Consider the following 72,089-nt stretch of genomic DNA (forward strand, 5'->3'; position numbering starts at 1 on the left):
ATAACTAGGGAGCAGCCTAAGAAGGGGTGATGTCCCGCCTCCTGAGGGTCCACCCACAAAGTACAAGAAACATAAGTAAACTTAATGAAGCAGGACCTCATTAACCAATAAAAAATGAGTGATGGAAATAACACAAATCATTATAGATGATAAGTCAAAAAACATAAAAATAACAAAAACAATACATAAACGTCTTCATGAAAGAATGTTAGGAGTCCTCTAACACTAAAGAAAGGAGTGAAAGCAAAGAAATCCAAAACATGAATGTCAGAACCTGCGTGCTGCCATCTTTTAAAGACGGGACACCTTAACAAAAAAATAGAGGCTCATGGGAATTGCAGTCCCTCTGCAGTACATTGTATGCACTTGGTGGTTGGTGAGTTTTCCCTTTTTGTTATTTTTTTACTGGCTTTTCAACTCTTTTGCTTCTGTGTTGTGATTTGGATTTCTGGATAGTGTTTTGGGACTTGCAAATGTTTTCCTTGAACTTTGAAGCTAAGCCCATTTCAGCAACCTTTATAACACGTACACAAAAGTGTGAAACTCAGAGTATAACAGCCTCAACCTGATAGTTTCCCAAAAAAAATCCTCAGATGGCCTGAATGTGTGAAACGGAATTCCAAAGGAACAACAAACCTGTGACCCCAAAGAATAAAGAAAAAAGGAGAAGATCATGAAATCTTCAGGAAGACAGAGACCATCTAAAGAGTAATGTCGTCCCATGGCCCTCAAGGAGAAGGTAACGCGTGTGGATGACACGATCCGTCCAGTGACTCGCGATCCTCACACGGAGCAAATGAGTCACATGAGCCTCCATTTGTAGTTTTTTTTTTTTTTTTCGAAAGAAGTGATGAATGTTTTCCTGTGAGCCTCAAGGAGAAGAGGACACACGATAATTCAAGGATGTTGATAAAAAATGGGATCATTAAATTCCTCAGTCCTTGGATCAAAAAAAAATATTAGTTGCAGGAAACCGCTAAAACTTTTAAAGGAATGACCGAAAAATGAACCGTAAGGAGAAGGGAGAAAAACATGCCGATTACATGATCCGCACAACAAAGGCGATCATCGGAACTGTTAATCCTTGGATGTAATAAACTACTAATGTCACCTCACTGTTGTGTTATTTGACGCAGGGTCGCAACCATGGCTTACGGATAAATTCCGTTTTATGTCCTTTTTTTTTGTGTCCAGACAGAAAGTTGTCAGGTAAACATTTTGAGCAAAAACTGGGAGATGTCCATAAAGTCAGCAAAATGGGCTCAAAGCCGGGTAACAAAATTTGCAACCAAAGCCAAAGCATGAGACAAAATGTATAGTCACGGAACAAGCAAAGAGGTGAAAACTGAACGCATCATGCAAGACGAATATAATCTTTAACAAAGATAGCCAAGAGACATCAAAGGTTTGGGGCAGCCACCCGTATAATACGTTCTGGCAGCAAATGGCTAAGTTTAGTGAGTTGAGTTCAGGTTGAAATCCAAAGCAGAACTGACTTTAGTTTGATAACCTGGTGGCTTTAAAGGCTGTGACAGGAAGTGACATCAGCTGGACTGGAACTGGAAGTGATGTCGTCAAGTACGGAAGTAACATCATCTGTAGCACCGGAAGTGACTTTTTTTGGTTTTTTTTTTCCGTGACTGGAAGTGACATTATCCATGGTGCCAGTACCGGAAAGTGACGTTATCAATAGCATCGGATAAAAACCGGAAGTGATGTCATCCATAGTGCCGGAAGTGACTTTCCCAGGGACCGGAAGTGGCATTATCCATAACGCCAGAAGTGAAATTTTTTTTCCCCCCCGAGGACTGGAAGTGACATTATCCATGTTGCCAGTACCAGAAAATGACGTCATCTGTAGTGCCGGAAGAGTCTTTTATTTTCTTGACTGGAAGTAACATCATCCATGGTACCAGTACCGGAAAGTGACGTCATCAATAACACCAGAAAAAAACGGAAGTGATGTCATCAACACCTGACATAAAGTCATCCATAGTGCCGGAAGTGACTTTCCCGGGGACCTGAAGTGGCGTTATCCATAGCGCCGGAAGTAATTTTTTTCCTGAGGACTGGAAGTGACATTATCCATGTTGCCAGTTCCGGAAAGTGATGTTATCAATAATACCGGAAAAAAACAGAAGTGATGTCATCAACACCTGACATGATGTCATCCATAGCGCTGGAAAGTGACTTTTCCAAGGACCAGAAGTGATGTCATCTGTAGTGCCAGAGGAGACTTTTTTTTGTGACTGGAAGTGACATCATCCATGGTGTCAGTACCGGAAAGTGATGTCATCAATAGCACCGGTACCGGAAGTGATACCAACAATAGTACAGGAAAAACTGGCAGTGATGTCATCGAGACCTGACATGACATCATCCATAGTGCTGGAAGTGACTTTTCTGGGGACCCGAAGGGATGCCATCAGTAGCACCTAGTGAGATTTCCCATAGAAGGTCTGAAGAGGGACAGAGAGAGAAAGTTAGTGCAGCTCACCACCCTCTGGTCTGGCGTGGTACTACTCTTATTTAGGCCCTCCAGCGCCCTCCCAATCACAAACATTTTTGCAAAAATCAACTGTAAAGTTCAAGCAAATTGTAGAAAACAACCAGATCTAAATCCGTTAAGTAATTCTCTCATGAAAAGCGGACAGACATACGGACAGAACGCGCTTGGACCACAAAATTTTTAAAACCGTTTAGCGAGCGCCTATGGGACAAGAGTAACCTACATTCCAAATATCAAGTCCCAAGTCCTCATGGTTCGGGAGATTTCATGATGAGTGAGTCAGTGGTATTTGGCTTTTATATACCGAGATTTACAAGAGAGAGAGTTCTGTAAGACTCGCACCCTAATTTTACAGAGAAAAGAGTTTAGCCTGAGCAAGAGAGAGAGTTGTGATTGTGCGTAAGGAGAGCAATTTTACAAAGAGAGAGAGAGAGTGTGATTTTGCCCGAGAGAGAGAGAGAGTGTGATTGTGCGAGCGAGAAAGAGAGAGAGAGAGAGAGAGAGAGAGTGTGATTGTGTGAGCGAGCAAGAGAGAGAGAGAGCGAGAGAGAGAGAGAGTGTGAGTTGCAGCGAGAAGAGAGAGAGAGAGAGAGAGAGAGAGAGAGAGAGAGTGTGAGTGTGAGAGAGAGAGAGAGAGAGAACACAAGCAAGAGAGAGAGTGTGATTGTGCGAGCGAGAGAGAGAGAGAGAGAGAGAGTGTGATTGTGCGAGCGAGAAAGAGAGAGAGAGAGCACGAGCAAGAGAGAGAGAGAGAGAGTGTGATTGTGCGAGCGAGCAAGAGAGAGAGAGAGAGAACACAAGCAAGAGAGAGAGAGAGAGTGTGATTGTGCGAGCGAGAAAGAGAGAGAGAGCGAGTCCAAGCAGAAGAAGTAAACGTTACAGAATTACATTTCCTCGTGTATGATGCGCACCTGTTTTTCTAATGCTAATTTTGGGAAAAAATGTGCGCGTGGTACACGCGTAAATACGGTATATATAGGTATGTATAATCAGTTTTTATATATAAATGTTTATACAGTGCTCAGCATAAATGAGTACACCCCGCTACATTTGTCAGAAAACCTTTAGTTTCCTTTCAGTATCAACATTTTCTATGAGATACTGTACTACAAAATACTCCCACAAATGTGGGCCATTGATTGCAAGCAAGATTTGTTAATTTGCACACACAAAAAAGTGATTTTCCTATCAAATTCATTCAAGCCCATGTTGAAAAAATGAATACACCCCAATTATAGTCTTAGGAGAAAAGCCACACTTAAGACTACAAAATTCTAATGACCAGGCATTCAGCCACAGGTGAGTCTAAGGATTCATTTAAGAGGTGTCCCGCAGACAGGTGACTATACTTAACAAAGAAAAGCCCTTCCCATTTCATGCTGTCAGCAATGGCTCCACATGGAAGAGAAATGTCAAGAAATCTGAGAAAGGAAATCATTACTTTACACAAAAAAGGTGAGGGCTACAAGAACATATCAGTCAAAATACTGTAGCAAAAATGATCCAAAAATTTAAGAAGGATGGAAGTGCAACCATCTTACAGAGACGTCCAGGCCGTCCACGGAAGTTAACATCTCGGCAGGAGCGTCTTCTGATGAGAAGGGTTGACGAAAATCGCCATGCAAGTTCACTGCAGTTAGCTAAAGCAGTAGAAAGCCGTTTCCCGTGACACCATACGGCGCACACTGCAGAGGAATGGCATGCATGGGTATCGTCCACGAAGGAAGCCGCTCCTAAAGCCCATGCACAAAAAAGCACGCCTAGAATTTGCTAGGGCCCATGCTGAAAAAGATGGAGACTACTGGGACTCTATACTCTGGAGTGATGAGACAAAGATCACTGTTTTTGGAACTAATGGTTTCAAAACTGTATGGCGTCGTAAAGGTGAGGATTTCAAAGAAAAATGCATGGTGCCTACAGTGAAACATGGTGGTGGCAGTGTCCTTATGTGGGGCTGCATGAGTGCTGCTGGTGTTGGGGAGCTGCATTTCATCGATGGTATCATGAACTCAACAATGAACTGCTCTATACTGAAGGAGAAGATGCTGCCATCACTCCATGCACTTGGTCATCGTGCACTTTTCCAACGTGACAATGATCCAAAACACACATCTAAAGCTACTGTTGCATTTCTGAAGAAGAACAGGGTGAAGGTGATTGATTGACCAAGTATGTCTCCTGATCTGAACCCGATCGAACACCTGTGGGGAATTCATTCTGAAGCGACAAGTTGAGCATCACTCTCCATCCAGCATCCTGGCTCTGAAAGAGGTTATTCTTGAAGAATGGAAAAAGATAGATGTTGCAATATGTCACCAACTTGTTCATTCCATGCCTAGAAGACTTGGTGCTGTCCTTAAATATCACGATGGTCATACAAAATACTAGATGTAGTAGTTTTTGTTGCGGGGTGTATTCATTGTTGCTTCGACCAATTTGAGTAAAACTGAAGATTTTGTGATCTAAGTTATATTCTTAACCTTAATTTCATGTTATGGAGTTAAACAAGGCCAATAACTGACAATTTTGGAAGTTGTTCTTTTGTTCATTGAGCTACTGATTACATTCGTACTTTTTAAAGGGGGTGTACTCATTTATGCTGAGCACTGTATATTGTGCCAGACGGCCTGGGACCCTACCCAGCCAGGACGCCTAAGACGGTCCACGAGAGGGACAATACCTCCCCTGGGCCACAAGAGGGCAGCCACCTGGGTCTGCTTGGGGGCCACTGGAACAAAGCTGGGGAGCTCATCCCTATGGGACAACGTGGCCACCGCTAGGAGGCACCCAGACGGTTATGGAACCCTGGATGGCAGTGCTGCCAGAAGAAATCCCAGGGGCACCCAGAGTGCTTCCAGGTGCTCTCCTGACCAGGAAGTGTCATCAGATGGAGCACCTGGAGCTCATCTGGGTCATTATAAAAGGGGCCACCTCCCTCCAATAGACGAGCTGGAGTTGGGAGGAAGAGAAGAGAGAAGAAAGAAAGAAAGAAGAGTTGTTGGGATAAGGCATTGTGGTGCTGGGGATAAATAAACGTGTGTGTTTTGGACATTCTGGTGTCTGCAATCTCCATTAACCCTAACCCTAACCTTAACCCTAATATATATATATATATGTAAAAGTCTAAGATAAAGTAAAATAAATTATGAAATAATTATCAGAACAACTGAAAGAAAAATAGAATAAGAAAAAATCACACAGTAGGGAAAGATAAAAAAAAGGAGTAAATGGAAATAAAAGAAAAATAAAGAAACCCAGAGATCTGCAGAAAGAGAGTGACGAGAAGCCTGCAAGCTGTGCCACCCGGTGACTCCTCTCCTCCTCTCCTCTCTGTGTGGCTCTGCTTTTGTCCCTCAAAGACTTTTTTTTTTCTTTGCTCTGGAAAGAGGCGCTGGCGCCAGCAGTCTGGAACAGGCCTGACAGGATTTGAATTATAGAAGCAAGAAGGAGGAGGAGGAGGAGGAGGTGAACTGAGCGTGGTGGGCGAATGTGTGTGAGCGAGAGAAAGAGAGAGGGAGAGAGAAAAAGCGAGTCTGTCAGGAAGATTTAAAATGAAGGAAAGTTTCAAACATTTTCTGCTGCACATGCCTCTGGTGGGGGAGTGGGGGCGCCCACGGGGCAGAGTCTCTTTACGTCTGCCCTCCTTGACTGGAACGTTAGCTGCACACTCGTGTGTCTGAATAGGACATCATGCTACCCTGTGCAATAAGTACAGCTAGGGCCCACTGTCCAAGGCGCTATATCGCCTATTCTCTGTACAAGCGATCAAATCACAGCACTATAAAATATAAAAGGTATAAACTAGAAGAATATCAGAATACAGCATTGGCCATAATATATCATCTGCTGATTGAACATCTCTTGTGTTCCAACGTTCTGCTTCCTTTCCTGAATTCCCCCCGGTGGCAGCAGTCAATGCAGAATCTTTTATTTCGGTTTTATTGAATCCCAACAGATCAGTGGTTATGTGACGCTTACCGGGAAACGGCTTTGTGTTTGTCTGCTCCTCCTTGTAAGCCCGGGGGGTGCAGTGATTAGTGCTGCTATTTCCCAGAGCTCTGGGGGTCAAATCCCACATCTGGTCCCTGTCTGTCTGTGTGGAGTCTTCATGTTCTCCCCGTGTGTTGGCCAGCACAGAGCAGTCTTCTGGGATGGAGTCTAGAGTCACTCTTGTCTTTTAAGTTTGTTTTTAAATGTTATTTGTTAAAGTGTTGAGCTTGGAGTTTTTGTTCAGTCTAATCTTTTGGCTTCAAATGATGTTTCTTTTTATCTCCTGGTCCTTTACTCTTACTGCCTATTCACCTTGGCAGCATAATTTAGAAACATTTAGAGTTACACAATCGAATCCTTACAAGAAATTCATTACATTTTAAATGACAGACACAGGTTATACAAATTCAATTACACATCTTTGGTTAAAAGTTAGATAAATCCAAATACACAATTACAACATTAATTATAGTAACTTCAATTACGTAATTTTGTTTTAAATTACATAAATTACAAAATGAAATGTTTCCGGAAAGATGTTTAGAAATGCAATTACACAATTTGATCTTTAATTACACATGTCACACACGTGTGAATAGGAGGCACCTGAAGGGCTTGGAGGTAGGTGGTAACACATCTGCCCAGGGGGTGGTGGGGTGCACTAATGCTCTTTCTAAGTTCCCTGCAGTCCTTTCCCGGTAAATCCCCCCAGGAGCCACTGCCTCGACTTGGGACACGCCACTTCCGGTCCCGGGCCCGAGCACGATATCACTTCCGGTCCCGGGCCTGAACATGACATCACTTCTAGTCCTGGCCCCGAGGACGACATCACTTCTAGTCCCGGGCCCGAGGACGACATCACTTCCGGTCCCGAGGGGCCCTAGCCCAGAGGGCGACATCACTTCTAGTCCCGGCCCGAGCACGATATCACTTCGGTCCCCAGACTTCCAATAAAGTCCCGGCCCGAGGACGACATCACTTCCGGTCCTAGCACAGAGGGCGACATCACTTCTCCCGGCCCGAGGCGAATTCAGTTCTGTTTTGCTAGCACTCCCTTCCTCTGGAATTCAGTTCTGTTTTGCTAGCAGCCTTTTTACTTTTTCAGCCTCAAACCCTGGAACACATTATACGGCTGGCTGCCCCAAACCTTTACAATGTCTCGGGTCTCTTCTTGTCACACACAATATTAAAAGATGTTACATTTTAAATGACATGGAATGTATTCATTGCATTACAAAACTGAATCCTTAAATAAAGCTTTGCAGAAATGCAAATACACAATTATGATATTTAATTACAGGTTATAGAAATGTATAACATATAAATGACACAGGATATAGAAATTCAATTACACAATTACATCTTTAATAACAAAGGTTATAGATATTTAAATACATAATAATTACACATCTTAAATTAAAGGGTACATACATTCAAATATAAAACTACAATGTTAATTACAGGTTATGAAACATAAATTACTTCATTGTTGACACAGATTATATTAATTAAATTACAAAAGTATATGTTTATTGAAAGGTTTTCAGAAATGCAATTACACGATTGCACCTTTGACCACAGGGTATAGAAATGTATTATGTTTTAAATGACACATGTTACCCTGCCATCCATTTATTTTCTTAACCCATCCTATTTTCATTTACACATCTATAACGACTGTAATGGACATCAGGCTGGAGATGTTCAAGGTCTCTTATCATGCCAGGAGGCCATTTTAATGGAAGGACAGGAGGAGACCAATTGCATGGACTACTTCCTCCCCTGATACAATAGGTGGCAGGTGAATACCTGCAGGGCAGGCTGGGAATTGCAATCCTGTTAGACAGCCCTGCAGTGTTCCATGGCTGCCACCAGAGGAAGGTACAGGGGCAGTCTGTCCCCACTTTAAGGAACTTCCCCCTGAACTGGAAGTGTTCCCAACCTGTAGTGTAGTAACTCTGAATGTACTCCTGGGTCTGGCATAAAGGAAGTTGCTTGACCTCATGTAGGGAGTCGAAGTCGGGAAAAGGAGCTGGACAACACTCACCTGGAGGAGTTGAAAGAAAGAAAGAAAGAAAGAATAGGAGAAACTGTGCCTTTGCTGTGTTGGTGCATTACCTGTGAAGGTACTTATTAATATAAATTATTATTTAAACTGGGACTTGTGTTGGTGTTGGTGGGTTTGGGGTCTGAGTGGTGCCCCCTACAGGTCACAGACAAATGTTATATAAATTCAATTACAAAATTAAATCTTGAATGACAGAGGCTATAGATATTTAATTACACAATTACAAGTCATTAATTAAATGACATTCAAATACACAATTACAATATTAATTATAGATTATGGAACTTCAATTACATAATTCCATTTTGAAAGACACAGATTACATAAATGCAGTTTCTAAAGTGTACCTTTACTGAAAGCTTGTCAGAAACGCAATTACACAATTAGATTTTTAAGTGTGAGTTAATAGAAATGTATCACATTTTAAATAACACAGTAATGCAATTACAAAATTGGATCTTCAGTTAAAGGTTTTCAGAAATGCAATTACACAATGTGATCTTTAATTGCGGGTAAGAGAAACATATTACATTTTAAATGACACAGTATACATTACTTCAGTTACAAAAATGAGCATTTAATGAAAGGCTTTCAGAAATGTAATTGCATAATTACACCTTTAATTACAAGTTAAAGAAATGGATTACGTTGTAAATGACACAAGCTATATCAATTCAATTACACAATTACATCTTTAATAACAAGGGATATAGATATTTTATTACATAATTACACATCTTAAATTAAAATTTGTATATAAACTAGCTGACAACAGGAAGTAGATGTCCATTTATGGACTGTACAAAGAGACTAAACAGAGGTTTGGGGATTCACCCTGTTTATTGAAACAAACAGTAATATTGGCAACTCTAAAGCAGTCATATGAGACAAATTGAGTTTGAATTGGAAGGTGAAGTGTCTGAATTTTTATAGATGGTGGGCAGGAAGAGGCGGATCCTTGACAGAAGTGAGGTCAGTGGGAGGGTGTGGTCTGGTAGCAGAAGTGGGTGGAGCTCTAGATGGGTGGTCTTTGAAAGAAGGAGAATAGGCATTAGTGCAGCTTATCAACTTTCGTCTCTTCCCTTCAGTTAAGCATCTGAGTGTGGCCGTGGCCACGTTTTCTTTAGTCACCTTAATGTCTTTTGTTGTTAAATGACGTTTCACCTGGACATTGCCACAACATTTCATTTTATTGACAATGTATAATTTATGACTTAGATTATGCTTTTTTGTTTCTGCAATCGTGAATTTATTTTAAAGGACCAATTTGTGAAGTTCCATCCATGGACTCCTTCACATATAACCTAAAAGCATCTTCTTTCTGCTTTTATTTTAATCTCACGTACCCCAAATTTTCCGTAAGCGCAGTCTCAGCTCCAGAATCCTGGGTTAAGATCCCAGCCTGGTCACAACCTCTGTGGAGTTTATGTGTTCGCCCCATGTCTTCTTGGGGTTCTTTCCCTCATCCCAAAGACATGACATGAAAGCCCAGTGTGATTAACTTGCAGCCCATCCAGGGATGATTCCCACCTTTGTACCAGTGTTGCCAGTTCAGCTAATGTCTCCACATGACATCAAACTGGACATGCAGGTTACAACATATATGAATGGCTGAATTTTGACATTTCTGCAATGACTCTGTTCATCAGTTTTCAGGTTTGTGGTCATCTAACATGATCTAACTTAATCTAATTCACAGTCAAATGAGGGGCTGAAGCCTACCCTGGCAACACTAGGCACTCTGCTAGAAGGAGCTGTGAATAGGATGCCAGTCTAGGTCAGGAATTTAAATTCCTCCAACTTAATATTCAGTTGTGTATAAGCACTATAGTATTTTAATCCTAAATTAGGAACATATTTTTAAAGCTGCTGTCCAGAAATGCATTTAAATGCCTTATATTAGTGTCCTCTGTCAGCACTACATAAAATACACAGTGGCCATTTACTGATTGATGCAATTGGGGGTCCAGAATTTCATTTAAGCATATTATTTGTAAGGCTAAAGATGTTAGTTATTACCTCAGCTAATTGGTTAGCGATTTCATTTTCCACCCAGTAATGGGGTCGTCAAGGGATTGTTCCTGCTTTGTGCCCTACACGTACTGTGATGGTCTGCAGCTTCCTCGCCACCCTACTCTAGATAAGTGGGTTTGGAAAATGGATGGATGGATGGATGGATGGATAGAATTACATATTAAATGTTTAAGCATACTAATATTACACATCTTTAATTAATGGTTATATAAATTCAAATATGCAATTACATTAATTATAGATTATGGAACTTCAATTGCATGGTTACATTTTATATGACACAGATTATACTGATTCAGTTACAAGATAAAAATCTTTAATAAAAGGTTGACAGAAACGTAATTACTCAATTAAATATTTCAGTAGAGGTGATGGACATTTATTACATAGTAAATGACAAACGTTATATAAATTCAATTACACAATTACATCTGTAATATGAAGTACTACAGAAATTCAGTTACACAATTACGTCAGAGCTGCTGCCTCGTGATTCCAGCGTCCCAGGTTTACATCCCATGTGTGTGTGGTGTGGGCATGAGTGTGTTCACCCTGCGATGTACTGGTGCCCTGTTCAGGGATTGTTCCTGCCCTGCACCCTATGCTTGCTGAGATGGACTCCAGCTTCCACCCTGCTCTAGATAAGTGGGTTTGGAACATGGATGGAAAGGTGGATGGAATTACATGATATTGATATTTAATAAGACAATTGCATATCTTTGATTAATAGTTATATAGATTCAAATATATAATTACGACATCAGTTACATAATTTCACTTTAAATGACAAAGATTATATTAATTCAAGTACACAATTTAATTGCGAATGTTACAGAAATTCAATTATGCAATTACATCTTTAATAACAAATGTTACTGAAATTCAATTACATAATTGCATCTTTAATAACAAATGCCACAGAAACTCAGTTATACAATTACATATTTAATAATGATTGTTACTGAAATTCAATTACACAATGACAGCTTTAATAACAAATGTAACAGAAATTCAATCATGCAATTAATTACTGAAATTCAATTACACAATTACATCTTTAATAACAAATGTCACAGCAATTCAGTTACATAATTGCATCTTTAATAACAAATGTCACAGAAACTCAATTACACAATTACATCTTTACTAATGAATGTTACTGAAATTCAATTGCACAATTACATCTTGTGAAATAAAGGACTGGACACACAACGAAGGTTTGGGGCAGCCACCCGTATAGTTTCCCTGTCTGCAAAAGACTTTCATTTGAGTACAATGTGTACAAAGTAGAACTGATTAAGTATGAAGGATGAGGGGTTTTTATAATCGGTTCCTAGGAAGTGACGTCCTTGAGGCTGGCAGGAAGTGATGTCCTCGAGGCTGGGACAGGCAGGATTTATCATATGTGGTCTGCGGAGAGAAAAAAGAGAGGTTTAGCACAACCCACTGCCCCCTACCCTGGCGTGGAATTTGTGTTTTCGGGTCCGTTTGGTTGACTAACAAGCACACGTGTGTGACAATCTTTAATAACAAATGTTACAGAAATTCAATTACATAATTACATCATTAATGGCAAACATCACAGAAATTCAATTATGCAATTACATGTTGAATAACAAATGTTTTTAAAGTTCAATTACACAATTATATCTTAATAGCAAATGTTATAGAAATTCATTTACATCAGTTTCATCAAAACTGCTGCTTCATGTGTCCAGAATCCCAGATTTACATCCAATGCCTAGCCATGGTGTGTGGAGTGTGTGCCTAAGTGTGTGCGTCCTGTGATGGACTGGTGCCCTCTGGCCAGGGCATTGTTCCTGCCTTGTGCCCTATATTTTATGAGATAGGCTAGTGCCCCTCGTGACCCTGCTCAGGATTAAGCAAGCTTTAAAAATTGTATGGTTCACAATTACATCTTTGATGACAAATGTGGCATAAATTCAGTTATATCAGAGCTGCTGTTCCATAGTTCCAGTATCCTGGGCATAAATGCCTGGCCTCCCATGCCTAGTCGATGTGTTTGTAGATCTTTCGTGTTTTCCTTGTTCCTGTAGGTTTCTCTCAAAAAGGTAACTACATGGTATTTTGAAGACCCTAAAGGATGCTTTGGACAAGATGGGCATTTGTGTGTGTGTGTGTGTGTGTGTGTGATGGACCAGTGCCTCATTTTGACACTGGGAGAGCAGTGTGGATACCAGACCAAAAAAATGACTGAAATAAAGTTTATTCCTGCACTAAGGTTTACAAGCAAAATTTTTAATTCTATAAATACAGTAGCTAAATTTTATTTTTTTTCTGGAAACCCTTGGAGAAATAAAAAACATGTTCACTGCTCTCCTAAACAGTCTCATCTACAGTAACGTAAAACAGGTTTTAAACTCTAAATCCTGACATTTAACACTTTCATTTTCCAAGACAGTGCTACCACTTTGCACTAAGGCGACTGAGGTTCATCGATGAGGGTCACAGAGAAGCTGGAGCCTATCTCAGCAAGCATCGGATACAAGGAAAACAATACAAAACCAAAAATACAAATGAAAACACTAAGAACTACATATCCCATGATCATCTGTTGAACCAGAACTCTCTGAGAATCGATTTGGCACACAATTCCTGCATAAGTCTGTGAAGTTTGAAGAAATGGATAATGGGAAACAAAAAAGAACAAAATGTAAGATTTAACATGGACTAGTAGCTTAACATATGTTCTTGTCTGTTTTAGAAAAGGGGACATCAGTATATGAAGATATGAGGGATATGTAGGTGGGTGAGCTTTTGGTGTCCTGGATAACTGATGATGTGTCGAGTTTGTGAAACTCGAGGACTGTGTGAGCAACTCTGGAGCACCACAAGGAACAGGCCGGTCTGCTTTTGTCTTCACTCTGTGACACCTCAGACTAGAAATGTAACAGACATTCATGTCATCTGCAGAAATTCTGCACTTACGGGGTAAATTGATAAAGGAGACGAGGAGAGGAGAGGAGAGGAGTGAGGGGGAGAACTTCAAGAATTGTCTACAACTCAACATCAGCAAGAACAAAGAATTGGTTATTGACTTTCACAACACCAAAGAGTCCTTATGCCCGATCACCATTCAAGGAGCTGATGTGGAGGTGGTGCATTGTCACAAGTACTTGGGGTCCACAATGACAAACTGGGACAGCCTAGTAATGAAGTGGAACTATAGAAGAAAGGAAGGAGTAGGGAATGCTATCCTTCAATGTGGGTAGAGACATCCTTCACATTTCCTATAGTTCTGTCTATGATATAGTGCCTTTTATATCTATCTATCTTTATGTATGTATGTATTATATAGTGCCTTTCTTTCTATCTATCCATCTATCTATCTATCTGTCTATTATATAGTGCCTTTATCTATCTATCTACCTATCTATCTTTCTATCTATATATATTATATAGTGCCTTTCTATCTATCTATCTTTATGTATGTATGTATTATATAGTGCCTTTATCTATCTATCTATCTACCTATCTATCTTTCTCTCTATATATATTATATAGTGCCTTTCTATCTATCTATCTAGCTATTATATAGTGCCTTTCACTTGTTGTAAATAGTGATTATTGCTTTTTGTGCAAGTCACTCATGAACATAAATTCAAATAGTAGGGGGGCAGGGGTGCTAATAGAATATCAGGGGTAATGAAATGGAGGTCAAGGGCTTAAGCCCCTTAAGTCACACCCCAATGACTCCATGGGCTTTACAACTTCCAGCTTTTCCGCCACAATGGAAGTAGGCTCCATATGGTAAATAACCATGAATACAGTAGATGGAGACACCAATCACCTCATGATTTTAAATGGACTCCCACTGCAGTTCCACAGGTTAAGTGCTGGTTTTCTTAACCTGTTAGTTTCTGACTAGTCAGCCTACCATACATTCAAGAGTATCAGGTTTCTTCTACATGTCAGGAAGCACAAAGAACCACCTTCATATATGTAAAGAACCATTCCCAAAATGAAATTGTGTTTTGTCTAGCAATGGACCTGCGGGGAGCAACACAACCCAGTAAAGAACCATAAATTGCCATTAAAGACCCAGAACAAGAAAGCAGCCTTCAGATCATGCAATGGCCAGCATTGTCTCCAGGTTTTAAACCTCATCGAGCTGGTATGGGATCAGCTGGACAGAAGTGTGAAAGCAAAGCATCCTACAAGCTCAACAAATGTATTGGAACTTCTGTATCAGCACTTTTTGGGAAGAACTTTCCAAAGAATATTTGATTTCCATTGTAAAAAGAATCTCATGAGTGTTTTCAGCTGCCATATATGCAAGACGTGGCTACTTTGATATTTGAGAAATGTAGATGAAATTGTGTTAAACAAAATGATTACAGAATTTTTAGTTTACAATTGGCTATTTGATTTATGTTTAGATTTCTGTGTAAATTGAAACATTAAATTTGGCAAAATTCAATAAAAACTCAAAAAATCTGGGCGTTCTCAAATATTGGACCAATGGTGTATGTACAGTATACATACATACATATACACACAAACTATTCATATACACAGTACACACACACACTTAGTGTATATATACAGTATTTACATATATATACATATATATTTCATCTCTCTTTCTCATTCTTTCTCTCTCTTTCTCTGTAATATATATATATATATATATATATATATATATATATATATATATATATATATATACGGTACTCTGTATGGACTCCTTTCATTCATATTCACTGGTTAGGCTAGGAAACCAAAACCCGGCGCAACTACCACCTACAAAGCTGACCATCCAGATGTCTTTCTCTTCTCCCAGTTCTCCTCAGCTCAATTCCAGTGTGTCTAGTTGCGCTCCAAGCCCCCGTAGCGCCCCCTAAGACACAGTGATTGATTACTATGAGCTTTTTTTCTCTTTCACATAAGAGGCGATGTCGAGTTAATCCGCTCCTTGTGCCGAACCTCAGGGCAGAGCGCTAAGAGTTGCGGGTTTGCTGACCCCGCAGTCCTTTTGGGAATTTCTTTCTTCCCACTCCAGAATGGCGCTTGCCAGCGGAGTGTTGAATGACGGAGACACTGTCATGTGAATTCATTTTCTTCCGCCACAGACCTCTTTGAGAAATGAAGTGAGCGGCGCCTGCAGTGCCTGCCTTGGTGACCCGCTGACCGGAGGGGGATGAGAAAGGGGGCGAATTGAAAAGGAGAGCAGAAAGCAATCGGTCATCAGGATAAATGGAGGAACCGGAGAACGAAAAACTGGGACTCGGTCAAGAAAAGCTCAAAGAATACAACGTTATAGCAGGGGAAATTTGTATCATTGTGGTTCAAAATGTGTACCTTCCATTTACATATATATATATATATATATACAGAAAAATATATACAGTAAAAAATGTCAGTAAATTTAACGGGAACAATAATGAAAAGGGTGAAAGTAAAATTCATTTTCTGAAAAAAAAAAAGGATAGTCCTACTGAAAATTACCTGTATATCTTAAACAATACATTTCATCACTTATTTTTTTTTTAATAAATTTTATTGATTTTATTGTAATCATTCTATACATATAGGTCAATTTTTACAAAAAATAGGATTGAAAACAAATCAACCCCCACCCCTTATTTCATCACTTTTTTTTACAGCCAAGTCCTGTAAAATCAATATTTTACCACCTTCAAAATATGCTACATACTGTTTACTGATACGTTACAGTTACACTGAAAACATCTCTGTTAATTCTGCAGTGTAAAACTGTTAAATAGCGAAGGTAAACGACTGTAACATGTAAAACGGTAAAGCGCAGTTTCAGTAACACCGAAGTTGCGATATTTGCATAAGGACACGCCCCCTTTTACCATATTGTTCCTGTTGAGCCGCCTACTTCATGCGCAGTAGGGAGAGACGATTTAAATAAAGTTAGCAGAGTTATTTTAAAGTTTTTTGAGGTTATGGAAGCTGATTTATGGTGTGTTGTATTCAATAAGCTAGCACACTTTACTTCTCCACCAGACAATGTGCCATAACTTCATTAAACATGGAATTCTTTTCAGTGTATATAATTAAAAAATACATGTTTGTTATTGGTTGTTGTTATTTTATTGATGCAAACTGGCAACTGGTGTTTAATCCTGACAATATTTTCTAATGGTTTATTGATTGGGATATTATTATTTATTATCTGCTCCGTACTTCTTCTGCTGTGTATTTCTAACATTTTTATTTTTATACTGTATTGAGGATTTGTTCTGTGTATTGTATTATATTGACCCCCTTCTTTTGACACCCACTGCACGCCCAGCCTACCTGGAAAGGGGTCTCTCTTTGAACTGCCTTTCCCGAGGTTTCTTCCATTTTCCCTACAAGGATTTTTGGGAGTTTTTCCTTGTCTTCTCAGAGAGTCAAGGCAGGGGGGCTGTCAAGAGGCAGGGCCTGTTAAAGCCCATTGCGGCACTCCTTGTGTGATTTTGGGCTCTACAAAAATAAACTGTATTGTATTGTATTGTATTCTATTACAGTGCATGGATTTCAGGTTATGGTTAAACGTTCACTTCTGTTGGAATGTGTTGTAATGAAAAAAACTGTTATTTACTAAAACTATATAAGTTATACCGTAGACCAAAAAATATTGTCACCTTCTTTTAAATGGTAAACTTTTGGCAACCACAGGTGCCAGTACTTTACCATGAATTTAACATTATTTTTTTACAGTATATATATATATATATATATATTGTAGCATATAGAGGCGTGGTCCACCTCTAACACCCTCAGGTACCACTCTGAACACCAGGTGAGAGTATAATAATTATTATTTTTATTATTATACAGTGCACAAAGCATCCTTCACTCTACACTTATAAATCACCAATAAATCTTCTACCAATACTCTCTCCTCCTCGCCCAGACACTTCGCCCTCCTACCTCCCAGCTCAGCTCACTGTCTGGGCTTTCCCACAATCCTTTTATACACCCTGACCCGGAGGTGTTCCTGTCCCATCAGTCCACAGTTCCTTATTCCTTCCAGGTCAGGGCAAACAGTCCTTTTCTTCACCCCAGGAGCACGTCGTTTCTTCCCGTCACATGACTATGACGTACTCCCGGGTTAGAGGGCACATGCGAGTCTACGAGCCCCCCTACAGAGACGCCTGGTGGCCCCAATGCAAATGCAACATATATATATATATATATACCTGTATATATATATATATAGTGGTGGATTGCCGGCATTTCACTCCGGCCCTCAACCCCAGGCCGCCAGGAAGAGCTCTCCCGACAGCATTATCATGCCCCGAGTTCCAGCAGGGCAGTATGGACTATGTAGTGTTTGAACACTACCTTGGGGCCACCAGGCGCCGCTGTAGGGGGCTCGTGAGGCTCCTATGTGCCCTATGACCGGGAGTGCGCCACGGTCACGTGACAGGAAGAAACGATGTGCTCCCGGTTGAAGAAAAGGACTATTTACCCTGACCCTGAAGGAATAAGGACTTGTGGACTGTTTGGCAGGAACACCTCCGGTCAGGGAATAAAAGGACTGTGGGAGCTCCCAGACGATGAGCTGAGTTGGGAGGCAGGGTGGCTAAGCGTCTGGGAGTGGAGGATTGGTTTATTAATTATTGTATTGTTTATTGAGAATTGTGGAGAGGAGCGTGCTTTGTGCACTTTATTATTATAATAAATATCATCTGTGGACTTTTACTTGGTGTCTGACATATAGTCTGAGGGTACAAGGGTGTGAGAAAACCATATTCTATTACAATATATATATATATATTTATAATATATACAGGGATTATATATACTGTATATGTACAGGGATTGGCAAAAGTATAGAACAACAACTTACAACAACAATTTATTTCACATGTAGCCCAAAATCACACAAGGAGCGTTTTATACATAATAGACAGTAGTCGATCTAATAGACAGTTACATATTCCATCTTGTGATGTCTTCAGTTTATGGCCAATGTGCTTTGCCTAAAGATGTCGATTTATTTTCCAGTGTTGCTCTGCCCACAGTAATGTCTGCCTGCTCCCTCATGTTCTTGTTGTATATTTTTACTTCTATTTTCTTATTCCTTTTGCCTCCTTTTCTTGTGATCCTCCAAAGTATTTGAAAAGCAATGTTGTTTTTTCTTTCTCCAGAGTTCTGCTGCGTCTCTGAAATGCAAACTACTTTTTCCAAAGTGTCCACTTTCAGCTGTTGGCCCTCCTTGGGTTCTTTTACAATGAAAGGCCGTTTTGGACAGCAGCGGCAGACATGCAGCCCTCGAGATGGTGCATTTTATTTTGTATCTAACAACAAGTGAAAGAGAATAGATGGATCTTGTCTGAAAAAAAAAACGCTGAAGATTAAATATGCAAGAAGGAAGGTTAGACTGCCAGCATTTACGTTGCACTTTTTGTTTTTTTTGGTGCCATATTCCTGAGCACTGCAAAAAAAAAAAAAAAAAAAACTGCTCTTTGAAAATGTATAGAAACAGTTGAGGTCGCTTTAATTAAAAATCAAGTGGCACACTGGCAAGGCTTCACACACTCGGAGCACAACACAAAATCATCCTGCATCCTGGACAGCTGCTCTTGGGGGCGAGCCTGGCTCTTTATCCACACCACACAATGGGACAGCCAGAGGCTGCAGTAGAGAGAAAGACAAGCAGGACCCATGAGAGCATCGTGACAGGACAGAGCTGCCGAAGCGCCCTTCTGTCTGGTGACACTGCCGGCTCGAGACAAAGAGGGGCACACAATTCAGCAGACGAGACCGCTGCTGCTGCTTTGAAAGTAAAACAGAAAAAAAAATCTAAGCAGCCGCTGAACTTTAAACTAAAATTCATTTGAAACAAAGAGAATGGCCTTGGAGGGTGGGGGGGTGGGGGGCGGTGTAGGTGCCATTCAAATGATTTCATTTTTATTTTATCTAACCATCAATTTTATATAGCACCTTTCAAATCTATCTATCTATCTATCTATGTAATGTTGTGATCCTGCCGACTATGCTAAAATTAAAATCTATCTATCTATCTATCTATCTATCTATTTAGGTAATGCTGTAATCCTGCCGACTATGCTAAAATTAATATCTATCTAACTATCTATATAATGTTGTGATCCTGCCGACTATGCTAAAATTAATATCTATCTATCTAATGTTGTGATCCTGCCAACTATGCTAAAATTAATATCTATCTATCTATTTATGTAATGCTGTGATCCTGCTGACTATGCTAAAATTAATATCTATCTATCTGTCTATTTATGTAATGCTGTGATCCTGCCGACTATGCTAAAATTAATATCTATCTATTTATCTGTGTAATATACTGTATATATCACTATACATATAGACACATATAGAGAGCATACACCTGTATATTCTGTAAATGTCTAAATATATTAAGTCTTCTGGCTGCAAAGCCTCACCATATTTCGAGGATACTGAAGATAGCCAATTTTATTTGTATGATAAACTTAAACAAGTCAGTAAATAACATTGCATTGTCCAACTTTATTTTGTTCTTTCCTGAGAATTAACGGCTCTCAGTCCTAATTAATTGAAGTTCCTTATGTCACTTATGTTTAAGGTCCTTACAAAGCAGAGTAAAAAGAAGAAAATGCCAGTTGACATTTGCGCCCTGTTCGTGGAGTTCAGCTCTGTAGATCGAGACGCCCGCAGTCGCTTACTGAGGGGCACAGGCGGTACTGTGAAGATTTTGTTTCACACTGACGTTGGTGCATTTGACGTGCATTTTAATTTTCCCCTTCTACATTTTATTTTTTAATTCAAAGTGTAGCACAGCCAGCTGCTGGGACAAAGTGAACAGAAGCAACTCCAGCAGTTTTTCTGAGTTTTTTTCGTTCTCTACCCTTTTTGCTCTCTGTGCCTCTCTCATTCTAAAAATGTGTGCGCGTGTGTGTGTGTGCGTGTGTATGTGTGAGCGCCCGGTCTTATGCCAGACAGCGTCTAGACTTGGGCAATTACAGACAGCACGGAATGATCCAACCCTGCTGCTTTGACGGGAAGGCAGTAGGAGCTTAACAAAGACACGGAGAGGGGGAGAACAGAGAGGCCGATTCGGAGCATAAGGGTGTCTACCAGCCTCCTGCCTGGCATTTTGTCTTCTGCCCAAATGTTTTTCTCTCTGTGTGCTTCTATTTTTTTTTTTATTTATTTATTTTTTACCAGCCTGCACGTAGAAACATGCGTGGTTACCAAAGCAATTGGATCAGGGTGAGGGATGGCACAGTGAAGTAGGTTAACAAACTTTAAAACAAGATGCAAACTTTTATTAAACAGCAATACAATGAGGCCTTCACAAATGTGGATTACATTTAAGGCAGTTCTAATTGCCATATTTTCTAATAGCTTCTACTGCCAAGGAATTGTGGCAGAGGCCCATGGGTAACAAACGCTTACACTTCCTCATACCTGCTTATAATAGGAAATTAGTAGCTGCAGACATCAAGAAAGTAGGCCACTCTTATAATAGGGATGGTCAAAATAATTAAAGTGTCATGGGCAAACAGTTGGGGTATCCCCATTTAACAGGGGTGTCTGATTAAATTGAAAAGAAATGGCACAAAAGGAGAGACTGGCATCAAGGACAGCCAGTTGAGGTGGTTTGGGCATCTGTTTAGAAGGCCTCCGGCACCTTGGGGCTGGCCTCAGGAATGCCTTGGTAGAGTTGGAAGGAGATGATGGGGTGAAAGAGGACATTTGGCCATCTTTGCTTAGACTGCTGCTCCTGTGACTCAGACCTGGATAGACTGATGGATGGATGGCACACCAGGGTGCAAAATGACAGCCTCTGCTTTGGGCAAAGAAAAGACAATAAAACAAAAACAAGTGCTTCTGAGCTGGAGCTCCCTCCCTCCCTCTCTCTCTCTCCCCTCCATAGTGGTGGCTTCTAAAGTAGACACCCACAACCAATGGCTAGTGAGATTTTATAGCCACCTCCCACAAGGGGTGGGGCTTCCTGGGTCAGAGTGGAATGTTTTTCTGTCAGAGTTGCTATTGTTTTTTTTTCCCATCATGCACGTTGAAGCATGTATGGGTTCCAAGGGTGAGGGATGGCACAGTAGAGTAGGTCAAAGAATTTTCTTTACAACAACACGCAAACTTTTATTGAACAGCAATACAATGAGGCCTTCACAAATATGGATTACATTTAAGTAAGTTCTGAAAGAAACATGCCCCTATTTCACATTTCATCACAAATTAAATCACTTTGCCAGACTGAAGGGCATAACTTGAAATTAAAAGAGGCTTTTGAATGCTCAGCCACATTTTTTTTGCCATGTGTTCCAAATCACTCAGTACAGGCAGGTGGGTAAGAAACGCTTGCACTTCCTCATACCTGCTGTTGCCGAGAAATGACTTGAACAAAAGTGCCATTGCTTCTGTTTACATTGAGAACTGAAATGTAATTATGGGGTTTCTTGATTTCCAGGAATAAAAAGAAAAGAACGTTAGCTCCTCAGACGTTTGGAAATGACTTTGCAAAGGAATCGGAGAATGGACTGGCGGTACCTTTGATTGAGGCGGTGGGTGGTACTGCTAGCTGTACACTGGATGGCAGCACACATCAGGTGGCACTCCAGTATGGCAGGGCTGTGTAGTTTGCACAGACATCCTTGTCACTTGCTTGACCCAAAACAACATATATTTAGATGTGTTTATTTACCCAAAATCAAAAATGGTTTCTCCTAGACAACAATGAGACTGGAAAGAATTAAAATGGAGACGTGGTCTTTCTCCTTTCTCCTGACAAAAGAAATACCCCGGTATTCGCCCAAGGGTCTCCACTCAGCAAAGTCACACGATGGGCTCTGATTTTCCAAGTAGTGTCTTAACATTTATTTATTCATTTTACAATCAGAAAGTATCTGCACTGCATTGCCTAGTAATATACGGTGAAATGTATGGACAGCTGTTTGTGGTAATAAAGCACTTTACTGTGCATACAAAACTGTAGTCCTTACTTTGGAATAACACTATTAGTTGCTTTAATTAATATTTCTGTGTTCCGATTAGATCATTCATACAACATTCGGGAAGAAAAGGCAGGCAGTGCGGCCCAGCGGTTAAGGCTTTGGATTTCAAGCCTTGAGTTTCTGTATTCAAATCCCACTACTGACACCATCTCAGCAAAGTCACACGATGGGCTCCAATTTTCCAAGTAGTGTCTTGACATCCGTTTATTTATTTACTAGGGGGCTCCGTCCCCTCGCTTCGCTCGCCCACCCCTGTGTTTGGTTTACTGGATATACAATTTAAAGAGATTGTTATTTTCATGGGAATTGTTACATATGCATTGTTTTCACTTTTACTTTAAAAACTTTTGTAAAAACAATACTTGTCCTTTATTTCCGGCCCCGGTCGTGGTCACATCTCTTTCTCACAGGATGTGTAACGCTACTCGTGTTGTGAAGAGAGACAGATGAACGCATGCTAAGGAGATGCGGTCGGATCATCTGCTGTCTTTCTGATGCTAGCGAGCTGCCTGTTCTGCTTGTCGTTGTTTTAAGAGCTGGGAGCACATAAAGCGTGTCTGCCAAAAGCAATCCAACAACTGCTACGTTAGATGTCCGTGGAGTGGTTTTAAATGATGGCTCACTGCCTTGTCTCGCGTGACGTTATAAAAATAATACTTGTCCTTTATTTCCGGCCCCGGGCGAGGTTACATCTCTTTCTCGCAGGACGTATAACGCTGCTCGCGTTGTGAAGGGGGGGCAGCTGCTCGATCATTTTAAAGCCTGTACAGCCGCTGTCCTTTTTGCCACTTCGTATCTCTGCTGCTCACGTTGTGAAGAGGAGAAGTGGTCGGATCATCTGCTGGCTTTCTACTGCTGGCAAGCTGCGTCTTTTGCTTGTCATTGTTTTAAGAACCGGGAGCAAGTTAAAGTGTCTCTTGCGGGACTTCAAATTGTCTTCTGAGAAGATCACGTCTCGTCTCCCTAGTCTGCCTCCCCAAGATTTTTTTTTTATAATAGATCTATTTATTTATTTATTTGTTTATTTTACAATTTTAAAGTATTTGCACTTCATGCCTAGGAGAAATGTATGGACAGCTGTTTGTGGTAATAAAGCACTTTACTGTGGCTACAAAACTGTAGCCTTCACTTCTGAATAACGCTATTAGTTGCTCTAATTTATATTTCTGTTCTCCAATTAGATCAAACGTACAACATTCTGCAAGAAAAAGCAGGCCTCGCGGCCCAGTGGTTAAGGCTTTGGACTTCAAGCCTTGAGTTTCTGTATTCAAATCCCACTACTGACACCATCTCAGCAAAGTCACACAATGGGCTCAGATTTTCCAAGTAGTGTCTTGACCTTTAGCTTATTTATTTATTTTACAATTTGAAAGTATTTGCAATGCATGCCTAGTAATAGAAGGTGAAATGAATGGACAGCCGTTTGTGATAATAAAGCACGTTACTGCAATTACAAAACTGCAGCCCTGGCTTCTGAATAACACTATTAGTTGCTCTAATTTATATTTCTGTGCTCCAATTCGATGATTCATACAGCCTTCTGGAAGAAAAGACAGGCAGTGTGGCCCAGCGGTTAAGGCTTTGAACTTCAACACTTGTGTCTGTGGATTCAAATCCCACGACTGACACCATCTCAGCAAAGTCACACGATGGGCTCTGATTTTTCAAGTTGCATCTTGACATTTACTTATTTATTTATTTTAGTAGCATTGCATACATAGTAATATCTGGAGAAATGAATGAACAACATTAATAAAACATTTTACCATGATTACAAAACTGTGGTCCTTGCTTCTTAATAACACATATTAGTTGCTCTAATGTATATTTCTGTGCTCCAATTAGATGATTCATACAACCTTCTGGAAGAAAAGACAGGCAGTGTGGCCCAGCGGTTGAGACATTTGGACTTCAGGCCTTGAGTTTGTGGATTCTAATCCCACTACTGACACCATCTTGACCATGTTACACAATGGGATCAGATTTTCCAAGTAGTGTCTTGACATTTATTTATTTATTTATTTACTTACTTATTTGTTCAGTTTAGAATTTGAAAGTATTTGCAATGCATGCCTGGTAATATACTGTGAAATGTACGGACAGCCGTTTGTGATAATAAAGCACTTTACTGTGCATTGTCGCAGTAGGGGGCAGTAGTGCTCCCTTGAACCCTCAGGTACCACGCCAAACACCTGGTAAAAGTGCTACAATTATTCTTTTTATTATAATAATGTGCACCAAGCACCCTCCACCCTCGGTCCTCCCTGCAGCTCCCTCCTGTGGCCCCCACGGCATCCAGCAGGGCTTTGCATAAAAACTCCAATGTCCATGATGCCCTGCTGGTCTTCTGGGGACCTCCACGCTGCAAGGAGGGCTCCACCTGGCGGCTTGGGGGTATTGGCCGGGATAAATGGCCGGCCATCCTTCACAGTATTGAAATCGATTTGATAAATAAGAACTAAACCAAGAGAGCACAGTGTCTGTAAGCCCAACATCATTTTCTAGTCTGCGCAGTAAAATCGAATGGTCAATGGTGTCAAATGCTGCACTAAAGTCCAACAACATAATTACAGTGGAGTTTCCTTCATCAGAGGATATCAGGATGTCGTTTACAGCCCGCGTTAGTGGCGTTTCTGTACTATGACCAGTGTGGAAACCAGACTGGAATTTCTCAAATAAATTGTAATGCGTAAGGTGTGACAAAAGCTGACTGGCTGATTGGCGACTACTTTTTCTAGTAAGGATAAATTTGAAATAGGCCTATAATTATTTAGTATGCATGGGTCTATGTCTGACTTTTTAAATAAAGGTTTAATGACTGACACCTTTAGTGCATCAGGTACTGTGCCATGCAATAATGAACTATTTATAATGTTTAAAATAGGCTCTGCAAGAACATCCATTGCACTTTTTACTAGTTTTGTTGGCACTGGATCTAGGGAACAAGTAGTGGGCTTCATTTTAGAACAGCATTTCTCAACCTTTAAGTATTTGCGACCCGAGTTTTCATAACAGTTTTAATCGTGCCCCCAACATTTTTTTGAAATATAGATGCATATTTTATTATACCTACTTAACTTTTATCGACATTTATCTAACTCTATATTTATTGTTCTAGTATCAGAATGTACAGGTAGTTTAAGTTAATTTGTTTTGGTTTCAACAGATGTTTTTTTCATATTTTTGATTCTTGTTTTCTTTTTTTCACATCTTCACGCCCCCCTTTTTGTTACTTCACGCCACACCCACCCCACAGGTTGAGAACCACTATTTTAGAAATTAAAGTTAAGACTTCCTGCTCAGTTATAGGATTACAATTACTAAAGTGCTAAATGCAATGTGAGACGGGGTCTGCTAAGCTAGTATTTGGTTTGTACGGTGATGCTGAGATCTGGGATCTTATATTTTTAATTTTCTCATTGAAGAAGTTCAGAAAGTCTGTATTGCTAATATTTGTTGGTATTTTGCACTGTAGATCTGAATTTCCCTTTGTTAATTTAGCGACTGTTCTAAACAGTAGCCGAAGATTTTTATTATTGCAATCTACTATTGTAGAATAGTATTCTGAGCGAGCTTTAAAGAGAGCTTTTTTATATTTTTAACACTCTCTGTCCATGCAATTTGAAAGACATGTAGCTTTGTAGTTCTCCATCTGTTTTTTGACACTCTAATTTAAGAGCTCGAGTGTTTTCATTAAACCAGGGAGAGTTTCTGTGTGCTTTGATCACTTTTGTTTGAAGGGGAGCCACTGTGTCCAGAGCATCTCTCAAGGTCACATTATAATGCGATATTAGCTGATCTAAATTGTTTTCCACGTTTACATTTGATGTTAACTGATCTAAATGGTTTTCCACAATTACACTCGACTTACTCAAAGTATCTATAAATTTTGAAGCAGAATTACAATCTAGATGTCGCACTGTCTTTGTTTTAATCTGAGAGTGCGTTGGCAAGGGCAGGACTAAATCAAATGTAATTAAGTAGTGATCGGAAATAACTTCATTTAATGGAGAAATATTTAAATTTTAAATTTCAATATTGGAAGTTATAATTAAATCTAATGTGTGTTTATGATTATGAGTTGGACCTTTGACAATCTGACAAAGTCCTACTGAATTTAACAAATAAGTAAAACATTTGCTAAAAGTGTCAGTTTCCACATCAATGTGTACATTAAAATCCCCCATCAGTACTACGTGATCATAATTTATAGCCAAATCAGATAAAAGGTTGCCAAATTCAGTCATGAGCAGTGAATATGGCCCTGGTGGTCTGTAGACTAGTACTATAATTGTGTTGAATCTATTTTAATATTTAAAATCAACGCCTCAAAGGATGTAAAGTCGCCTAAATTTTTAGACGTCATTTGCATTTTATTACAATGAATTATTCCAAGGCCGCCTCCTCGACCAGAATCTCTAGACTTATGAAGGAACGAGTATCCATCTGGTGACACCTCAGCTAGGGGAACAGTGTCACATTTACTAAGCCAGGTTTCAGGGAGAAGACACAGAGATCAGATTTTGTACTTAACACTAGAATTACCAAAGCTTACGAGAAAACTCGTAATTCCAGCCCACCTTAAATCCGCTCGCACCTCTCCATTCAGCGTCTTTTGTGTTGTAAATGTGTCGATAATCCCAAGCAGCAGGCAGCTTGCTATACCAGCAAAGCCCCCCCACCCCTCCGGAGAAACTGCAAAAACCTCTCCCAACTGTTTGTCCCTTGTTTATCAGAGAGTCGGGTAGAGCTTCATAGGCTAAAAAAAATATATCGTTATTTACAACACATGCATTTCACATGTGTTCTGTGTCTACAAAGTTCAATGTAAGTGTAGGATGTCAGAAATGTTGAACGCATGCCTAAAAGACAAACTTTTTCCATGTTTTACTGCTAACGACAAAATGTAGACATGAAGTGTATAATGTGTGAAGACTGTAGTCCAAATATCAATTAGGCACTTTCACAAAAGGTAAAAGCATAACATAACAAGAGCGCTTTTATTCAAGAATATAAGTGCCGAAAAAGAACCGGCGTTAGGGTGCAACATCGACAGCTTCGGTGGCACAACGGTATCAACTATTGACTGGTAATCAAAACTTCACGGGTTCGACCCCGGACGAGTCCGTTTTGAGAAGTGAGCTACTCTTATTCTTACTGTTTTAGCATAAAAACATACATTTCACCAGTCTGGGTTCTTTGGTGAATTGTGACATTTCCTCAAACAGTGCAGCAAAGAAGTATTTGACGTCCGGGGGTGCACTAACCCCCAAAAGTATGTGGCAGTTTAAGGGTTAGGGGTTGTTCATTGAATAACATTACTTTTGATGCCATCTTGTTTTTGTAGTTGAGCGCTCCACATCATCCTTTGTCTCAGTAACATTCCCATCATGCACCAGGTATATGCGGCAATGACATCATTCTTAGCAACAGTACAACAGTCATCAACAGAAAAGTCCGAAAAGGGGGCAACATAGTGATGTGGGAGGACAGATTTTGTTTCAACTATCGTGAAAAATGCGTTGAAATAAATAATAAACTTAAACGCTAAGGCGCCACAGCCCAAAACGTTAAACGGAGATCGAAGTCAAAGAAATGTGCTTTATTCATTTATAACAAGAGATAATAGATAAGAACTTCAATTTGCAAACCGTTTTCAGTAGTATATCCGCAATCTCGGACATGCTGTGAATAACTTTTTCAAATTAATTTTTCTGGGGTTTTCCTGAAGCTCAAAAAATGATCTGTTTACATCTCTCGAGGGGTTTTCTTAGCCAGAGAATCCATTTTTGACATTTGTGTTTTGGTCGGAGCCTTTATTTAATACTTACTCATCATGTAACATTACTTTCGATGCTGTCTTGTTTTTGTAGTTGAGCGCTTCACATCACCTTTTCCCTCAGCAATACTCCCATCATGCACCAGGTGTATGCGTCAATGACATCATTCTTAGCAACAGTAGAATGGCCGTCAACAGAAAAGTCCAGAAATGGGGCAACATAGTGCTGTGGGACAACACATTTTGTTTCAAATATCGTGAAAATTGAGTTCAAATAAATAATAAACTTAAACACCTGAATTTTTGGTCTTCAAAAAAAAAAAAATAATTTACAAAACTAAAAGCAGCAAAAAATTAAAAATAAATGCTAGATGATGACACACGGCACTGCTCACCGACATCTTAAATAATATGATGGCGTCCTGTGTAAGTCTAGCAGCTGTGACATGTCGTCTATCACAAGCAAAACTTGACACCTAATTGCTTCACTAACACCGTGTGACATTTATAAGACTTGTGATCTTTTCTGCAAACGTTATGAAAACATTAATAATGATAATAATAATAATAATACATTTTATTTATACAAGGCTCCTTTCTGAGAACTCAAGGACACCGAACAAACAATAAATAAACAAATAAAAAGACACATTATAAACAACTTAAAACATCAGAAAAAAACAGAAGATATAAAAATTAAAATTAAACAAATCCACTGTAATCATAAAGAAAAGGGCATTTTAAACAGATGTTTTTTAAGTTTACATTTGAAGGTTGAAAATGATTTGATATTTCTGAGCTCAGTAGGTAATGAATTCCAGAGCTTGGGAGCAGAAAAGCTGAATGGAGGATAGATGGGCGAGAGGGACGGTCAGGCGGATGGAGGAAGAGTATCTAAGGTTACGGGAGGGAATGACAACATGAAGAAGGTCAGACAGATATGGAGGGGCGAGGTTATGAATCGCCTTCAATGTTAACAGCAGAATTTTAAAATCACTTCGAAACTTAATCGGGCGGCAATGAAGCTGCTGCAAGACCGGAGTAATATGGTGAATAGATGAGGTTCGAATAATGACATGAGCTGCAGAATTCTGGACCAGCTGAAGCTTATGGAGAGATTTATTAGAGAGACCAAAGAGGAGTCCAGATGAGAAGTAACAAGACTGTGAACAAGAATGGTGGTGGTTTGGGGAGTGAGGGAGGGAGGGGCAGATACGATTAATATTACGTAGGTGGAAATAAGCAGACCGGGTGATGTTATTAAGTGAGATTGGAAAGATAGATAGATAGATAATGAAAGGCACTATATGATAGATAGATAGATGTGAAAGGCACTATATGATAGATAGATAGATAATGAAAGGCACTATATGATAGATAAATAGATGTGAAAGGCACTATATGATAGATAGATTGATAGATAATGAAAGGCACTATATGATAGATAAATAGATAGATAATGAAAGGCACTATATGATAGATAGATAGATAGATAGATAAACAGAAAAATAATGAAAGGCACTATATGATAGATAGGTAGAAAGATAGATAGATAGATGTGAAAGACACTATATGATAGATAATGAAAGGCACTATATAATAGATATATAGATGGATAGACAGATAGAATAATAATGAAAGGCACTATATGATAGATAGATAATAAAAGGCACTATATGATAGATAGATAGATAGATAGATAGATATGAAAGGCACTATATAATAGATAGATAGATCATAAAAGGCACTATATGATAGATAGATAGATAGATAGATAGATAGATAGATAAATTTGAAAGGCACTATATGATAGATAGATACTTTATTAATCCCAAAGGGAAATTCACATACTCCAGCAGCAGCATACTGATAAAGAACAATATTAACTGTCAAGTACTGTCGAGGATGACACCCAGACTCTTAACCTGAGGTGATGGGGAAACAACTGAGGTATCAATCACAAGAGAAAGATTATGAGCTTTGGATAATGATGATTTTGAGCCAATGAGGAGAACCTTAATTTTGTCACTGTTTAATTTAAGAAAATTCAAAGAAAGCCAGGATTTGATTTCAGCAATGCAGTCAATAAGCGAAGATAGTGGAAAGGAAGAGGTGGGTTTACTAGCAAGGTAGAGCTGGGCGTCATCAGCATAACAGTGAAAATGAATGTTATGTTTACGAAAAATATTGCCAAGGGGAAGAAGGTAAATAATAAAAAGAAGAGACCTCAGGACAGAGCCCACCTGAAGTAACAGCAGTGGGTTGGGATGTGAAAGTTTTAAGCTGAATGACCTGAGTGCGGCCTGAGAGGTAGGATCTGAACCAATCAAGTGGAGTGTGGGCAATGCCAATCAAAGATAATCTATTAAGGAGAGTGGTATGACAAATAGTATCAAAAGCCACACTCAGATCAAGAAGGATGAGAATAGTAATTAAACTGGAGTCAGCAGCCATAAGAAGGTCACTGGTAATTTTAACAAGTGCCATTTCTGTACTGTGAAAGGAGCGAAAACCAGACTGGAACTTTTCATATAGATTATTATGAGATAAGTGGGAGTGAAGTTGGATAGCTACTATTTTTTCAAGAACTTTGGAGTTAAAGGGCAAATTAGAAATAGGGCGAAAATTATTGAAGTTGGTAGGATCAGCACCAGGTTCTTTCAATATTGGGGTTATTGCAGCAGTTTTAAAAGATGAAGGGACAATACCAGTAGTGAGAGAAGAGTGAATTATGGCAGAACTGAGAGGGACCATAGAGGGGAGGCAGGCTTTAACCAGAGCTGTAGGGAGGGGGTCCAGCTGACAAGAAGATGACTTTGATTTACAGATGAGATCTGAGATTTCTGAGGAAGTGGAACGCTGGAAAGAAGAAAAAGAGTGACATACACGTTACAGTTAATTTAAAGACAACACAAAAAACACATCCAAAAAGTTGCTGTGGGTGCCAAGCAACATCAAGTATCTTGTAATTATTAATTTCCAGGATTTCTGACCTATAGCTGGGGGACACAAATCAGGAGAAAGGGAGAGAGATTGACGTCCAGAAGGAGGTCCAGGAGACTACTGTTCCAGGGGGTCAGAGACCAAGCAACTAAGCAGCTGGAAAAAAAAAATGAATCCTTAACATGAGAAAGGAGCCAGAAAATGTTCTGCAAGCTGATTATGGGGGCAAGTGTCTTCTCAGTTTGTCACAGTGCACCTCAAACGGGGATTACTAGCTTGGTACCCCAACAACTCCTTTTGTCTCATCCTGGTCTGTCCACTGGTGCCAACGGGTATCGTGTTGTTGGAGAATTATAAAAGTAATCAGGGAAATGAAACATCCATCAAAAAGTCAAGTCGAGTTCGATAACCAGAAATCTGTCCTACCTTTGAACTAAAGCACAGTGGACTAAAAATCGAAATTGTGGATCAGTAAGTCGTGAACCCTTAGACCAGCAGTTCTCAAACTGTGGGGCCAAGGGGGGCGTCGAATAAATGACCAAGACATCAAAATTCATTTTTTACATTATTATTTCAAATTTAAATTTGCAAGCATATAATCACAACGGGTGGCACGGTGCCGCAGTGGTAGCGCTGCTGCCTCGCAGTTAGGAGACCCGTCTGGGTTCGCTTCCCGGGTCCTCCCTGCGTGGAGTTTGCATGTTCTCCCCGTGTCTGCGTGGGTTTCCTCCCACAGTCCAAAGACATGCTGGTTAGGTGGATGGGTGATTCTAAATTGGCCTTTGTGTGTGTGTTTGTGTGTGTCCTGCGGTGGGTTGGCACCCTACCCAGGATTGGTTCCTGCCTTGTGCCCTGTGTTGGCTGGGATTGGCTCCAGCAGACCCCCGTGACCCTGTCTTCGGATTCAGCGGGTTAGAAAATGGATGGATGGATAATCACAACGAATGCATTACAACTAAAATTAAAACCAAACATTTCTAAGGCATAGATCTGATGACTAATATGTGCCTGCTTTAAAGTCCACAGCCTGTCCAGGTTTGGTTTGATATTCGAGATATCGAGACACTCTGAGCTCCTTTTCTATTGGATGTTTGTTTCTATGACGAGCGGCGCCGCTGCTGCTGCTGCTGCTTTTATAGTCGCGTATTTTCAGTCCAGAAACTTCGAGACGTATCGGTATCTGTCGCGAGCATTCGGGTAACAGTAGATCAGGCGATAATGCGGCGCGACTGCATGGCCAAAATTGCCAAATTGAGTTAAATAATTTACTGCGTATTCGGTTATTTTCATGATACAACTAACAGCAGTATAATATTTGTCAGCCGAAAATACGTTCGTCTCGCGCAGATTAACTTCATCAGTTTCCTCATTTACGAGATTTTTAAAAATTAAAATATATTTAATCGTTTCTTTACATAAAAAAATAATTAAATAATAATAAATAATTTATATTCTTTGTTTTTGGGATTAGAATTACTACCAATAAAACCACACAAGGCATTTTAACAGTTATTAAAGTACTTAGAAAAAAAACAAATTGCCAGTATTTCATCGCAGTTAGCCGAACACATGCAAAACTTACGGAAGTAAAAATGATAGAATACCGCGACACTTCACGAGTATCACACCTTTGTTAGTTGTGTCACGGGTTATTCTCATCTATCTTATATTATGCAGGGGGGCGCAGAATTATTCCAAGGAAAAAACGGGGGGCGTGAAATACGAAAGTTTGAGAACCGCTGCCTTAGACGGTGTTATGACTGAGCCATTTACCAAATGATTTTCTTGTTTTTGCAGCCTTCTCAGAGACATACAGTGGTGTGAAAAACTATTTGCCCCCTTCCTGATTTCTTATTCTTTTGCATGTTTGTCACACAAAATGTTTCTGATCATCAAACACATTTAACCATTAGTCAAATATAACACAAGTAAACACAAAATGCAGTTTTTAAATGATGGTTTTTATTATTTAGGGAGAAAATAAAATCCAAACCTACATGGCCCTGTGTGAAAAAGTAATTGCCCCCTGAACCTAATAACTGGTTGGGCCACCCTTAGCAGCAATAACTGCAATCAAGCGTCTGCGATAACTTGCAATGAGTCTTTTACAGCGCTCTGGAGGAATTTTGGCCCACTCATCTTTGCAGAATTGTTGTAATTCAGCTTTATTTGAGGGTTTTCTAGCATGAACCGCCTTTTTAAGGTCATGCCATAGCATCTCAATTGGATTCAGGTCAGGACTTTGACTAGGCCACTCCAAAGTCTTCATTTTGATTTTCTTCAGCCATTCAGAGGTGGATTTGCTGGTGTGTTTTGGGTCATTGTCCTGTTGCAGCACCCAAGATCGCTTCAGCTTGAGTTGACGAACAGATGGCCGGACATTCTCCTTCAGGATTTTTTGGTAGACAGTAGAATTCATGGTTCCATCTATCACAGCAAGCCTTCCAGGTCCTGAAGCAGCAAAACAACCCCAGACCATCACACTACCACCACCATATTTTACTGTTGGTATGATGTTCTTTTTCTGAAATGCTGTGTTCCTTTTACGCCAGATGTAACGGGACATTTGCCTTCCAAAAGTTCAACTTTTGTCTCATCAGTCCACAAGGTATTTTCCCAAAAGTCTTGGCAATCATTGAGATGTTTCTTAGCAAAATTGAGACGAGCCCTAATGTTCTTTTTGCTTAACAGTGGTTTGCGTCTTGGAAATCTGCCATGCAGGCCGTTTTGCCCAGTCTCTTTCTTATGGTGGAGTCGTGAACACTGACCTTAATTGAGGCAAGTGAGGCCTGCAGTTCTTTAGACGTTGTCCTGGGGTCTTTTGTGACCTCTCGGATGAGTCGTCTCTACGCTCTTGGGGTAATTTTGGTCGGCCGGCCACTCCTGGGAAGGTTCACCACTGTTCCATGTTTTTGCCATTTGTGGATAATGGCTCTCACTGTGGTTCGCTGGAGTCCCAAAGCTTTAGAAATGGCTTTATAACCTTTACCAGACTGATAGATCTCAATTACTTCTGTTCTCATTTGTTCCTGAATTTCTTTGGATCTTGGCATGATGTCTAGCTTTTGAGGTGCTTTTGGTCTACTTCTCTGTGTCAGGCAGCTCCTATTTAAGTGATTTCTTGATTGAAACAGGTGTGGCAGTAATCAGGCCTGGGGGTGGCTATGGAAATTGACCTCAGGTGTGATACACCACAGTTAGGTGATTTTTTAACAAGGGGGCAATTACTTTTTCACACAGGGCCATGTAGGTTTGGATTTTTTTCCCTAAATAATAAAACCATCATTTAAAAACTGCATTTTGTGTTTACTTGTGTTATATTTGACTAATGGTTAAATGTGTTTGATGATCAGAAACATTTTGTGTGACAAACATGCAAAAGAAGAAGAAATCAGGAAGGGGGCAAATAGTTTTTCACACCACTGTATTAGTTCATCCATCCATTATCCAACCTGCTGTATCCGAACTATAGGGTCACAGGGGTCTGCTGGAGCCAATCCAAGCCAACACAGGGCGCAAGGCAGGAAACAAACCCCGGGCAGGGCGCCAGCCCACCGCAGATATTAGTTTACTAGGCTGACCCGCCTTTTAAGTTGACCACTTCTTAAGGCAATTCAATATGTTGATCAATTTGATATTTTATACAAACTCATTAATTTGGTTATATTGCATTTGAGTGGTATTACTTTAATACTCGTAGTTTCTGTTATTTTTGTGATGAAATTTAAACTTTTTTTCTATATTGAGGTCGCCCTTTTGAACCCCCCTGATATTTACTACGCGGTGAGGCATTTGTACTCCATCAACAAATATTATTTCCAGAGACATAATTTTGTCTATTTTTCCAGCGCATCGCGCACAAAAGCAAGGGAACGATGGGAGCACCAGAACTCTGCTCACATCATGTCGCCTGCACGCAAGCTGCAAGTAGTAAGTCTGTGATAAGCGGAATACCGCTACGCTTTCCACTCGCGGGACGGAACGACAGTCCCAACCGCTTTTATATAGAAGGATGACATTATTAAATACTAGCTGTGTAAACCCATGCTGGAAAAAGCCCGGGGTCCTAAAAACTGTTGAAATCGTCAGAAAATAAACTGATATGTAGAGATGTCTCTCTCCTAGGAGGTTTCGTTTTGCCGACGTGCTCGCCTCGCTTGTGCATTAGCGGCCGGTGGAAAAGTAAAAGGGATGCCGTTTCGTCGATGTTAGCGGCTGAGCGACTTTGTTCTTCTTCTGAGGTTTCGTTTTTGCCGACGTGCTCGCCTCGCTTGTGTTAATATCGTCTAAGCGGGTTTTCTGTTTCCTCAGAGAAGGCGCCCTTACCCTGACTCTACCTCTCACAGACAGACAGACAGACACACACTCTTTCACGCAGAGACATTTATATATATAAGACTAGGGGGTTCGCCCCCTGCTCACTTCGCTCGCCAACACCCCAGACCTGTGCTACACGCCAACCACTTTGTGTCTCTGCCGCTCGCTTTGTGAAGTGGTGGGTTGCGCGCACGCTAAGGAGACGGGGTCGCTCCTCCAAAACGTCGTCTTAACCGGTGATACAATGGGAAACAAAAACAAACACCTCCTCTTTGCTCGATCAACTACTGGATTGCTGCTGCTGCAGCCGTGTCGTGTGATCTTCATCTCGCACGACGTTTAAAAGCCTGTACAGCAGCTGTCTGTTTGTCTCTCTGCCTTGTCTCTCTTCTCCCCCAGACATCCTCTGCTCCTGTTGAGGGTCCCGCTCCCGAGGAAGAGGAAGATTTTCTATTCTTTTAAATGAGAGATAGAGAACTGTGCCCTCCAACTACACACAGAGCTCGATTCACTCCCCAAAGAGACTTATGTTTGTTTGAAGTGTCTGAACTGCGGTGGGCTGGCGCCCTGCCCGGGGTTTGTTTCCTGCCCTGTGCCCTATGTTGTCTGGGATTGGCTCCTGCAGACCCCCGTGACCCTGTAGTTAGGATATAGTGGGTTGGATAATGGATGGATGGATTGATGAAGTGTCTGAATAACATATCTGTCTCTAAAATCTCTGACAGCGTAGGTGGATTTCACTTTCACCAAACCTCTAATCCTTTATTTCTCACGGATATGCCTCTTCATTGGGAAGAAACACTACATTTCCCTGATGGCAACACAAATTAGACGATCTACACGTCTCCGACTTAAAGTTTAAAGCCAAACAATATCTACATACTTCTGACATATCTCTTATGTCCATATATTCGATCTCTTTTCAGTGTTCAGTAATTTCACCGAGTATTAATTTCCATTTTGTAGCGCTAATGTGATCTTTACTATTCTAACTTTCATACTTCCGTTATCTCTAACCTGCTCTGCATGTGTATCGCTCCAATCTTCTTGAATCCTTTACGACGTTCTACTTTGTCATCTACTCTTTGTCTTTTATTTCCGGCCCCGGGCGTGGTTACATTTCTTGGCACAAAGTCTTATCTCGCGGTATGTGAGTTCTTGATATTTTTTATTTTATCATTTAAAAACGGAATAAGAATCTGAAAATCTAACAACATCACATTAAAGTTCGATAAATGCTGAAAAGAATGATATGTATTGTCTCGCACGTGCGCATGGGAGGCAGCTAAAGGGCTTGAGTGAAGGCAGTTCTGAGGCATGCCGGGGTGCGGCAGAGTACACTGACTCTTTTTCTCACTTCCGTGTAGACCATCCCTGGGAGACTCCACCTGGCTCTTTTGACATCACTTCCGGGACCGAACCAATGAAAAAAGACCTTACCGGCTCCGGCCCCCCTGATGTCACGTCCGGGCCTGATCCAATGAGGGACGAACACGTGCCCGATCCTCATGACCTCACTTCCTGTCTTCCCCTTTAAAAGCCGGCCCTTTTTCCCTTTTCCCTCAGTCTTGTTTTGGACTCGGTTGTACGCACTTCAGTGCTCTCTATTACTACAAAACGATTTTGCAGCCAGGAAACCAGATTATACGGGTGGCTGCCCCAAACCTTTATCTGAGTATGTCTCATTCTTGTGACAATATGTAGGTTTTAAAATAAGCCCAATTTAAAGCGGGACAAAAAAGTGACATGAAAACGTCACATAAAATCATTGCACTTTCAGGCCTAGGATTTTCTATTTAGAGAGTCGATTCCTAGATGGCTTTAGTAATTTCTGTTTCTCGTGTGGGGCAAACTTTGTTTTTTTAAATAAACATTATTTTCCTCCCCAGTGCAATTTTTGTTTTAGTTGTGTCTGTCTGCGTGGACGTTGATGTGTCTCTGGTGACCCTTCCTAGTATAGGGCGTCATGAGGTCACTGGAAAGGGGTGTGTGGCGCTCTTGATGTCTCTGGAAAAGGACGAAGGTCCAAGTCTTTAGAGTCCTGGTGCTTCCTGTTTGAAAGACATGGACACCATCCAGTGACCAGAGATGAAGACTGGACTCCTTCATGTGAGTCTCTTCAGAGAATCCTTGGGTCCCGCTGGTTTGACTTTGTGTTGCTCATGGAGTCCCGAATGAGGCACATGACCTGCATTGTGAGGGAGCGTCAGTTACGGCACTATGGCCATGTGGCATGATTACCCGAGGGTGATCTTCATTGCTGAGGACCTGAGTGGCTAGACCAGGCAAAGGGGACGCCCACATAACACCTGACAGCGGCCGATAGAGGGTCATTTCCGGAGGGTGGGACTGGACCGCATGTCTGCCTGGAGGGTTGCCAACTAGGATCCCGAGCTGTTTCGTTGTGTGGTGGGTGCAGCAGCGTGCTGTACAAGTTCATGCTCCCCAATCTGACCTCAGAGAGAGAGAAGGTCATCTCCGAGTTGAGCTAACGGTGCATCATTTGTGTCTTGGGGTTACAGTTCTGTCCATGTTGATATCTGACGTCGGGCCGACACCCTACTTGAGTGTACATGGACGCTATCCAGTAACCTGAGACAAAGACTGGACTCCTTTAGTGTCTTTTCGGAGGGTCCTTGGGTAAAATTGGTTTGACTTTGTGTTGCTCATGGAGTCCCGAATAAGGCACATTACCTGTATTGTGAGGGAGCGTCAGTTACGGCAATATGGCTATGTGGCGCAATTACCCGAGGGTAATCCGGCTCATTGTTGAGTACCCTAGTAGCTGGACCAGGCCAAGGGGACACCCACATAACACCAGGCAGCAGCAGATAGAGGGTCATTTCTGAAGGGTGGGACTGGACCGTGTGTCTACCTGGAGGGTTGCCAACTAGGATCCTGAGCTGTTTCATTGTGTGGTGGGTGAGGCAGCGCGCTGTACCAGTTCATGTACCCCCAACCTGACCGGACCGGACCTGACCTGCGGCCTGCATCATTTTTTGGGCCACTAAGACGCATTACTTGTGTCTTGGGGTTTACAATTCTGTTCGTGTTGACATCTGACATCAGCCCGACACCCTTCTAGTGTGTACCCTAATACCCCACACAGAGCCCACTCATGCACACACCTACGCAGGACCAATATGGGATCACCCATTAGCCCTTGCATGTATGTCTAATGAGATTTGGAAGGAAAACCTGAGTACTTGAAAACAACGAGAAGAAAGGCTAAAGAACATTAGTAGGTTGTTCCTGCCGGGAAAATACATGTGCTGGATTTCCTGACATGGCCTGTTTCTGAGGCTTATGAGGATTTTTCATGTCTGTGAAGTACAAGCACCAGCTGTTGAAGCCGCGGATTGGAAAATGAACAAGTATCTCCGCAGAGGGTTAGGAATTCCCTCAAGCTTTACATCTGTTGGTCTCCACCTAAGGTCTGACCAGCTCCAGCTTCCTTTGTCCCTTTGTCTTCAATAGTAGAGGACTTTAATGTTGCCAAATGCAGACTAGCCTCGATCTACACACTCCCAAGAGATCCTTGTCTGGGAAGCAGGAATGAGAATAGGATTCTGGGTGGAAGTGGGCAGCCAGCACTGCCATACATCTGGCAGAGTGTTCTCTAAAAAGTAGGGACAGTTTCCTAGACCAGAACATGTTAAGAAGTGGGCAAAGATCAGTTATAGGGAGGACATAAAACAGGATCCAGGATGAAGAGCTAGAGCTGGGGTCTCATGGGACCTGGACAAGGTGGGACCTCCCTTAATAAAAGCATTACTTGGACCAAACTATGGAGGCTGAAGCCATTCTGCATTTTCTTTTTTTAGCTCAGAGCAATTTATAACACTCTTCCAACACCAGCCAACATACCCAGGTGGGGTGAGATAGAGGGGCCATTGTGCAGGATGTGCAGGGAGAGGGGACTATGGGACACATCCTGTCAGGGTGCAAACCAGCACTAATATGGGAAGGAGCAGGTGGTGACATGGCAGTGTGCTAGCAATGCTATTAGATATCTTGGGATAGGAAAGGCAGAAGAAACACCACGCCAAGGTAAAGACTCCATGACCTTTTGTTAAAGGAGGACAGAGGCCAGACATCCTGCTGCAGTAAACCCAGCAGTGGGAGAAGAAGGTCAGCTTGGGGACAAAACTCCTCTTTCCAGAGGTCGTATTGTCCACAACACCGAGACCAGACATTGTTTTCTATTGGTGATGAGAGATTCACTGATCTTGACTTTGCTGACGATGATGTGATGTTTAATGGAGGTTCTGATGGGGGCTCTCGAGAGACTAAGTGAGGAGTCTGAGGGTCTGGGCTTGTAAGGGTCCTGATAAAAACCAAGAGCCAGGCCTTTAATGCCCTCTTGGCCACGGCCATCAGCAGTGTGTATGTCTGAATAGAGAGTGTCGACCTCGTCGAGAGGTTTACTTACCTTGGCAGTGACATTCATGTGACTCTGGTGACTCTTCCTATGAAGTCAGTAGACGGACTGGGAGAGCATGGGGGGTCATGAGGTCACTGGAAAGGGGTGTGTGGAGCTCATGATATCTCTGCAAAAGGATGAAGGTCCAAGTCTTTAGAGTCCTGGTGCTTCCTGTCTTGCTATGTGGTTACGAGTCATGGATGCTATCCAGTGACCTGAGACGAAGACTGGACTTGTATGGACTGGGTATTGGGCAGAGTTGTGGGGTCCAGCAGCTGAATGGCATCTGTTTGTGAAGAGAGACTCACTGATCTTGACTTTGCTGACGATGCTGTGATCTTCAATGGAGGCTCTGATGGGGGCTCTCAAGAGACTGAGTGAGGGGTCTGAGTGTCTGGGCTTGTGAGTGTCCTGATAAAAACCCAGAGCCAGGCCTTTAATGACCTCTTGGGCACGGCCATCAGCAGTGTGTCTGTCTGTGGAGAGAGTGTCAACCTTGTCGATAGGTTTACTGACCTTGGCAGTGACATTCATGTGACTCTGGTGACTCTTTCTATGAAGTCAGTAGATGGATTGGGAGAGCATGGGGGGTCATGTGGTCACTGGAAAGGGGTGTGTGGCACTTATGACGTCTCTGCAAAAGGACGAAGGTCTAAGTCGTTAGAGTCCTGGTGCTTCCTGTTTGCGAGACATGGATGCTATCCGGTGACCTGAGATGAAGACTGGACTCCTTTGGTGTCTCTCCGGAGAATCCTTGGGTCCAGCTGGTGTTACTCATGGGGTCCCAAATGAGGCACACGACCAGTGAGGGAGCATCAGTTATGGCACTACAGATATGGGGCGCGATTACCTGAGGGTGATCTGGCTCATTGTTGAGGGCCTGAGTGGCTGAACCAGGCCAAGGGGATGCCCACGTAACACCTGGCTGCAGCAGATAGAGGGGTCATTTTTGGAGGGTTAGACATGACTGCGGTTGCCAACTAGGGTCCCGAGCTGTTTCATTGTGTGGTGGGTCTGGCAGCACGCTGTACAAGTTCATGTCCCCCAACCTGACCTAACCTGACCCGAGAGAGAAAGAAGGTCATCTCCTAGTTGAGCTAACATTACCATGGAAGGAGAGCTGGGAGGAAGCAGCAGAGAGATAGAAGAGCAAGTACCACCAACTCATCCAGGATTGTCAGGATAAGGGTTGGACGACATGCTTGTTCACAGATGATGTGTTATTCCAGGGGTTGCCAGCTCAATTAGTGTGGAATCTATTGGAACTGGAGTAAGAGACCACGAGAGGGAAACATCAGCTCAGAGGTTGGAAGAAGCGGTGGAAAGAGCCTCCTGTTGGCTCTGGTGTGAGAGAAAGGACTTTAGCTGGAAGTCTTGGGGTGGGGAGGTGACTTGCTACCATCACAGACCCTGTACAAGTACTAAGGGTCAAAACACTCCATGAATCTTGGTAACCATGTGAGGTCCTTTCCTCCCGGCTAAGGCCACGTCCATTAAAGTGGTTAAGGAATGGCATTTTAGGGTAACGTTAACATGAAGGAAACCCCCACATAGACACAAGGAGAACATGGGCTGCAGCTTTGGAGAAAGCAACACTAACCACCACACCACCATATCACTCTTCGTTTCTATTAGTTTGTGGCTCACTTGGGGTAAACGTCCCAGGGATGCCCTACAGATGTCGTATGTATGACTGTGATTGCAATGTAAGGCGCTGTATAAAGACGTAGCACTCAGATCAAACATGGAGGAGGTGATGCTTTCTCATCAATAACGACTTTCTGTGCTGCCTTCATAACCAATGGGTCTGCATCTGTGTGATGTTTAGAAGCCCTCCATGTGAGGGCGGGTGCCATTTGAAACAAGCTATCATTGATAAGTTAAATGACGTGCCAACCAGCCAGTCTTGAGTTTCGTCCCCACTCCCCCCCCCAACCTCCCCAACACTCCAGTGGTCTCTTGAATGCGTGGCAGCCAATTTCCCCCACCTGGCAGCCTGGGCTCACTTCATCCGCTGTGGTAGATGATGTCACCCCTGGAGCAGCTGAACTATTTTTAGGCTTTTCCAGGAAGTCTCATTCCCTCGCACACTCCACAGATTCATTATCAGGGTGTGAGTCAGAGTGGCCAGTGACGGACCAGCCGGAATGCTGCTGTGTACCCACGGCTGACTGGAATTAAGGCTCACATTTGTATGTACTGCATATTGGGGATGAGTGGCCTGGGCCACCAGACATGGAGCTCTCGTCTCAGAGGATTTGTTGCCACAATGGTGTCCCATTGGTGATTCCACAGGGTGGGTAACACCAATCCAACCTGTGGAGGGCACCATGGTCTATGCTGAAGGCCTTTACGATGGGCTAGAAATGCATCAAGAGCCACCCATCACTTGTCAGTCACCCTGTTACTCCACTGAGGACCATTTTAAAGGACCACCATAGTGTTTGTTGGAGATTTCCCTTGAATTGTGATCAACCCCTCTACAAAACCTTTTGATGTCCTTTTTTTTTGACCACAATTATGGTAAATTTTCACAGTTACAAAGGCCGCTTTCTAACGCACACCACCAGCAATAACACCCAATCACCTCTGACATCATTCCATGCCCACCTCACTTTAGCCTCCAGAATGGAGTATTGCTTTCTGTTTGGGTGGAGCTAGATGGTTGTGGGTGGGGCTTGATGGTTGGGTGTTGGATGTGACATGAAGGGGTCTGTTGTTGCTGCTGCAGTTCCTGGCACAGGATATGGGATATTGAGGAGGCATGTTGTGAGATCGTTTCACATGTTGATTAATTCTCGTTGCTGGCCATCAAGTCTGATGAGAGAATTTTTTCCATCCAATGATTCCATTGCTCCTTTATCTAAATTTACTTTACCATGTGCAGGAGAGCAGCCTGGCAATAGAGCAGTGTGGCACCAAGTGCCAGTTGAGGAGGAAAAGAACAGAGGATGGTTAGTAATAATTTATGAATATTGTGACAGAAATGCAGCATAAACAGCTAATCAGCAGCTCTAGTCAGGGTATGCCAGACTAAAGTCAGGGATTTAAAAGCTGAAACTGAAGGGGCATCTCTTGTACGAGGGACTTCAGAAAGTTTCCGCACTTTTATATTTTCTTTGGAAAAGATGAAGGCACGAAGAAGGAGTAGTGATTGGTCGGGTCTGAGAGTGTCATGTGACTAGTTCTGTCTGGCAAGCCGGCTGCCCTTGCAGTTTAGTATAAGAGTTGTCACCCTGTGGTGAAGATGGCTGTGATACTTAATAATTGCACCAAAGAGGAACAGTGTTCTGTCGTACGCTTTTTGTGGGCAGAAGATGTGCCGGCAACACAAATTCGTCTCCGCATGTGTGCTCAGTATGGGGATAAAGTTTTCTTTAGTAGAGTCGTCTATGAGTGGATTGAAATGTTCGAAAATGGCAGATGTAGAGCGCTCTGGATGTCCAGCTACAGCCACCATGATGTGAAAGCAGCGGTGCATCAGTAGCTACACGCTCAACCAAAAACATTTTTTGCTGATGGCTTTAAAAAGTTGTTATGACGCTGGGACAATTGCATCGCAAAGGAAGGGGACTGTGTAGAAAAGTCATGTCATTTGGTTTTGAAATTCTTTATAAACAGATTTAAACAAAAGTGTGGAAACTTTTTGAGCGTCCCTCATATTAGCAGGCAGATCAGTCCACAGTTTCAGGAACCGGAAACAAAAAAGAACATCCCATTGCTATTTTATTAATCCTCGGAGTCTTAAGTAGGCCGGCATCTTGAGATCTTGAATATGCACTTGGGTTTGTGAATTGTCACACACGTGTGCTTAGGAGGCAGCCGACAATTCCAGAGGTGAGTGAAATATCGCAAGATGAGGGGTCGATATCGAGCACTAATGCCTCTCTCCTTCTTTCAACAGATCTACAGAAGGATAATACTAAACCTTCCTACTTACCTCCACCATTTCCGGCTCCCCAATATGATGCACCATTGATGACATCACTTCCCCCTCCCGAAGATGACGTCACTTCCGGTCCCACCTTGATGACATCATTTTCTGACCACACCTTGATGACATCACTTCCGCCTCCCCGAAGATAATGTTACTTCTGGCCCCACCTTGATGGCGTCACTTTCTGGTCAAACCTTGATGACATCACTTCTGCCTCCCCCGAAGATGACATTACTTCCTTTCCCACCCTGATGGTGTCATTTCCAGTCCCACCTCAATGATGTTATTTCCAGTCACATCTTGATGACATCACTTCCTTCCACTCGATATGACATCTCTTCCACCATTACTTCCTTCCCATTCCACCTTGATGGCGTCACTTCCGGTCCCACCTTGATGACATCATTTTTCTGGTCACACCTTGATGACATCACTTCTGCCTCCCCCGAAGATGACATTAGTTCCTTTCTCACCCTGATGGTGTCACTTCCAGTCCCACCTCAATGAGGTTATTTCCAGTCACATCTTGATGACATCACTTCCTTCCACTCGATATGACATCTCCTTCCACCATTACTTCCTTCCCATTCCACCTTGATGGCGTCACTTCTGGTCCCACCTTGATGACATCATTTTTCTGGCCACACCTTGATGACATCACTTCTGCCTCCCCGAAGATGACGTCTCTTCTGGTCCCACCTTGATGACATCATTTCCAGTCACATCTTGATGACATCACTTCCATCCACTCGATATGACGTCTCTTCCACTGTTACTTCCTTCCGGTCACCATTTTATATGAAGGAATCACTATCATCTATTTGTTGTCAATTGCTGAATGTTTTTTGACCGTTTTTCAAAGGCTTTTGTTTTATTCCGCCAGTCCGTCAGACATCATACGGGGACAATTCCCCAACTCTTTTTTAATCTAGGCTTTGATTTATTGTTTAACAAAGTAATGATAAGCTGAGATAAAGCTTCACAAGTTCAAAGGAGATTTTTGAAATGTGCCCTAAACGTACCTGGGAGTCAGTGTAAGGACTCCAGGTCTGGGGTTATGAGTTCATACTTTCTAGTTCTTGTAATAAGTCTTTGCAGCAGAATTTGGAAATAGCAGAAAGCTGCCTTAAGAACGATTTGAGAACAGGCAGTGAACGACGCCTTGCAGTAGCCAGCCCTTCCAGAACGAGGTTGGATCGATAGGCTGAGGAGAGGTTTCAGTGAACTTGTCCCATTGTGTTGCCCACACGTCTTCTTGCATTAACCCCCCTGGAGTGTCATGGCTGCAAGTAAAGACTTGAGAAACTCAAGAAACCTCCAAAGGCAACTTCTTCAGATATGAAAAACGTGCTGTGGTGCAGGTAAACAAACGTCCTTATCAAACCACAACGTAATGAAGGGCAGGGTCTTATTAGGGCTTGTTTTGATGACTAATGCGGTTATTCAAAGTTTTCATGTTTTTAAAATGTTATCGAGCAAAAATGGGGGGGCGTTTTTGGGGCTTAAAAATGACGTTCATCTAAATTAACGGTCATTTCGCATATTCATCTTAACAAGGAGTTTTCAGTGAGCTGGATTAGCTTTGGGGAGTTGGGGTGGGGGGGCCATATCCTGAATTTAAGATTTCTGCATAGCCCCCCTAGATAAAGTAGTGTGCTGGGGCCCCTGTTTTAATGGAAAAACAGAACCACACATAAGCATCAGAAACATTGTGGACCTCTATGCTGCATACATTAAGATGGCCCTGGCAGACGGGGCATTGCCACGGGTTCATTTCTCAGGCTTGTCACATCTGTGAAGGTCTGCCAAGGTCTTCAAGACATGCACGGTGATTCTAAAATAAAGTATTTTAGTCTGTCTCCTGATGGTCCACCATACCATCCAGGGTCTGCTCCTCCTTTCTCTTCAATTTAACAGAACTAATAATAATAATAATTATAAAAATAATACATTTTATTTATATAGCGCCTTTCCCATGCTCAAGGCGCTTCACAGAGTCTTAGAAAAAACAGCAGGGTACATGTAACATTGGATACAAATGTTTTCCCGAATAGAACAATGAAACAGACAACAAAGCAGTAAATAGAATAAAGAACAATAAACCAGAGTAAAATACTAAATTCAATACTAAAAGAAAAACCTAACAAATAACCTAATTTGTGAAATAACAGACACACAAATTATCCTGAGCACCTGGACAGACAGGTAAACTGAAAGAAAGGGCAGAAGGTTAAGTTAAGTTAAAGGCCTTCCTAAATAGATGAGCTTTGAGTTGTTTTTTAAAAGAATGAATGGAGTCAGCTGATCTGATTCATTTCGGGATGTCATTCCAAAGTCTGGGTGCTATGGAGCTGAAGGCCCTGCTGTCACCCACAGAGTGTAGTAGATTAGTGTGGGGCACAACAAGATTACCAGAATCAGAGGACCTTAGTGGGCGGACTGGCACATAGTGATGGAGAAGGTCACTGATGGATGAGACATAAATTAAAGTCTCTGGTCATTAAAGATCCTTGAATATCGTTCGAAGAGAGTAGGGTGTACCCCAATGTCCGGGCTATTTTGCCCACCACAGCCTGGTTATTCTGGCACCTTAACTATATTACTCACCCCTTCACTACCTAACAGTTAACGTGTGGCAAGCATCCTGGCACAAAAATGGCCGCCGTCACATCATCAAAGTGTGATGCTACACAATAGGAGGGGGTCAGTGTCACCATTTGTGGGGCAAAGGGGCTTCTGGAGCCTTAGCCCCTGATCTCTGAGAGCCCCCACCACCTGTTCAATGCACATGTGCCTACAGCCCCTCATCTTGTAGACAGAAGCCTTGGTTACCCCCATTTAGCATTCTCATAAGGGCCGCAGGCAGCACCCAAACTCCAAGAGAGGAGAAACTCTGTTCTCAGATATCAACAGCATGAAAACCCCAAGGTGACCCCCACAACCCCACCCAGACATCAGGGAGCTGGGGCTAAGTAAGTGCAGAAGCTAATTAGGCCACTGATGGTGGTCTACTATCAAGTACTTTGAGTAGTTAGAAAAACACTGCATACATGTAATGAATTATTATTATTATTATTATTATTATTATTATTATTAATTAAAGGACACCATTCATTTTCTAAACCTGCTGTTTCCATTATACTAAGTGAAAGCAGAAACCATTCCCAGATGGGATGCCAGTCCACCAGTAGGCACACTTAAATATCTTTAGTTCAGAATCACCATGCAGCAGACCCCCCAAAACAGTCACAGGGCTGGGAATTGAACCCAAATCCACAAAGTCACGAAGGACAAGCACTAACCACTGAGCCACCATGCAGCCTTACAAAGGCCCTAGCAAACATAACATTCTCAAACCGGTTTACTCCAGTTCAAAGTCAAAGTCACAAGGTGTCCACAGTAAGAGTGGGCACAAAGCGGGTAGTAGTCCTGAAGAGGACACAGATTCAATTTGAAATCCTCAATCATCCATCCATCCATTTTCTAACCCGCTGAATCCGAATACAGGGTCACGGGGGTCTGCTGGAGCCAATCCCAGCCAACACAGGGCAGGAACCAATCCTGGGCAGGGTGCCAACCCACCACAGTACACACACAAACACACCAAGCACACACTAGGGCCAATTTAGAATCACCAATCCACCTAACCTGCATGTCTTTGGACTGTGGGAGGAAACCCACGCAGACTCGGGGAGAACATGCAAACTCCACGCAGGGAGGACTCGGGAAGCGAACCCGGGTCTCCTAACTGCGAGGCAGCAGCGCTACCACTGCGCCACCGTGCCGCCCAATCCTCAATCAACCGATTCCTTAAATTTTAAATGACAGCCATGCTAAAGGGATGACAAAAGAAAGTCTTGTACTAAAAATCCTAAATTTTGTGTGCCAATCTCACCAGGCTGCTACTCTACCCCTTGAGCTTCCAAAGTCTCAAATCTGAAATCTAACATGCCCGGTTAAATGTATGATGTGAGCTGTTGTTGTTCCCCCCAAACTCATACAGACTCAAGGGAACAGTGCCCCCCAGTGGCTCCTGGATGTATTACATCCACTAAAACTTACCAGAAAGGCACTCACATCTGGCACAATCAGAAAGAGGGCAGGCACCAGGACTGCCAACCTGTGTACTCACATGATGGCGCAGTAAGAACAGTGCACTTGATGGAGAGCAGGGAGCCCACCATGGCACAGCATGTTATTCTTGCTGCATTGTGGCCTGGCGATGTGAGTTGAGGACAGAATGAGACCCTGCCAGGAAAGTAGGGCATTAAGTTTCGTTTGCTCTCTTTTGGTGCCATGTGTCTCTGTTTATCATAAATAATTAAAGTGTCTTTCTTTTAAAAAAAAATCAATTTCAAAGGAATTTTAGATTGTGCTCCCACAATCTAAAATTCCTTTGAAATTGATTTTTTTTTTTTAAAAGAAAGACACTTTAATTATTGTGCAGGTGGGCACAAGTTGGTGACCATAAAAAACCACCCTACAAAGGCCCCAACATAATATACTATTCTCAAACCAGCTTATTCCAGTTCACTGTCACAGGGCACCCACAGGCTACTCCGGTTACACTGGGCACAAGGCAGGCACAGGGCATTCTCACATGCACACAGGGACAATCTGAAATCTGATTGTTTAAATTGACAAAATGACAAACATAATACAAAGGACAAAGAAGAGTAATAAAAATCCCAAATGTAGTGTGCCAATCTCACCAGGCTGCTCCCACTCTGCCCGTTGTGCTTCCAAAGTCTCTAATCTGAAGTCTAACATGCTTGGTAACATTTATAACAGGAGTTGTTGTTGATGCCCCCAAACTCATACAGACTCAGGGGAACACTGCCCCCCGGTGGCTCCTGGGTGTAACTACGCCCACTGAAATTTAACAGACCTGGCACAATCAGAGAGCGGGCAAGCGCCAGGACTGGCTACTTGGGTAACCGACATGAAGGGGAGGTCAGAGAAGCATACTTGGTGGGAGAGTAGGAATCCAAGACCTCCAAGGCACAGCACATCCAAATCTGAGCGTTGGGACCCCCACCAAAGTAGGGCATTAAGTTTCATTTGTTTTCTTTTTGTGCCATGTGCTTCTTTTTATCATAAATAATTAAAGTGTCTTTATTTGTAAATGACAAACATAACACAAAGGATGAAGAAGAGTAATAAAAATCCAAAATGCAGTGTGCCAGTCTCACCAGGCTGTTGCCTCTCTGCCCGTTGGGCCTACAAAGTCTCAAAGGTGAAGTCTAACATGCTTGGTAATGTTTATCACATGAGCTGCTGTTGTTGCCCCCAAACTCATACAGACTCAGGGGAACACTGCCCCCCAAGGGTGGCTCCTGGGTGTAACTACGCCCACTGAAACTTAACAGACCTGGCACAGTCAGAGAGCGGGCTGGCGCCAGGACTGGCTACTTGGGTAACGGACATGACAGGGAGGTCAGAGAAGCACACATGGTGGGAGAGAAGGAATCCAAGCCCTCCATGGAACAGCACATCTGACTCGGAGCAATTGGGACCCCCAGCAAAGTATGGCATTAAGTTTCATTTGCTTTCTTTTTTTTTTTTGTGCATTGTGTGCCTTTACTTTTTAACCTTTGGATTTCAAAGAAGCTTCAGGTGATGGTGGTGCCCACTTGGGCACAAGTTATGCCTCCAGTGTGTTGCTGGCGGACAAGGAAATAGTGGCACAATGTGAACAGAAGGGAATTGCCAAAAATGCAGAAAAAGGACCGAGGAGAAGGAGGAGGGCGACGACGAAGAGGAAGAGGAGGAGGAGGGTCTGGGGAGGCATTTATCAGCGGACTCGAAGAGGCCCGCAGCTGCTCGGCTTCCTGCCCCTCACCCCGCTTAACTATTTAATCACAGTGACTAAGCCCTGACAAAATGAAGCCGCCCATCGCCTGCATGCCTGCCCGCTCATGCAGCTCACCTTTCAAGATCAAAAAGCCAATGCTTCAAAAAGCCCCCCGTCCCAGAGCAAGACTCTGAGAAACCCTTTTAATTTCAGAGGAGGAGGGTAGGGAGGGAGGCAGAGAGGGCCATTGTAATGATGGAGAGTAACTCGATACTCTCACTCCGCCGCTTATTCCCCTGGAGGGCTTTTTCCATTACCCAGACACAGCAGAATGCTGGAGTCGTTTAGCTGAGCTGCTCGGCTCTACAGCCCCCCCTTTACACACCCTCAAAACTCCCCACCACCACCACCACCTCTCCGTGTTTTTCCATCGGCACATTGTGCAAATGTAACCTTTCAACAGGCCCCTCCCCCTTTAGGAAGCTGACAGGCCCCCTTCGGCTGCCAGGAAATCTGAAAAGCTGGCAGCGCGCCCGTTTAATCTGCGAGGGAGGAACAGAGCAAAGGAAGGTTAGAATCGTGCTGGCGAGCTGTGGAGACACAAGAAAAGCAAGCAAGCAAAATAAAAAAAGGAGAAAAAAAAGAAGGAGGAGGAGGAGGGGGGGTGTGGGGGTGGGGTGGCGAGCGAAAGAGCGAGTGAGCAGGCGAGGGTCTCAGCTGGAGAACGGGAACCAAGCCGGGCCTGGCGGACAGGGCATTGGTGAGGAGGAGACGCTTCGTGGGCAGTCGAGGCTGGCGAATCCAGTCTGGTACTCAAGGTCATCATGGGAGCCCCGGTCCAGTCTGTACTCAGAACTGAAATGGGGGCAGTGGGCCCCTCAGACTGAGAATGCCAAGGTCAATACGGGACCCTGGTCCAGTCTATACTCAGAAATGAAATGGGGGCAGTGGGCACCCTTTGACTGAGACGGGACCCTGGTCCAGTCATCTGTCCCGTCTATACTCAACACTGAGCCCCAGTGCTCAACCCTTGCACTGAAAGTGCCAAGGTCAGTATGGGATCCTGGTCCAGTCTGTACTCAGAACTGAAATGTTGGCAGTGGGCCCCTCAGACTGAGAATGCCAAGGTCAATATGGGACTCTAGTCCAGTCATCTGATCTGTCTGTGCTCAACACTGAATGGTGGGCAGAGAGCACCAGTGGTCAGCCCTTGCACTGAAAGTGCCAAGGTCAGTATGGGATCCTGGTCCAGTCTGTATTCAGAAATGCAATGGTGGCAGTGGGCCCCAGTGGTCCACCCTTTAACTGAGACGGGACCCTGGTCCAGTCACCTGACCCGTCTGTACTCAACACTGAGCCCCAGTGCTCAACCCTTGCACTGAAAGTGCCAAGGTCAGTATGGGACCCTGGTCCAGTCTATACTCAGAAATGAAATGGGGTCAGTGGGCCCCAGTGGTCCATCCTTTGACTGAGATGGGACCCTGGTCCAGTCATTGCACCCATCTGCTCTTAAAACTGAATGGTGGGCAATGGGCCCAAATGGCCAGCCCTTGGACAAGGAACGCCAAGGTTATCATGAGACCCTAGTCCAGTATGTGCCCAGAACTGAAATGGGGGCAGTGGGCCCCAGGGGTCAGCCGATGCAATGAAAGTGCCAAGGTTAGAATGGGACCCTGGACCAGTCTGTACAAATAACTGAAATGGGGGCAGTGGGGCTCAATGATCCACCCATGGAGTGAGAATTCCAAGGTCAGTATGGGACACTGGTCCAGTCATTTCACCCATCTGCTCTGAATGGTGGGCAATGGGCCCAAGTGGTCAGCCCTCAGATTGAGAATGAGAAGGTCTTTACGGGACCCTTGGCCAGTCAGCTAACGCATCTGTGCTTAAAACTGAATGGTGGCCAGCCAGCTGGAGGGGTCAGCCCTTGGACTGACTGTGCCAATGTTATTATGGGACCCTAGTCCAGTCTGTACTCAGAACTGACATGGGGGCAGTGAGCGTCAGTGGTCAGCCCTTGGCATTAGAATGCTAAGGTCATTACAGGACCCTGTTCCGGTCACTTCATCCATCTGTGCTCAACACTGAATGGCGGGCAGAGAGCACCAGTGGTCAGCCCTTGCACCGAAAGTGCCAAGGTCAGTATGGGACCCTGGTCCAGTCTATACTCAGAAATGAAATGGGGTCAGTGGGCCCCAGTGGTCCATCCTTTGACTGAGATGGGACCCTGGTCCAGTCATTTCACCCATCTGCTCTCAAAACTGAATGGTGGGCAATGGGCCCAAATGGTCAACCCTTGGACAAGGAACGACAAGGTTATCATGAGACCCCAGTCCAGTCCGTGCCCAGAAATGAAATGGGGGCAGTGGGCCCCAGGGGTCAGCCCTTGCAATGACAGTGCCAAGGTTAGAATGGGACCCTAAACCAGTCTGTACAAAGAACTGAAATGGGGGCAGTGGGCCTCGGTGGTCAGCAATTGGCATGAGAATGCTAAGGTCATTACAGAAACCTGGTCCGGTCACTTCACCCTTCTGCACTCAAAACTGAATGGTAGTCAGTGGGCCCCAGTGCTCAGCCCTTGGACTGACAGTACCAAGGTCATGATGGAACCCTGGCCCAGTGACTGAAAAAAACCAAACTGACACTCGGGGACCCTTGGACTCAGAATGCCAAAGTTGTCATTGGATTCTGCTCCTGCCACCTGGCCATTCTGCACAAAACTGGACTGAATGCCACTTAGTAATTCAGGAAAAAGAGTGCCCCCACCCCCCCCATGACATTTAATCAGTCCTGTTTAAGGGTTCAACTGCCCCCACAACAGTTCAGTTACCACCACAGAGAGATAACCTCTGCCAACACAGTTCAATTCCCAAGAAACAAATCAACAGCTCCCATCTCGGTGAAAGCTGACCTACTCCTCCATAACTGTTCTGCTGCCCCCATAGTAGAGCAACATCCCCTAACAGGTCAAATGCGACCGCTGCTCCATTAAACTTGAGTCATCTCCTTCAATAACAATCAACAAGCAGCCCATTATGATTAATCAATCCCCATATTGGTTCAATTCACTGCAGAGCTTCCACAGACCCTGAAAATAGTCCAACTGCCTCCTACAAACCCCTACACAAAGGGCCAACAGCCTCCATTATGGTTTAACTGCCCCTACAATTGGCCAAACCTTCATCATGGTGCAACCCCATCCTAAAATAATTGTTCACTCCCTATAATTGTGCTTCAATGTCCCCTAATAAAGGTTCCTCATCGGACCCTCATAATATTTCAACAATCTCCTCACTTGACAGTTCAACAGCCGACCATACGGTTCAAATGTCCTCATGTTGGTTCAACAGTCCCAAGAACAACTCAACAGCCGACCCATAATGGTTGAACAGAACCCATGTGGTTCCATCCACCACAATGGTTCAAATAGCCCCTAAAATGTTTCCAGTGTGGTTTCACAGCCCACATAAGGGTTCATAAATCCTCACACAAAGCAGAATGATTCAGCTGCCTCCATAATGGTTCAATCACATCCTAAAATACAGATTCCAGGAATGGTTAGACAGGTTCCTCTCATAATACATAAACCATTCACTCATATTACAGTTCAACAGCTGACCATAATCGTTCAGATGACCCCCATACTGGTTCACCTTCTCACGTAACAGTCCATCAAGCTCCCCACAACTACCCGTATCATTAACAGATTTTAACTGCCCTCATGGCTGTCCTACTGTCCCTATAATAATTCAACGTCATGAACACACACCATTTAATAGGTCAACCCCACTTTTCCATAATGCCTTGAAGATACCTTATAATAAAGGTTCTACCTTCTACAGTTCAGTTGTCCCACGTAACAATTCCACTCCCTCCAGTAACGGTTCCACAGCTTCCTCACATAACATTTCAACTTTCCTCTTACTTAAAAACCAAAAAGTACTTTAAGACCTCAAGTGGCCGGTCAGCTTAGGATTCCAAAGGTTAATAATATAACAGTGAAAGGTCAAGCTTTTAGTTCCAGGACCCCTAAACTGTAAACTCATAAAACAGTTCATCAGCGGATCGTAACATTTCAGATGACCCCATGTTGGTTCAACTGTTGCCACGACAGATCAACAACCATCACACAATGCTTCAACTGCTAACCCCCATAACAGTTCATCAGCACCCTAACAATAGGTTGACCGTCTCCTACTTAAGAGTTCAGCCCACTCTTTACACAAAGGCTTAACAGCCCCAATGAATTCCTGCATTTATTTCCAGTAGGATTGACTACTGCAAGTTGGTGTTACCTGGATGTTCAAAATGTTCTTTATACAGCCTCCAGTTAATGCTGCTGCAAGAATTATTACAAGAACAAGAAAATACGAACCCATAATTCCAGTCCTTACATCCTTACACTGGCTCCCAGTTAAGTTTAGGGGAGATTTCAAGATCCTCCTTTTAACATATAAAGCCTTAAACGGCCGAGGTCCGGCTTACTTGTCCGAACTTATCATGACTTACAAACCTGAGCACACATTAAGATCTCAAGACAACGGTCTGCTTGTGATTCCAAGGGTTAATAAAATAACAGTGGGAGGTTTGAGCTTTTAGTTACAGAGGACCCCTAAACTGTTGAGTGGTCTGCCTGCTATTATAAGAGATGCCACTTCGGTCTCAACTTTCAAATCCCAGCTGAAAACTCACGACTTCAGTTTAGCACACCCTGACTAGAGCTGCTGATTAACTGTACAGACTGCATTTCTGTTGTTAGTCCTTAGCACTAAAACAAAAGGAATGTGATTGTTATAATTTGTTACTAACCCTCACTTATTCTGTTTCTCTTCCTGGTACTCTCATGTGGTATTTGGTGCCACTGCCCACTTGCCAAGTTGTTCTGCCTGCCTAAGGTAAAGTCATCTCTGATGGAGGAATGCAGGAATCATCGGATAGAGGGATCCTTTCATTGCATTGGCTGGCCCAGTGCTGACTCAGCTGTGGAATGGCCAATAGGGGGAGGCGGCTTGATGGCTGAGGTCTCCAGGACTCTGGACAAATCGGAATCCTCTTATGTGACATCATATACTGTTGAATTCTGCTCTGCACTTGGACTATTTCTATTGCACTATTATATTGTATTGAGGATGACTTGTGTTCTCTTCTGTGCATTGTGTTGTATTGAACCCTTTTTTTTTGACACCCACTGCATGCCCAACCTACCTGGAAAGGGGTCTCTTTTTGAACTGCCTTTCCTGAGGTTTCTTCCATTTGTTTTTACTTTTTTTTTGGGAGTTTTTCCTTGTCTTCTTAAGAGAGTCAAGGCTTAGGGGCTGTCAAATAGCAGGGCCTGTTAAAGCCCATTGCGGTCCTCCTTGTGTGATTTTGGGCTTTAAATCGTAGTATCTATCTATCTATCTATCTATCTATCTATCTATCATATAGTGCCTTTCACTTTATCTATCTATCTATCTATCTATCTATCTATCTATCTATCTATCTATCGTGCCTTTCACTCTATCTATCTATCTATCTATCTATCTATCTATCTATCTATCTATCTATCTATCTATCTATCTATCTATCTATTGTATTGCATTGTATTGTATTATTCAACCACACCGTAAAATAATAGTTCCATTCATATAATGGTTTACTGATCTCCCAGTAATGGTCCAATGGTTTCCCCTCAAAATTTTTCAATCATCCCCTCACATAACATTTGAACAGCTCCCATAACAGCTCAAATGCCCACCATATTGGTTCACCCTCACCCATAGCAGTTCAATAAGTTCTCGTTGATGGTTCAACCATCCAATCCACTACAGATCAACACTCCCATAATGTCTCAACTGCCCTCATAAGTGTTCCGCAATCCCCCTAATTATTCAAACCCCATAACCATTCACCAGCCACACCAAATGAGAGGTTAACAGCCCCCAATAACAGTTCTGCAATCCCACAATGCATTGAAAACACCCTAACACAATGAGTCGAACTTTAATAATAGTTTATAACAGTCCAACTATCCCATATTTTAACTCAATAGCCTCCAGTAATGGCTCCACATCTCCCCCACATAATATTTCAACTAGTCCCCTCACAAACCAGTTGAACAGCCAACCATAACAGTTTAGATATTTGTTCCATTGTCCCCACAGCAGTTCAACCACCATCACATAATGGTTCAAATGTTTTAACCCCCGTAACAGTTCATCGGCACCCTAACAATGGTTTGACCCTCTCCCCTCTACTACTTAAAAGTTGAGCCACCACTACACAAAGGCTTAACAGCCCCCATAATGGTTCAGTCACCCCTAACATAATGGGTCAAGCCATAAAATGGCTCCACAAAACCCAGTAATGGTTCAATGACTTCCCCTCTTACTATTTGAATCATATCCTTACATAACAGTTCAACAGCTGATCATGACAGCTCAAAGGGCCCCCCATATTGGTTCACCTTATAATAAATAATAATAATAATAATACATTTTATTTATATTGCGCTTTATATTAAATTGCTACAAAATAAGAATAAATTAACAAAAAAGATAATCTATAGAAATGATTTAACAAAATGCCTTTCTAAAAAGATAAGTTTTTAGGTTTCGTTTAAAAGCATCAGGGGCGGCACGGTGGCGCCGTGGTGGCGCTGTTGCCTCGCAGTAAGGAGACCCGGGTTTTCTTCCCGGGTCTTCCCTGCGTGGAGTTTGCATGTCCTCCCCGTGTCTACGCTCCGGTTTCCTCCCACAGTCCAAAGACATGCCGGTTAGGTGGATTGGCGATTCTAAATTGGCCCTAGTGTGTGTTTGGTGTGTGGGTGTGTGGGTGTGTTTGTGTGTGTTCTGTGGTGGGTTGGCACCCTGCCCAGGATTGGTTCCTGCCCTGTGTTGGCTGGGATTGGCTCCAGCAGACCCCCGTGACCCTGTGTTCGGATTCAGCGGGTTGGAAAATGGATGGATTAAAAACATCAGTCGACTGTGGGGCTCTCAGGCAATCAGGGAGAGAATTCCACAGCCTCAGCGCCACCGAAGAAAAGAGCCCGATCACCCATACTGCTAAGCTTAGTTCTGGGAACTTGAAGAGTGTTAGTATGCACAGAGCGGAGGGTGCGTGAGGATGTATGAGGGATAAGGAGTTCCGGTAAATACAGGGGAGCAGATCCATAGATGCACTGATGGGTAAGGAGGGAGACCTTGTACTCAATTCTAAGTAGTACAGGGAGCCAGCGAAGGCTTTTCAAGATAGGAGTGATGTGGCTATGCTTTCGCACCCTCATCAGGATCCTGGCAGCGCTGTTCTGAATGTACTGGAGTCTCTGGATACTCCTGCCAGGAATCCCAATGAGGAGCGCATTACAGTAATCCAGCCTGGACGAGACAAAGGCATGGACAAGCCTCTCTGCATCTGCCAGGGTAAGTGGTGGACGAAGTTTAGCAATGTTCCTGAGATGGTGAAAAGATGACTTACAAAGATGTTTAATGTGGGTGTCAAAAGTGAGTTGAGAGTCCACTTTAACACCCAAATCGGTAACAGTTGTAGAAAGAGGAATGTTTTGACCAGAGAAAGTGATACTGGTGATGGTAGAAGAACGAAGATGGTGTGGTGTGCCAACTAAAATGGCTTCTATTTTAGATCTATTCAGCTGAAGGAAGTTGAGCCTCATCCATGCCTCTATTTCCTCCAAACAAATAGTCAGTGTAGATGTTGGGAGAAGAGCAGTAGAGGAGGTGAGAGTAGTCCTAAGATAAAGCTGAGTGTCATCGGCATAGCAATGGAAAGATAGACCATGTCTGCTAATGACACTTCCAAGGGGGAGCATGTAAATGTTGAAAAGAATGGGGCCCAACACAGAGCCCTGTGGGACACCACAGGTAACATTATGGGTGTGAGATTTTGCGCTGCCAAGAGCGACATGCTCAGTTCTACCATCAAATAAGATTTAAACCAATTGTGAACATTTCCTGAAAGTCCAATGGTGTATTGCAGACGGTGAAGAAGAAGATTATGATCAATTGTATCGAAAGCAGCTGTCAGGTCAAGGAGAATGAGTAAAGAAGGAGAAGCAGTATCTGCTGATATCCGAAGGTCTCCCATGGCAGGTCAACAAGGTCCCCATCATGCTTCAATCGCCCTATCACCCTAACACCTAATGTTCTATCCGTAACAGATCAACACTCCCATAAAGCATAACTGTTCCACTATCCCCATAATTACTGAAGCTCATAACGGTTAAACCATAACACCTCACCAACCCCAACACCATATAAGAGGTCAACAGCCCCCAATAAAAGTTCAACAATCCCATGATGCATTGAAAGCTTCCTAAAATAATGATTCTAACCTTCATAATAGTTCATAATTGTCCAGCCATCCCATATTATAATTCAATAGCCCCCAGTAATGGCTCCACAGCTTCCCCTCACAAAACACTTCAACCGCCAACCATAAAAGTTAAGATGCCCCCATATTAGTTCCACTGTCCTCACAGCAGTTCAACAACCATCAAATTATGGTTCAAATGTTTAAACCCCCATAATAGTTCATCTGCACCCTAACAATAGTTTGACCATCTCCTACGTAAGAGTTGAGCCACCACTACCCAAAGACTTAACAGCCCCCATAATGGTTCAGTCATCCCCCTAACATAATGGGTCAAGCCATAAAACAGTTCAATGACATATTTGAATCATATCCTTACATAACAGTTCAACGGTTAACCATGACAGCTCAAAGGGCCCCCCATATTGGTTCAGCTTCTCCCATAGCAGGTCCCCATCATGCTTCAATCGCCCTATCACCCTAAAACCTAACGTTCTATTCATAACACATCAACACCCCCAGAAAATATCACTGTTCCATTATCCCCATAATTATTGAAGCTCAAAATTGTTCAGCCATAAACCCTCAACCCCCATAAGAGGTCCACAGCCCCCAATAGCAGTTCTACAATCCCATGATGCATTAAAAATGCCCATAACTAATAAGTCTAACTTCATAATAGTTCAGAATTGTCAGTCCAACTATCCCATATTATAATTCAATAGCCTCCAGCAATGGTCCACAGCTCCCCCAGATAATATTTCAACTAATCCCCTCACAAACCAGTTCAACAGCCAACCATAACAGTTTAGATGCCCCCATATTCATCCCACTGTCCCCGCAGCTGTTCAACAACCATCACATAATGGTTCAACTCTCTCCATAATGTTTTAACCCCCGTAACAGTTTATCTGCACCCTAACAATGGTTTGACCATCTCCTACTTAAGAGGTCAACCAACCCTACCCAAAGTCTTAACAGCCATTAAGTATAACTGTTCTACCATCTCCATAATTATTGAAGCTCAAAATTATTTAGCCATAACCCCTCAACCCACATAAGAGGTCCACGGCCCCCAATAACAGTCCTACAGACTTCCATAAAATTCCAGCTGCCCTCATAACTGTTCCACTGTCCCCAGAATAAGTCAATGGTTCAATGACCTCCCAACCAATAAGAGGTCACCCATCCTTCAGCGGTCCTCAATCACGCTTACAACACCCTATTATAATGATTCCAGCCCCCATAATAATTAAATTAAACAGCCTCCCCCCTTAACAGTTTAACTGACCCCACCACAGTGGGCCCATGGCATCCCAAACAGCAGGCCCCTGGCCTTGATGTGACGGGTGGCTGCGGAAGGTGAGCTCAGCCCACTTGTGATCTCTCTTGGGGTGGGGGAAGCAGAGGGGAATTTGAGCTGCGAGTCTTCCTGTTTACACCTCTTCACTGCCAGGAGGTCCGCGAAGCGTGAAATGGCCTGGAATCGCGGCACCGCGGCGTGCTGGCAGGCTCTCAGGAATTGTTTCATTTTCTTTGAAGCGTTTACAGCTCGAGCGCTTTAAACAAAGGACACAGCTGCAAAGGCTTTGGCACCGAGGCGAGTCGCCCGGCAGTCGGGGGGAGCTGGTGTCACTGAGACCAGCGTGTCACACATCTTCCGTCTTATTTCTTTTTTTTTTTTCATTTATGTCCAGTGTTTGCCCCAGCTTTAAACCTGTAGGTTTGTCTGGGCAATCACTTCTCAGTGCCAACCTCAAAAATAAATTGACTTATTGATCTTTGTTATATAGCGCCTTTCACAACAAAAACCATCCTAAACTGCTTCCTGAACCCAATTGACAGAGTAAATTAAGATAACAAATGGCAGGAGGTAGGGACTGTAGAGTACTAGTGAAAAAGAGCAGGGTGGCACTTGGCATCAAACACATGACTTGGCTCATGGGGCACAACACACTTAACAGCCCTCTCATACTGTCTAGATTTGTCTTATAATATGGGAAAAGCACTAAAGATGGAAGCATGTCACAGGCTAAATGCAAGGATATCTCACTGTCATGCCCTCTTCATGCCATCAACCAAATACAATACTGCAAAAAAGAGATGTGGCAAAGATGTCGTCATGGCATAACAACCTAGAGTGGTGTGAATACACTAGAAAGGAGAAACACATCAGGTTGGAAAATGACCTTCAACGCATTAGGATGGGGGACAAACACAAAGGGCAATAAAAGTGGGCCAGCTTGTGTCATCAGTGGTTATATCGGGCAAGGTCCATCCTGGCATGCGTATCCAGTCTGTCAAACCGCAGAGGTGTGAGCACACGATATCTAAGAGTTCCATGAACTAGCCCGTTTTAATATTGTTGTGCCTTTAGGTCTGGACCTGTGAGTGACACGCTCCTCAGCTGGTGAAGTCATGTCCAAGGGGGCAACACTATAAAAGCAGCTTGGCAAGTGGCATTAAGGTGAAGGGCACAGAAACAATACTTCAGGCGCATTTCCTATGTGGCTGCCAGTGAGCTACAAATGTGGACCCTGGCTTTGTGTCAGCTCACGAAACTGGGGGATAATGTGGCATGTGGGTTGCCTCCGACCCCAGGTGAGCAGAGTGAGGTGGAGTTTGGGCACCATATGTGACAAAGTAGTTGGGAGGGTGTGTCACTGCACAATATCTAAGTGGCATTAAGGTAGAGGGGCAAAGACTCCATCAGCCTTGATACGTGATCACCAGTGAGCCTCGGAGGTAGATCCTGGTCTTGCGTTGGCTCACAGAGTCGGAGACAGTGTGGCATATGGGTTACTTCTCACCCCGGGTAGCTGAAGTGAGGCATCACCAGGGCCACTCAGCAGCAATTGGTATGAAGTGCCCAATTTCTTTTGTCCGCTTCTTGTACCCCCTGAGTTGTTACAATATTATAAGGGGCATGTTACATAGTTTTTGAGCACTTAGGTAAACATATTCATGTGAAAGGCGCTATATACAGTAGAGCAGCATATTCCAATCACATTTCTGGTTTACTTAGTGATGCTATATTAGTGTGGTCTAATGCCTAAAGGCGCTGACCCACCTATGGCATCAAACGAGCCACTAAACCAACCAATCATTTAAAGAAGGTGGAAATAACTGTACTTTGGGGGGCCGCAGGATGGTGTTCAAAGGTGCCACATTAAGTAAAGGTCAACGGTTCCATCACAAACTTTAACTTACCATATGACCCGAGTGAATCATTTAACCTGCGTGGGCTCCAGTTGTTCTAAACGTATTTAAGTCGTTTTACATCGAGGGGCTTTGTGTGAAAAGCGCTCTTTAAAATACAGTTACGTGGTCTATCCTTGATCTCTGGCCTACTGTATAACAATTGTTATATTTGTAATTTTTTTATCCATTTTCAGTAATAAACTAAGGAAAGCCCCAACTCTAATAAAAGTAGCACATTGACATCTTCAACAGCATCTGAGACCATACATGACCAGTAAGGAGGAGGCTTTCTGCAGGTGGGCCACCATCGCTACCAGGGAGTCAAGTTTGCTCATCTGCTTTTTAAAGCATCAATTTTCCATTTTCCACTCTTTCACTATCTGGGGGGGTGGGGTGCTTTAACTCCCCAATCCCAGAATCACTAGAAGTGAACACTACATCCTATTGGTTGTCACATACCACGCTACACTGCCCAGTGGTAGTCATGTCCAGACCTCCACTAGCCATTGCTTGTCAGGTTCAGTGTTCCACTTCCCTTTGGTAGTCATGTCCAGAGCTCCCTGCCCCATTGGCTGTTAGGTCCAGTGCTCCGCTCCCCAGCAGCTTTTATGTCTGGACCTCCAATCATCATTGGTTGACGAGTTTAAGGATCCATTTCCAATTGGTAGTCATCCCCAGAGCTCCATGCCCCATTGGTTGTCACGTCCAGAGTTGTACGCCCCATTGAGTGATATGTCCAACACTCCCCTCACTACTGGTTGTCACATCTACAGCTCCACTCCCCTTTGTTGTCATGTCTATTGGCCATAATGTCCACAGTTCCACTCCTCATTGGCAGTAATGACCAGAGCTCCATGACCCATTGGTTGTGATATCCAGAGCTCCACTCCCCATACATTTTCATGTCCAATGCTCTATTCCTCATTGGTTGTTATGTTCAAAGCTCCACTGACAATGACTTGTCACATCCAGAGCTCCAGTTCCTTTGGTAGTCATGCCCAAAGTTACATGTCCCCATTGGTTGTTATGTCAAGAGCTCTACTCCCCATTGGCTGGCATATTCAGAACTCCATTCCTCATTGGTTGTTATTTCCACAGCTCAACTCCCCATTGATAGTCACAATCAGAGATCCACTCCCCAGTGGTAGTCATGTCTGGACCCCCATTCATCACTGGTTCTCATATTTTGGAACTCCATTTTCCATTGGTAGTCATCCTCAGATCTCCATGTGTCATTTTTTTTGTCATGCCCCGAGCTCCACTCCTCATTGGTAGTCAATGCCCAGCACTGTTTGCCCCATTGATTAGTATGTCCAAAGCTCCCTTCACCATTGATTGTCATGCCCAGAGCTCCAATGCCCATTAGTGGTCGTGCCCAGAGCTCCATGTCTCGTGGATTGTTATGTCCAGAATTCCACTCCTCAATGGCAGTCATGTCCAGAGGTGTATAGCTCCATTGATTGTTATGTCCAAAGTCTTGTTCATCATTGGTTGTCCCATCCAGAGCTCCACTCCCCTTTGGTGGTCATTCCCAAGGCTACATGCCCCTTATATTGTTGTGTCTAGAGCTCCACTCCTCATTGGTTTTCACATCCAGAGCTCCACCCCTCATGTTCCAATTCAGAATTTTACTTATACTGACTGTGCCCTGTGACCAGTTGGCATCCTGTCTCGGGTTGGTTCCTGCCTTGTGCCAGATACTTCTGGGCCCCAAAACCCTGAACTTGATAGAAAATTGATAACTGAATAGATGACTGGCATGTATTTATTCATCCTCCCTTTTATTATTAAAAAGATATATCAGGTTTGTGTTACAGCGGCCACTGTTGTAAATGTCATTCTGATATCCTCTGATGAAGAACATTCAGCACTAATGATGTTGTTAGAGTCAAGCGCAGCATTTGACACCACAACATTGAGAACGTGCAAACTCATTCAGGGACTGACTCAAACCACCTGTCATTCAAATGAGTTTTATATAGCGCCTTTTTGTAGTCTATACATTCTGCAATAGCTTAATACAATTTTCAATAGCTTTACAGTGCCATTCTGCTACCTTTGAGACAAGGAAGGAGATCTGTCTGCTAGTGAGACAGAAACATGGAGGAGACCACCGCCCTCCAAAAAGCTGGACAAGCAATAACATTTATCTATAACGTTTGGGAAAGCAAATAAAGACGTGAGTCCTGTCACCATCGCCCCTCTCAAGCGTACAAGAAACAACAGGGGGAAGGGGAGGGCATTTAAATTCCATCTTTATTCCCCGGTCTAACCCTCTCCCCAAAATGCACACAAGCAAGCAAATACAGAAAAGCCCTGGCGGTGGAAAGGGGGAAGGAAGGGGTGGTAGTGGAGAAGCAGGATGCCCTGCCGAAGGGATGTCTCCAGTGCGGAGCTGTGCCCAGCTGAGCGAGAGTGCGCAGCGCGGAAGAGGACGCATTGTAAATGCCACCACGACCGCGCTTGGCATTAACGGTCGAACCGGAAAGTAATAAGGCTGCGGGTGTGCATTGAAGACTCTACGGCGGACACTATACGCTAATAAAGAAAATCCGAGGCAAGAGAGGACAAAGACTACGAGCACCCAACAGGCCCGTAACTCAACTTTCAGGTCTCCAAAAAGCAGCCATGTTAAATCATTGTGGAGAGCAGGGGATGTCCGTTTGCCTATTATGTAGTGCCTTACACATCTATCTATCTATCTATCTATCTATCTATCTATCTATCTATCTATCTATCTATCTATCTATCTATCTATCTATCTATCTATTGTATAGTGCCTTTATCTATCTATCTATCTATTATATAGTGCCTTTCATATCATCTATCTATCTATATATTATTTAGTGCCTTTCATATTATCTATCTATCTATCTATCTATTATATAGTGCCTTTCATATCATCTATCTATCTATTATATAGTGCCTTTCATATCTATCTATCTATCTATCTATCTATCTATCTATCTATCTATCTATCTATCTATTATATAGTGCATTTATCTATCTATCTATCTATCTATCTATTTATCTATCTGTCTATCTATTGTATAGTGCCTTTATCTATCTATCTATTATATAGTGCCTTTATCTATCTATCTATCTATCTATCTATCTATCTATCTATCTATCTATCTATTGTATAGTGCCTTTATCTATCTATCTATCTATCTATCTATCTATTTATCTATCTATCTGTCTATCTATTGTATAGTGCCTTTATCTATCTATCTATTATATAGTGCCTTTCATATCAGTCTATTTAGGCGCAACGGGTGGACAGCATGTGCTGAAAAAAAAAGCTGAGTGTAGAAGAGGAAGCTTAACAAGGATAAAGTAGAAAACAAATTCACTCGGGATACTGGGAAAGATGTTTGTAATGGACTGGACATCATTACTGGACTCAAACAATCCAGGCCACGGGTGCTAAAGGGGATTATGGACAAGTCTAATACCTTGAACCAATATTTTAATAGAATTTCCATCCTTAATCACCACCACTACCTTTCTCCTATGATCAGGGCCAGTGCCACCATTAAGGTGAATCAGGCATTAGCCTAGGGCACAGATCGTGGTGGGGACAAGCTGCACAGGTTAGCTACTAAACAGTCGGTTGGCACACTAAAAAGCCTGGTCTAGGGTACAAAATAACCCAGCAGCAGCATTACCTATGACCAGTCCCCCCACCCCACTGCACCTTTTCTACTGTATTGACAATACCTACTGTACCTGATGAATCTGCCTGTGACCATCAATATCGGCTGTCCATAACGGATAAACAAGCGAGGAGACACCTGAAGAAGGTATACACGCTTTAGGGCCAGATGGAGTCGGTTCTCGAATTTTCAAGGCCCGTGCTGACCAACTTTCTGGTGTCCTCTGTCACCTGTTCAGTCTGTCTTTACGGCTGTGGAGAGTGTTAAGGCTGTGGAAAACATCCTGCATTGTTCAGTTCTGAATGACTTCACACCAGTGGCAAATTTACATCCAGCTTCATGAAGACTTTCAAGACATTGGTCCTGGACCTTATTAGTCCTCTTGTGGTAGAACCCACTGCAGTTTGCCAACTGGAAAAGACTGGAGTAGAAGATAAAGTTATCTATCTGCTCCACGAGGCTGGATGAAGCTCACAGCACTGAGAGGATGATGTTCTTTGATTTCTCCTGTGCCCTCAGTACCAGCCAGCCATTCCCAGTTAAATTAGATTAGATTGGATTAGACTTTATTTGTAAACTATTAAGGGGTAAACTGCAGATATGCAGGTGGATGAGCCTTGCGGTGTCCTCGATAATGTCATGCAGACTACAGTTTGTGGCACTCAAAAGACTATCTATCTATCTATCTATCTATCTATCTATCTATCTATCTATCTATCTATCTATCTATCTATCTATCTATCTATCTATCTATCTATCTATCTACACATTCAAGAATTCACTATTTGGTCTTCTGATTGACTGTCCAGTAGCCTTACAGCTCTCCATATCTACTGGCCTGAGCTCCGGTGGTCCAGTACGGAGGGCTAAGAAGACTGCTACAGCTCTGCAGGATGGCCGAGTTCTTTTCTCGTCCTGTGTCTCTTCCTAATGCAGCAATGTCATGTCTGTCCTTGACAGAAGGCCACTGAGTGCCAGTCATATTCTGTGCCATCTTCCACCACCCTTTGCAGTGCTTTACCTTCTCAAGCTGAGAAGGTCCCATCCAAGGATGTGATGATGGACTCCAATGCACAGACGCCTCAGCCATCTGAACATGTTAACATGTTATTGAGCCTTTTTCATAAGACACAACATTTTTGTGTGAACTTCAGTTCACCAGTGATGGTCACTCCAAGATATTTAAAGCTGCTCGCCCTCTCCATAGCATCCCTTCTGATGCCAGTGCTCTCTGCCCTCTGCTTCCTGAAGTTTCTGTCCAGCTCCTTGGTTTTGCTCTGATTGCGGTCCCAGCACTACACCATTGGCCAACAGGTGGACCTCTTCTCTGTGAGCCGTCTTGTCACTGAAGGTGATCAGTCCCGTGATGGTGGTGCCATTGACTAAATTCATGATGGTGCTGGAGCCAAGTCTGACCATACAGCCATTGCAGAGGGCTCAGCACACTACCCTGTGGAGGGCCTGTTCTGAGGGTTAAAATGGAAGTTGTGATGCTGCCAATCTTCACATGCTAAGGTGTGTAAGTTAGTCCAAGTGTACAGGGCAGTGGTTCTCAAACTGTGGGGCGGGCACCCCTAGGGGGGAGCGAAGTAACAAAAAGGGTGGGGGGGCGCAAAGATGTGAAAAAAAGAAAACAAGAATCGAAAATATGAAAAATACGTCTATTGAAACCAAAACAAATAAACTTAAACTACATTCTGATACTAGAAAAAGAAATATACAGTTAGATAAATGTTGATAAAAGTTAAGCAGGTATAATAAAATATACATCTATGATATATCATTAATTAAAAAAGAACAAATTGGTATTAGTGGGCTCCTTTCAAAAAAACATTAGGGGGGCGCAATTAAAACTGTTATGAAAACTCGGGTCTCAAATACTTAAAGGTTGAGAAACACTGGTACAAGGTGACCCTTAAGCTCCCTGAATGTCAGACATGGACCCCAGTAAATGTTTAACTTCAGTGCCACTAGCGGGCTACACTGCCAAAGTGAATGAAAGCCTGAAGAGCGGCCATATGTAGAATTATACATGAACTGACATGATCTCCATCTGCATAGAATTTAAAACACGTACCTTCAAGTAGGACCACCCCTACCACCCCCACACCAACCACCCAACTGAAGCTCCTGACAATATCAATACAAATCTTACAAACAGCAAAGCATTTCAGACTAATTGTCACTGCACAAGAGTGAGTGGTCCGCACCCACCAGCCTCTTACGTCCCCTTGTCTTCTGTCAAAGCACACGTTAAAGAAAACAGAGGCAGAGCAGACACACGCGTGTTCATTCCTGTCTGGCATGTGAAAGGATCAGCGCCCGACTGACAAGGAGGCAGGCAGCTTCGAGATTCCTGCTGACTCGAGGGCACTTTACACTTCATCCTGGCATGCGTTTCATGGGAGGGGTTCTGGTCTGTCGGCCAGTGGCTCTAAAGCACGGGGATGTCACAGAGTCACAGCCGGAGCCCAAATGTGGCATCTCGCCGGTCGACAGTCTTCTGTAAAGACACTTAGTAAGAATCCTGAGGCTAAACGTATAGCAAGGCGCTATATAAAACGCATTTCAGGAGCAAAAATATAGTAAGGCACTAAACTGTATAAGACGTAATGTGCTTATTGATAGAAAAGTATTTCGGGACTGGAAATACAGTAAGGCACTACATGAAGAAATCCCCTAATATTAATTTTAAAAAGTATTTTGGAGACTGAAAGGCATTATATTGTATTATATTGTATATTGTAAAGGCAATATTGTATATTGTGGAAAAAAGCATTATAAAACTAAAAATTCAAAAACGTACCATAGAGCACATTTGACTGTTAATAGAAATGCATTTTAAGACTAAATCTGTAATAAGGCACTATATAAGATATTGATATTTTAAAACCAAAAAGAAAGTAAGGCACTATATAATAAATAGATAGATAGATAGATAAAGGCACTATGCAATAGATAGATAAAGGCACTATATAATAGATAGATAGATAGATAGATAGATAGATAGATAGATAGATAGATAGATAGATAGATAAAGGCACTATATAATAGATAGATAGATAGATAGATAGATAGATAGATAGATAGATAGATAGATAGATAGATAGATAGATAGATAGATAGATAGATAGATAGATAGATAGATAGATAGATAGATAGATAGATACATAAAGGCACTATACAATAGATAGATAGATAAATAGATAGATAGATAGATAGATAAAGGCACTATATAAGTTAAATATTGTATAACATAAATAGACAGATGATGAAAGACTCTAACAAACTCATTGCGGCCTGAAACAAACAATATAAGAAGTTTTAAACAACTACAGCAAACTAAAACAAAATACAAAACATGGTGCAAAAATATCGATTTCTCTTCCTATATGAATATATCAGAGAAAGGGAAGTTAAGGTAAGGTGGGGGTCAGATGTTCAGCTAAAATATTGTCTTGCATGTGGTGGTCCTAGCCCCGATGCCCTGATGCCATTGAACACCAAACACCACTGCCCTCTCCCCTTCCCAGATGGCAATGGGACAAACAGCTGATTAGCAGGATGGTGGCGCTCTTCATAATGCTGATAGCTTCTTCTTGTATCTAGCACTGTAAAATATTCCTGATGGTGGGTAAACTATCTGTTTCCTTATCTGAGGTGCAGCAGTGTCCATACCATACTGTGATGTGGGGTCCCAAGACAGACAAGGCAGACCCTTGTAAGAGGTGGTAAGGACTGGTGTTCCACATCCAGCTCACTCGAGTCTCCTCATACAAAGCAGAGACATTAGTGTTTCTTTGTTTTTTCACAGGGTGTCTTGCATTTGTTGACCATATGAGACACCCTGGGGACTTTGAAGCTGCTTCTGTGCCACTGAGGTGTGCTGTGAGTTTTGTTAAAGTCATCGGTCAGCTCCTTCTTTTCTGTCATATTGATGCTGAGGTTACTGGCAGTACCCCAACATTCAAGCCCTACTACCTCCAGTTTATGCAGACTCATCATTGTTATTAACAACAACAACAATAATAATAATAACTAGCCAACCCGCGCCGTGCCATACGCCGCATAATCAGGCCGGTTTTTTAATGCTTTTTAAGCAGAGGGAGAACATTAACATTTGAAAAATCGGAAATGTAATAAATCAGCAAGAAAAGCAACATTGTAACAATGCACGGAACGAACCAACACACAATCGTCCGTGACTGAAAACTGGCGGACCGCCATCACGCCCTGCCTGCTCATGTGCCCCCCTCCAACTCGGCGCTCGAGTCGTTGTCGTCTTTGCACAGTCCACATGCACCTGTGACTCTCGTAGACTTTTCGTTGCTCTGTGCGGTTTTGGCTGCTTTTCTATATATAATCCACCAAGACACCTGACCACGGTAGTAGCACGAATTGCTGTATGTAGCGTGTAAGACAGTTTGCTATGGTGCACGCGATCGTGCGTCGTAACTGAAAACTCCGTTTTTTAAAGACTGCTTTCTTCATTGTGTTTTAACCTCAGTTGTAAAGGATTGTTTTAAGGATCCCCTCGCAAACCGTTTCACGCGCTGCATATGGCGACTCACCTCCGCGAGAAACACACCTCTATGAACAGTCAAGGTGGCTCCGAGGTGCATGAGGCCTCTACGACAGACGAATATAAATGACGCCGTTCTTTCTGTGAGTTGGTGGGCGTGGCTCTGCGAGTTGTCGTCGTATCCAATGGTCTTGGAGTTGGTGGGCGTGGCTCCTCCCTACGTGCGCCATAGGTGTCTTACTTGTCGGCGGCTTAGTGAATCCACGCCGTGCTTTCCATGGGTGTGTCTTGCCTTAGTGAATTATATATATAGATAATAATAATAATGTGATTAGTGTTATTAATATTGTTATCTAATAGGTACATCAGTGGAATGTGGGGAAATAACGAAACCCTGGAGAACCCTGATGCCAACCTGAAAGAGAAGCACAGACTGCACACGGACAGCGGCCAGACGCGACATAAAAGTTAAGCACTGCGATGCCCAGAGATTGGAAGATCAAACAATCCGATAATCTAATCGGGATATCGGCGATCGTCTGTCCTCCCTTTGACGTGCAGCTGGCCAAAGAAGTACAAAGAATCTGCAGTGTTTTTAGGTGCTCTAAAATATCAAAGAAGGATACGACAGCTCAGGAAGACGTGAGGTTAGCCTGTGCGGTTTAATGCGGTGGCAGACCTTTCAAAATTAGGAACCCACTGATATCTCATAAGTCTGTTGCCATCTAAACGTGGTTATTTATTGAGCCTGTTAGGGATCAGATTAAGCAGAAGCTCTTGTGTGTTGTAAACACTTATTTTCTGTGAAACCAAAAGCTCTTTCCCACATATCTCTGACTACCTGCACTTTGGCATCTTTATTTTCAAGAACACAGGAAGGGAAATCTGGGTTCCCACTTAAACACGTTGAGCAGGGGACAGGCGCTATATCAACAAAAAATAATAATAATAATAATAATAATAATAGAGAGATAATAATAAGAGAGATTATTATAATTATTATTATTATAGTGCATTCTCAAAGCACTTTACATACGGGGAATCACTTCAACCACCACTGACCTGGATGATGTGATGGCAGCCATTTTTGCGCCAGTACGCTCAGCACACAATAGCTGTTAGGGGGTGATTAGGGGGTGTGGCGGATGTTGAACGTCTTTGCCCGGCTGGGACGCCTCCTTAATGGCAGGACTCCCTGGATCGCTAGATGTGAGTCCTTCTGGGTTGCTACAGCACCCATTCCCACAGGGCACGCTGGGAGTTGGAGGTTGGTTGCTCAGCCCTGTTGGATTCTGGCAGTGCCACCAGAGGGATAATAATAATTATTATAAATAAATAAATCCTGGGAGAGAGACTAGGGAGACGAGATGTGATCTTCACGGAAGACAATTTGACGTCCGGCGAGAGACACTTGAACGTTACGTGAGACAAGGCAGTGAGAGAACATTTAAGACAAGTTGACGGACATCTAACCAAGCAGTTGTTGGAATGCTTTTGGCAGACACGCTTCATGTGCTCCCAGCTCTTAAAACAGCGACAAGCGACAAGCAGAACAGACAGGATGCCAGGAAGTCGGCAGATGATCCGACCGCCTCTCCTTAGCGTGTGTTCACCCCACACACACAACCACCACCTTTCACAACGCGAGCAGCAGAGACACGAAGTGGCAAAAGAACAGCAGCTGCTGTACAAGCTTTGAAATGATCGACGCGCAGCGCGACTAAAAGAACACGCAGCTCGCCAGCAGCCGCAGCAGAAAGACAGCAGATGATCCGACGGCATCTTCTTAGCGTGCGTTCAGCCGCCCCCTTCACAACACAAGCAGCGTTATACGTCCTGCGTGAAAGATTTTACCAGTCCCAGGGCCGGAAATAAAGGACAAGTATTGTTTTTACTAAAGTTTTAAAGTAAAAGTGAAAATATTGTATATGTAACAATTCCCATGAAGATAACAATCTCTTTAAATTGTATATCCGGTTAACCAAACCCGGGGGTGGATGAGCGAAGCGAGCAGAGGGCAAAGCCCCCTAGTTATTACTCTTTTTGTTGTTGATTTTGTTGTTATCATTGTCATTACTATTCCTATCCTGTAATTGGCACCTCAGTGGAATGTGGGGAAAAACCAAAACCCGCGGAAAATCCTAATGTGGCAACCTTACAGAAAAGCGCGGACTCCCCGCAGACACACGTAGCCCTAAACACTGCGACACCCAGAGATCGGAAAATAAAACAATCCGATAAGCTAATCGAGATAAAGTCGGTCATCTGCCTATCCTCTGAACCGCACCTTGCCAGTATAAGTAAAGAATTTAGATGGTGCTCAAAATAATAAGACGCTGGATAAAATAAAGACTTGCAAAGATGAGGACTCTCATTACCAATATGTACATTTCAAAGAGTTCACCGATCAGAAAATAGTAAACCCGACATACCTGATGAAATCAATGGCTATGCCAGCGTTTCTCAGCCTTTAAGTATTTGTGACCCGAGTTTTCATAACAGTTGTCATCGCGCCCCCCTAAGGTTTTTTTGAAAGGAGCCCACTAATACCAATTTGTTCTTTTTTAATTAATGATGTATCATAGATGCATATTTTATTATACCTACTTAACTTTTATCGACATTTATCTAACT

This window comes from Polypterus senegalus, chromosome 9 (genome assembly GCF_016835505.1).
Source record: "Polypterus senegalus isolate Bchr_013 chromosome 9, ASM1683550v1, whole genome shotgun sequence".
NCBI lineage: Eukaryota > Metazoa > Chordata > Cladistia > Polypteriformes > Polypteridae > Polypterus > Polypterus senegalus.